This window comes from Lactuca sativa, chromosome 7, assembly GCF_002870075.4.
Source record: "Lactuca sativa cultivar Salinas chromosome 7, Lsat_Salinas_v11, whole genome shotgun sequence".
In the NCBI taxonomy this organism is placed as follows: Eukaryota; Viridiplantae; Streptophyta; class Magnoliopsida; order Asterales; family Asteraceae; genus Lactuca; species Lactuca sativa.
This window is the reverse complement of record NC_056629.2, coordinates 112553040-112625128: the sequence shown is the minus strand read 5'-3', so window position 1 is coordinate 112625128 and position 72089 is coordinate 112553040.

Genomic DNA, 72089 nt, shown 5'->3' with positions numbered 1-72089 from the left:
GAACAAGAACTTAGTTACAAGCAATCGGAACTAGGCTCTGATACCACTTATGATGCATTTATGGGATTGATTTGGTGAGTAGGGTAGTGTTTAGGTAAATTAAGAGAGAATAGTAACCACAAATGATATATGAATGGAAAGAAATGGATAGATTAGTAACAACTCAAGACCTATTAAGTTGTATACCGGTGAAAACAATCCAAGACCTATTGGATTGAGTTCGTATCAAGTCAAGAACACGTCCTAACAAGATAATTTGTGAATTATAATAATAATTCCAATTGAACAAAGGTTTTTTTCTTAAAAATTCGTCTATTCCTTTTTCCATGCATAAACTTGGCTTTATATGAAGCCTTTATTACAAATTTGGTGGTTACAAGCCAACCAACCAGTTATTCATTAAAACTAGTAAATGAAAATTAAGGAAACTCTTGAAATAACACAAAAAAAACGTCCAAGACACTTGAGGATGAAGAAAAAACGTGTATGCTTCATTAAGGGGCCATAAGAAGCATAAATGAGCCATCAGAAGCATTAAAGTGTAACCCTAATGCACCAAAGAGTGATAAAAACGGCTAGGAGGCTTTATGAAGCAAAAAGTAACGTTTGTAGCACTTATGAATCCTTAAAAATGTTGCCCTAGCCTTCATGCAACCCTAATTCAATTTGTGGGTTACCATGCATAACCCAACCATTGAGCCCAAGCCACCTTCTAGCCCACTAGTAATCACTAATCCATCACCTTTTGGGCTTTCATAATCCATGCATGGATCATCCCCTCCCCCTTTGAAAGGAATTGACCTCAATTCATCAAGTCCATCATCATCAAGATAAGGTGAAAGCTCTCCCACATTAAAGGTAGCATGCATTCCATGGTCTCCTCCCAAATCCACCTTGTAACCATTATCATTTTCAGAATTTGTCACTTCCACACATGTATCATTCCCTCCTTCTTCGAAAGGAATTGTCCTCAATTCGGTAAGAACCAAATTGTGTTGTTCTCCCATGCAAACCTTCCATGACAACAGGTCTTGAAAACAATTTTTTATTGCAGAATGTGACATTTTATTTACTCCAAGCTGGTTTCTTCTCCAAATACACATGTTCTTCAAACAACTCAAAGAACTCATAGAATTGAATCCTAACCGTATCTTCAATTTGTGGATCAAAAACCATTTTCGTACCTTCCCATGAACTCGACCCTGCAAATTAACCTTGCAATAATTTAAATGGTTAATTGCAGTCATTTTAACAAATGGAACATCATTTGTATTTGTAAGTTGATGAGCAGCACGCCCCAATATCACGACTTCCCAATTAAAGAGACACCAAAAGAATATCAGTCCAAACATCACGAGCTCCCTCCTATGTAAATAATTAGGACTTGTATCTTCATATTTTCTCTTAGAAAGATGGTTTGTAAAAAGATGGATACCATCCTTCTTCTTTCGTTCCCAATAAACTTCACGCCATCGGTCTTGGTGTTTTTGAACAATGAATGAAGAATTAACGAAAATATGTTTTGTTTGTGGACAACATAGAAAATTGGCATAAGAATTGCCACACAATGCCTCTTTTGGTGAGTGATTGCTACCACCATGAACACATATTGTTTTGGAAATCATCATATCGTCTTTTGGAGGGTACAAAATTCTACCATCATCCAAAAATAATTCGTCTTCTTGTTTTTGAGCCACGAATGAAAAGTCTTCATCTCTAATTGCACAAAACTTTTTATCAAAAGTAATACGCAAGTCATTTTTCTCCTTTTGATCAATGAATGAAGACAAAACAAAAACATCATTATTAAGATCATAATTAGTAAAATCCAACATCTCACCATGCTTCCTCCTCTCACCAAGGTCTTCAAAATGTAAAATATAAGCATTCCATGGTCTCCAAAGTGTAAAAATTTCCCACACTTTGAAACGAACATGAAGATGAAAAACAAATAAATCTTCTTGATCAATGAAGCTTCCAATTTGGATTTCTTTAAGATCTTTAGAAAAGGAGTTATGTTCATAAAAGATATGAGAACATGAACTTTTGTGGCACTTATAGTCATTGGTTCTCGTGGTTGTAAGCTCTTGGAATGAAATTTGTTGTTCAACAAAAATCACAATTTCTTCAATAATTTTGTCCATATCAACAAAATTGATCTTCCTCCACAATTGCTTCAACAAATTCATCTCCGATCACGAAATTAGTTTCTTCGTCAAGTTCTTCAATAAATTCCTCTTCAACCAAGAAACTTATTATTTCACAAAATTCCCCTTCTCCATCGGTGTCGTAGATGGGACCAGAATCTTCTACCTCCTCTTCTTCATCATATAGCTTGCGCAACATTTTTGGACAACAACTGAATTCAGAACAAGAACTTAGTTACACGCAATCGGAACTAGGCTCTGATACCACTTATGATGCATGTATGGGCTTGATTTGGTGAGTAGGGTAGTGTTTAGGTAAATTAAGAGAGAATAGTAACCACAAATGATATATGAATGGAAAGAAATGGATAGATTAGTAACAACTCAAGACCTATTAAGTTGTATACCGGTGAAAACAATCCAAGACCTATTGGATTGAGTTCGTATCAAGTCAAGAACACGTCCTAACAAGATAATTTGTGAATTATAACAATAATTCCAATTGAACAAAGGTTTTTTTCTTAAAAATTCGTCTATTCCTTTTTCCATGCATAAACTTGGCTTTATATGAAGCCTTTATTACAAATTTGGTGGTTACAAGCCAACCAACCAATTATTCATTAAAACTAGTAAATGAAAATTAAGGAAACTCTTGAAATAACACAAAAAAAACGTCCAAGACACTTGAGGATGAAGAAAAAACGTGTATGCTTCATTAAGGAGCCATAAGAAGCATTAATGAGGCATCAGAAGCATTAAAGTGTAACCCTAATGCACCAAAGAGTGATAAAAACGGCTAGGAGGCTTTATGAAGCAAAAAGTAACGTTTTTAGCACTTATGAATCCTTAAAAATGTTGCCCTAGCCTTCATGCAACCCTAATTCAATTTGTGGGTTACCATGCATAACCCAACCATTGAGCCCAAGCCACCTTCTAGCCCACTAGCAATCACTAATCCATCACCTTTTGGGCTTTCATAATCCATGCATGGATCATCCCCTCCCCCTTTGAAAGGAATTGACCTCAATTCATCAAGTCCATCATCATCAAGATAAGGTGAAAGCTCTCCCACATTAAAGGTAGCATGCATTCCATGGTCTCCTCCCAAATCCACCTTGTAACCATTATCATTTTCAGAATTTGTCACTTCCACACATGTATCATTCCCTCCTTCTTCGAAAGGAATTGTCCTCAATTCGGTAAGAACCAAATTGTGCTGTTCTCCCATGCAAACCTTCCATGACAACAGGTCTTGAAAACAATTTTTTATTGCAGAATGTGACATTTTATTTACTCCAAGCTGGTTTCTTCTCCAAATACACATGTTCTTCAACACAACTCAAAGAACTCATAGAATTGAATCCTAACCGTATCTTCAATTTGTGGATCAAAAACCATTTTCGTACCTTCCCATGAACTCGACCCTGCAAATTAACCTTGCAATAATTTAAATGGTTAATTGCAGTCATTTTAACAAATGGAACATCATTTGTATTTGTAAGTTGATGAGCAGCACGCCCCAATATCACGACTTCCCAATTAAAGAGACACCAAAAGAATATCAGTCCAAACATCACGAGCTCCCTCCTATGTAAATAATTAGGACTTGTATCTTCATATTTTCTCTTAGAAAGATGGTTTGTAAAAAGATGGATACCATCCTTCTTCTTTCGTTCCCAATAAACTTCACGCCATCGGTCTTGGTGTTTTTGAACAATGAATGAAGAATTAACGAAAATATGTTTTGTTTGTGGACAACATAGAAAATTGGCATAAGAATTGCCACACAATGCCTCTTTTGGTGAGTGATTGCTACCACCATGAACACATATTGTTTTGGAAATCATCATATCGTCTTTTGGAGGGTACAAAATTCTACCATCATCCAAAAATAATTCGTCTTCTTGTTTTTGAGCCACGAATGAAAAGTCTTCATCTCTAATTGCTCAAAACTTTTTATCAAAAGTAATACGCAAGTCATTTTTCTCCTTTTGATCAATGAATGAAGACAAAACAAAAACATCATTATTAAGATCATAATTAGTAAAATCCAACATCTCACCATGCTTCCTCCTCTCACCAAGGTCTTCAAAATGTAAAATATAAGCATTCCATGGTCTCCAAAGTGTAAAAATTTCCCACACTTTGAAACGAACATGTAGATGAAAAACAAATAAATCTTCTTGATCAATGAAGCTTCCAATTTGGATTTTTTTAAGATCTTTAGAAAAGGAGTTATGTTCATAAAAGATATGAGAACATGAACTTTTGTGGCACTTATAGTCATTGGTTCTCGTGGTTGTAAGCTCTTGGAATGAAATTTGTTGTTCAACAAAAATCACAATTTCTTCAATAATTTTGTCCATATCAACAAAATTGATCTTCCTCCACAATTGCTTCAACAAATTCATCTCCGATCACGAAATTAGTTTCTTCGTCAAGTTCTTCAATAAATTCCTCTTCAACCAAGAAACTTATTCTTTCACAAAATTCCCCTTCTCCATCGGTGTCGTAGATGGGACCAGAATCTTCTACCTCCTCTTCTTCATCATATAGCTTGCGCAACATTTTTGGACAACAACTGAATTCAGAACAAGAACTTAGTTACACCCAATCGGAACTAGGCTCTGATACCACTTATGATGCATGTATGGGCTTGATTTGGTGAGTAGGGTAGTGTTTAGGTAAATTAAGAGAGAATAGTAACCACAAATGATATATGAATGGAAAGAAATGGATAGATTAGTAACAACTCAAGACCTATTAAGTTGTATACCGGTGAAAACAATCCAAGACCTATTGGATTGAGTTCGTATCAAGTCAAGAACACGTCCTAACAAGATAATTTGTGAATTATAACAATAATTCCAATTGAACAAAGGTTTTTTTCTTAAAAATTCGTCTATTCCTTTTTCCATGCATAAACTTGGCTTTATATGAAGCCTTTATTACAAATTTGGTGGTTACAAGCCAACCAACCAATTATTCATTAAAACTAGTAAATGAAAATTAAGGAAACTCTTGAAATAACACAAAAAAAACGTCCAAGACACTTGAGGATGAAGAAAAAACGTGTATGCTTCATTAAGGAGCCATAAGAAGCATTAATGAGGCATCAGAAGCATTAAAGTGTAACCCTAATGCACCAAAGAGTGATAAAAACGGCTAGGAGGCTTTATGAAGCAAAAAGTAACGTTTGTAGCACTTATGAATCCTTAAAAATGTTGCCCTAGCCTTCATGCAACCCTAATTCAATTTGTGGGTTACCATGCATAACCCAACCATTGAGCCCAGGCCACCTTCTAGCCCACTAGTAATCACTAATCCATCACCTCTTGGGCTTTCATAATCCATGCATGGATCATCCCCTCCCCCTTTGAAAGGAATTGACCTCAATTCATCAAGTCCATCATCATCAAGATAAGGTGAAAGCTCTCCCACTTTAAAGGTAGCATGCATTCCATGGTCTCCTCCCAAATCCACCTTGTAACCATTATCATTTTCAGAATTTGTCACTTCCACACATGTATCATTCCCTCCTTCTTCGAAAGGAATTGTCCTCAATTCGGTAAGAACCAAATTGTGCTGTTCTCCCATGCAAACCTTCCATGACAACAGGTCTTGAAAACAATTTTTTATTGCAGAATGTGACATTTTATTTACTCCAAGCTGGTTTCTTCTCCAAATACACATGTTCTTCAAACAACTCAAAGAACTCATAGAATTGAATCCTAACCGTATCTTCAATTTGTGGATCAAAAACCATTTTCGTACCTTCCCATGAACTCGACCCTGCAAATTAACCTTGCAATAATTTAAATGGTTAATTGCAGTCATTTTAACAAATGGAACATCATTTGTATTTGTAAGTTGATGAGCAGCACGCCCCAATATCACGACTTCCCAATTAAAGAGACACCAAAAGAATATCAGTCCAAACATCACGAGCTCCCTCCTATGTAAATAATTAGGACTTGTATCTTCATATTTTCTCTTAGAAAGATGGTTTGTAAAAAGATGGATACCATCCTTCTTCTTTCGTTCCCAATAAACTTCACGCCATCGGTCTTGGTGTTTTTGAACAATGAATGAAGAATTAACGAAAATATGTTTTGTTTGTGGACAACATAGAAAATTGGCATAAGAATTGCCACACTATGCCTCTTTTGGTGACTGATTGCTACCACCATGAACACATATTGTTTTGGAAATCATCATATCGTCTTTTGGAGGGTACAAAATTCTACCATCATCCAAAAATAATTCGTCTTCTTGTTTTTGAGCCACGAATGAAAAGTCTTCATCTCTAATTGCACAAAACTTTTTATCAAAAGTAATACGCAAGTCACTTTTCTCCTTTTGATCAATGAATGAAGACAAAACAAAAACATCATTATTAAGATCATAATTAGTAAAATCCAACATCTCACCATGCTTCCTCCTCTCACCAAGGTCTTCAAAATGTAAAATATAAGCATTCCATGGTCTCCAAAGTGTAAAAATTTCCCACACTTTGAAACGAACATGAAGATGAAAAACAAATAAATCTTCTTGATCAATGAAGCTTCCAATTTGGATTTCTTTAAGATCTTTAGAAAAGGAGTTATGTTCATAAAAGATATGAGAACATGAACTTTTGTGGCACTTATAGTCATTGGTTCTCGTGGTTGTAAGCTCTTGGAATGAAATTTGTTGTTCAACAAAAATCACAATTTCTTCAATAATTTTGTCCATATCAACAAAATTGATTTCCTCCACAATTGCTTCAACAAATTCATCTCCGATCACGAAATTAGTTTCTTCGTCAAGTTCTTCAATAAATTCCTCTTCAACCAAGAAACTTATTCTTTCACAAAATTCCCTTTCTCCATCGGTGTCGTAGATGGGACCAGAATCTTCTACCTCCTCTTCTTCATCATATAGCTTGCGCAACATTTTTGGACAACAACTGAATTCAGAACAAGAACTTAGTTACACCCAATCGGAACTAGGCTCTGATACCACTTATGATGCATGTATGGGCTTGATTTGGTGAGTAGGGTAGTGCTTAGGTAAATTAAGAGAGAATAGTAACCACAAATGATATATGAATGGAAAGAAATGGATAGATTAGTAACAACTCAAGACCTATTAAGTTGTATACCGGTGAAAACAATCCAAGACCTATTGGATTGAGTTCGTATCAAGTCAAGAACACGTCCTAAGAAGATAATTTGTGAATTATAACAATAATTCCAATTGAACAAAGGTTTTTTTCTTAAAAATTCGTCTATTCCTTTTTCCATGCATAAACTTGGCTTTATATGAAGCCTTTATTACAAATTTGGTGGTTACAAGCCAACCAACCAATTATTCATTAAAACTAGTAAATGAAAATTAAGGAAACTCTTGAAATAACACAAAAAAAACGTCCAAGACACTTGAGGATGAAGAAAAAACGTGTATGCTTCATTAAGGAGCCATAAGAAGCATTAATGAGGCATCAGAAGCATTAAAGTGTAACCCTAATGCACCAAAGAGTGATAAAAACGGCTAGGAGGCTTTATGAAGCAAAAAGTAACGTTTGTAGCACTTATGAATCCTTAAAAATGTTGCCCTAGCTTTCATGCAACCCTAATTCAATTTGTGGGTTACCATGCATAACCCAACCATTGAGCCCAAGCCACCTTCTAGCCCACTAGTAATCACTAATCCATCACCTCTTGGGCTTTCATAATCCATGCATGGATCATCCCCTCCCCCTTTGAAAGGAATTGACCTCAATTCATCAAGTCCATCATCATCAAGATAAGGTGAAAGCTCTCCCACTTTAAAGGTAGCATGCATTCCATGGTCTCCTCCCAAATCCACCTTGTAACCATTATCATTTTCAGAATTTGTCACTTCCACACATGTATCATTCCCTCCTTCTTCGAAAGGAATTGTCCTCAATTCGGTAAGAACCAAATTGTGCTGTTCTCCCATGCAAACCTTCCATGACAACAGGTCTTGAAAACAATTTTTTATTGCAGAATGTGACATTTTATTTACTCCAAGCTGGTTTCTTCTCCAAATACACATGTTCTTCAAACAACTCAAAGAACTCATAGAATTGAATCCTAACCGTATCTTCAATTTGTGGATCAAAAACCATTTTCGTACCTTCCCATGAACTCGACCCTGCAAATTAACCTTGCAATAATTTAAATGGTTAATTGCAGTCATTTTAACAAATGGAACATCATTTGTATTTGTAAGTTGATGAGCAGCACGCCCCAATATCACGACTTCCCAATTAAAGAGACACCAAAAGAATATCAGTCCAAACATCACGAGCTCCCTCCTATGTAAATAATTAGGACTTGTATCTTCATATTTTCTCTTAGAAAGATGGTTTGTAAAAAGATGGATACCATCCTTCTTCTTTCGTTCCCAATAAACTTCATGCCATCGGTCTTGGTGTTTTTGAACAATGAATGAAGAATTAACGAAAATATGTTTTGTTTGTGGACAACATAGAAAATTGGCATAAGAATTGCCACACAATGCCTCTTTTGGTGACTGATTGCTACCACCATGAACACATATTGTTTTGGAAATCATCATATCGTCTTTTGGAGGGTACAAAATTCTACCATCATCCAAAAATAATTCGTCTTCTTGTTTTTGAGCCACGAATGAAAAGTCTTCATCTCTAATTGCACAAAACTTTTTATCAAAAGTAATACGCAAGTCATTTTTCTCCTTTTGATCAATGAATGAAGACAAAACAAAAACATCATTATTAAGATCATAATTAGTAAAATCCAACATCTCACCATGCTTCCTCCTCTCACCAAGGTCTTCAAAATGTAAAATATAAGCATTCCATGGTCTCCAAAGTGTAAAAATTTCCCACACTTTGAAACGAACATGAAGATGAAAAACAAATAAATCTTCTTGATCAATGAAGCTTCCAATTTGGATTTCTTTAAGATCTTTAGAAAAGGAGTTATGTTCATAAAAGATATGAGAACATGAACTTTTGTGGCACTTATAGTCATTGGTTCTCGTGGTTGTAAGCTCTTGGAATGAAATTTGTTGTTCAACAAAAATCACAATTTCTTCAATAATTTTGTCCATATCAACAAAATTGATTTCCTCCACAATTGCTTCAACAAATTCATCTCCGATCACGAAATTAGTTTCTTCGTCAAGTTCTTCAATAAATTCCTCTTCAACCAAGAAACTTATTCTTTCACAAAATTCCCCCTCTCCATCGGTGTCGTAGATGGGACCAGAATCTTCTACCTCCTCTTCTTCATCATATAGCTTGCGCAACATTTTTGGACAACAACTGAATTCAGAACAAGAACTTAGTTACACCCAATCGGAACTAGGCTCTGATACCACTTATGATGCATGTATGGGCTTGATTTGGTGAGTAGGGTAGTGTTTAGGTAAATTAAGAGAGAATAGTAACCACAAATGATATATGAATGGAAAGAAATGGATAGATTAGTAACAACTCAAGACCTATTAAGTTGTATACCGGTGAAAACAATCCAAGACCTATTGGATTGAGTTCGTATCAAGTCAAGAACACGTCCTAAGAAGATAATTTGTTAATTATAACAATAATTCCAATTGAACAAAGGTTTTTTTTCTTAAAAATTCGTCTATTCCTTTTTCCATGCATAAACTCGGCTTTATATGAAGCCTTTATTACAAATTTGGTGGTTACAAGCCAACCAACCAATTATTCATTAAAACTAGTAAATGAAAATTAAGGAAACTCTTGAAATAACACAAAAAAAACGTCCAAGACACTTGAGGATGAAGAAAAAACGTGTATGCTTCATTAAGGAGCCATAAGAAGCATTAATGAGGCATCAGAAGCATTAAAGTGTAACCCTAATGCACCAAAGAGTGATAAAAACGGCTAGGAGGCTTTATGAAGCAAAAAGTAACGTTTGTAGCACTTATGAATCCTTAAAAATGTTGCCCTAGCCTTCATGCAACCCTAATTCAATTTGTGGGTTACCATGCATAACCCAACCATTGAGCCCAAGCCACCTTCTAGCCCACTAGTAATCACTAATCCATCACCTCTTGGGCTTTCATAATCCATGCATGGATCATCCCCTCCCCCTTTGAAAGGAATTGACCTCAATTCATCAAGTCCATCATCATCAAGATAAGGTGAAAGCTCTCCCACTTTAAAGGTAGCATGCATTCCATGGTCTCCTCCCAAATCCACCTTGTAACCATTATCATTTTCAGAATTTGTCACTTCCACACATGTATCATTCCCTCCTTCTTCGAAAGGAATTGTCCTCAATTCGGTAAGAACCAAATTGTGCTGTTCTCCCATGCAAACCTTCCATGACAACAGGTCTTGAAAACAATTTTTTATTGCAGAATGTGACATTTTATTTACTCCAAGCTGGTTTCTTCTCCAAATACACATGTTCTTCAAACAACTCAAAGAACTCATAGAATTGAATCCTAACCGTATCTTCAATTTGTGGATCAAAAACCATTTTCGTACCTTCCCATGAACTCGACCCTGCAAATTAACCTTGCAATAATTTAAATGGTTAATTGCAGTCATTTTAACAAATGGAACATCATTTGTATTTGTAAGTTGATGAGCAGCACGCCCCAATATCACGACTTCCCAATTAAAGAGACACCAAAAGAATATCAGTCCAAACATCACGAGCTCCCTCCTATGTAAATAATTAGGACTTGTATCTTCATATTTTCTCTTAGAAAGATGGTTTGTAAAAAGATGGATACCATCCTTCTTCTTTCGTTCCCAATAAACTTCACGCCATCGGTCTTGGTGTTTTTGAACAATGAATGAAGAATTAACGAAAATATGTTTTGTTTGTGGACAACATAGAAAATTGGCATAAGAATTGCCACACAATGCCTCTTTTGGTGAGTGATTGCTACCACCATGAACACATATTGTTTTGGAAATCATCATATCGTCTTTTGGAGGGTACAAAATTCTACCATCATCCAAAAATAATTCGTCTTCTTGTTTTTGAGCCACGAATGAAAAGTCTTCATCTCTAATTGCACAAAACTTTTTATCAAAAGTAATACGCAAGTCACTTTTCTCCTTTTGATCAATGAATGAAGACAAAACAAAAACATCATTATTAAGATCATAATTAGTAAAATCCAACATCTCACCATGCTTCCTCCTCTCACCAAGGTCTTCAAAATGTAAAATATAAGCATTCCATGGTCTCCAAAGTGTAAAAATTTCCCACACTTTGAAACGAACATGAAGATGAAAAACAAATAAATCTTCTTGATCAATGAAGCTTCCAATTTGGATTTCTTTAAGATCTTTAGAAAAGGAGTTATGTTCATAAAAGATATGAGAACATGAACTTTTGTGGCACTTATAGTCATTGGTTCTCGTGGTTGTAAGCTCTTGGAATGAAATTTGTTGTTCAACAAAAATCACAATTTCTTCAATAATTTTGTCCATATCAACAAAATTGATTTCCTCCACAATTGCTTCAACAAATTCATCTCCGATCACGAAATTAGTTTCTTCGTCAAGTTCTTCAATAAATTCCTCTTCAACCAAGAAACTTATTCTTTCACAAAATTCCCTTTCTCCATCGGTGTCGTAGATGGGACCAGAATCTTCTACCTCCTCTTCTTCATCATATAGCTTGCGCAACATTTTTGGACAACAACTGAATTCAGAACAAGAACTTAGTTACACCCAATCGGAACTAGGCTCTGATACCACTTATGATGCATGTATGGGCTTGATTTGGTGAGTAGGGTAAATTAAGAGAGAATAGTAACCACAAATGATATATGAATGGAAAGAAATGGATAGATTAGTAACAACTCAAGACCTATTAAGTTGTATACCGGTGAAAACAATCCAAGACCTATTGGATTGAGTTCGTATCAAGTCAAGAACACGTCCTAAGAAGATAATTTGTTAATTATAACAATAATTCCAATTGAACAAAGGTTTTTTTCTTAAAAATTCGTCTATTCCTTTTTCCATGCATAAACTCGGCTTTATATGAAGCCTTTATTACAAATTTGGTGGTTACAAGCCAACCAACCAATTATTCATTAAAACTAGTAAATGAAAATTAAGGAAACTCTTGAAATAACACAAAAAAAACGTCCAAGACACTTGAGGATGAAGAAAAAACGTGTATGCTTCATTAAGGAGCCATAAGAAGCATTAATGAGGCATCAGAAGCATTAAAGTGTAACCCTAATGCACCAAAGAGTGATAAAAACGGCTAGGAGGCTTTATGAAGCAAAAAGTAACGTTTGTAGCACTTATGAATCCTTAAAAATGTTGCCCTAGCCTTCATGCAACCCTAATTCAATTTGTGGGTTACCATGCATAACCCAACCATTGAGCCCAAGCCACCTTCTAGCCCACTAGTAATCACTAATCCATCACCTCTTGGGCTTTCATAATCCATGCATGGATCATCCCCTCCCCCTTTGAAAGGAATTGACCTCAATTCATCAAGTCCATCATCATCAAGATAAGGTGAAAGCTCTCCCACTTTAAAGGTAGCATGCATTCCATGGTCTCCTCCCAAATCCACCTTGTAACCATTATCATTTTCAGAATTTGTCACTTCCACACATGTATCATTCCCTCCTTCTTCGAAAGGAATTGTCCTCAATTCGGTAAGAACCAAATTGTGCTGTTCTCCCATGCAAACCTTCCATGACAACAGGTCTTGAAAACAATTTTTTATTGCAGAATGTGACATTTTATTTACTCCAAGCTGGTTTCTTCTCCAAATACACATGTTCTTCAAACAACTCAAAGAACTCATAGAATTGAATCCTAACCGTATCTTCAATTTGTGGATCAAAAACCATTTTCGTACCTTCCCATGAACTCGACCCTGCAAATTAACCTTGCAATAATTTAAATGGTTAATTGCAGTCATTTTAACAAATGGAACATCATTTGTATTTGTAAGTTGATGAGCAGCACGCCCCAATATCACGACTTCCCAATTAAAGAGACACCAAAAGAATATCAGTCCAAACATCACGAGCTCCCTCCTATGTAAATAATTAGGACTTGTATCTTCATATTTTCTCTTAGAAAGATGGTTTGTAAAAAGATGGATACCATCCTTCTTCTTTCGTTCCCAATAAACTTCACGCCATCGGTCTTGGTGTTTTTGAACAATGAATGAAGAATTAACGAAAATATGTTTTGTTTGTGGACAACATAGAAAATTGGCATAAGAATTGCCACACAATGCCTCTTTTGGTGACTGATTGCTACCACCATGAACACATATTGTTTTGGAAATCATCATATCGTCTTTTGGAGGGTACAAAATTCTACCATCATCCAAAAATAATTCGTCTTCTTGTTTTTGAGCCACGAATGAAAAGTCTTCATCTCTAATTGCACAAAACTTTTTATCAAAAGTAATACGCAAGTCACTTTTCTCCTTTTGATCAATGAATGAAGACAAAACAAAAACATCATTATTAAGATCATAATTAGTAAAATCCAACATCTCACCATGCTTCCTCCTCTCACCAAGGTCTTCAAAATGTAAAATATAAGCATTCCATGGTCTCCAAAGTGTAAAAATTTCCCACACTTTGAAACGAACATGAAGATGAAAAACAAATAAATCTTCTTGATCAATGAAGCTTCCAATTTGGATTTCTTTAAGATCTTTAGAAAAGGAGTTATGTTCATAAAACATATGAGAACATGAACTTTTGTGGCACTTATAGTCATTGGTTCTCGTGGTTGTAAGCTCTTGGAATGAAATTTGTTGTTCAACAAAAATCACAATTTCTTCAATAATTTTGTCCATATCAACAAAATTGATTTCCTCCACAATTGCTTCAACAAATTCATCTCCGATCATGAAATTAGTTTCTTCGTCAAGTTCTTCAATAAATTCCTCTTCAACCAAGAAACTTATTCTTTCACAAAATTCCCTTTCTCCATCGGTGTCGTAGATGGGACCAGAATCTTCTACCTCCTCTTCTTCATCATATAGCTTGCGCAACATTTTTGGACAACAACTGAATTCAGAACAAGAACTTAGTTACACCCAATCGGAACTAGGCTCTGATACCACTTATGATGCATGTATGGGCTTGATTTGGTGAGTAGGGTAGTGCTTAGGTAAATTAAGAGAGAATAGTAACCACAAATGATATATGAATGGAAAGAAATGGATAGATTAGTAACAACTCAAGACCTATTAAGTTGTATACCGGTGAAAACAATCCAAGACCTATTGGATTGAGTTCGTATCAAGTCAAGAACACGTCCTAAGAAGATAATTTGTGAATTATAACAATAATTCCAATTGAACAAAGGTTTTTTTCTTAAAAATTCGTCTATTCCTTTTTCCATGCATAAACTTGGCTTTATATGAAGCCTTTATTACAAATTTGGTGGTTACAAGCCAACCAACCAATTATTCATTAAAACTAGTAAATGAAAATTAAGGAAACTCTTGAAATAACACAAAAAAAACGTCCAAGACACTTGAGGATGAAGAAAAAACGTGTATGCTTCATTAAGGAGCCATAAGAAGCATTAATGAGGCATCAGAAGCATTAAAGTGTAACCCTAATGCACCAAAGAGTGATAAAAACGGCTAGGAGGCTTTATGAAGCAAAAAGTAACGTTTGTAGCACTTATGAATCCTTAAAAATGTTGCCCTAGCTTTCATGCAACCCTAATTCAATTTGTGGGTTACCATGCATAACCCAACCATTGAGCCCAAGCCACCTTCTAGCCCACTAGTAATCACTAATCCATCACCTCTTGGGCTTTCATAATCCATGCATGGATCATCCCCTCCCCCTTTGAAAGGAATTGACCTCAATTCATCAAGTCCATCATCATCAAGATAAGGTGAAAGCTCTCCCACTTTAAAGGTAGCATGCATTCCATGGTCTCCTCCCAAATCCACCTTGTAACCATTATCATTTTCAGAATTTGTCACTTCCACACATGTATCATTCCCTCCTTCTTCGAAAGGAATTGTCCTCAATTCGGTAAGAACCAAATTGTGCTGTTCTCCCATGCAAACCTTCCATGACAACAGGTCTTGAAAACAATTTTTTATTGCAGAATGTGACATTTTATTTACTCCAAGCTGGTTTCTTCTCCAAATACACATGTTCTTCAAACAACTCAAAGAACTCATAGAATTGAATCCTAACCGTATCTTCAATTTGTGGATCAAAAACCATTTTCGTACCTTGCCATGAACTCGACCCTGCAAATTAACCTTGCAATAATTTAAATGGTTAATTGCAGTCATTTTAACAAATGGAACATCATTTGTATTTGTAAGTTGATGAGCAGCACGCCCCAATATCACGACTTCCCAATTAAAGAGACACCAAAAGAATATCAGTCCAAACATCACGAGCTCCCTCCTATGTAAATAATTAGGACTTGTATCTTCATATTTTCTCTTAGAAAGATGGTTTGTAAAAAGATGGATACCATCCTTCTTCTTTCGTTCCCAATAAACTTCACGCCATCGGTCTTGGTGTTTTTGAACAATGAATGAAGAATTAACGAAAATATGTTTTGTTTGTGGACAACATAGAAAATTGGCATAAGAATTGCCACACAATGCCTCTTTTGGTGAGTGATTGCTACCACCATGAACACATATTGTTTTGGAAATCATCATATCGTCTTTTGGAGGGTACAAAATTCTACCATCATCCAAAAATAATTCGTCTTCTTGTTTTTGAGCCACGAATGAAAAGTCTTCATCTCTAATTGCACAAAACTTTTTATCAAAAGTAATACGCAAGTCATTTTTCTCCTTTTGATCAATGAATGAAGACAAAACAAAAACATCATTATTAAGATCATAATTAGTAAAATCCAACATCTCACCATGCTTCCTCCTCTCACCAAGGTCTTCAAAATGTAAAATATAAGCATTCCATGGTCTCCAAAGTGTAAAAATTTCCCACACTTTGAAACGAACATGAAGATGAAAAACAAATAAATCTTCTTGATCAATGAAGCTTCCAATTTGGATTTCTTTAAGATCTTTAGAAAAGGAGTTATGTTCATAAAAGATATGAGAACATGAACTTTTGTGGCACTTATAGTCATTGGTTCTCGTGGTTGTAAGCTCTTGGAATGAAATTTGTTGTTCAACAAAAATCACAATTTCTTCAATAATTTTGTCCATATCAACAAAATTGATCTTCCTCCACAATTGCTTCAACAAATTCATCTCCGATCACGAAATTAGTTTCTTCGTCAAGTTCTTCAATAAATTCCTCTTCAACCAAGAAACTTATTATTTCACAAAATTCCCCTTCTCCATCGGTGTCGTAGATGGGACCAGAATCTTCTACCTCCTCTTCTTCATCATATAGCTTGCGCAACATTTTTGGACAACAACTGAATTCAGAACAAGAACTTAGTTACACGCAATCGGAACTAGGCTCTGATACCACTTATGATGCATGTATGGGCTTGATTTGGTGAGTAGGGTAGTGTTTAGGTAAATTAAGAGAGAATAGTAACCACAAATGATATATGAATGGAAAGAAATGGATAGATTAGTAACAACTCAAGACCTATTAAGTTGTATACCGGTGAAAACAATCCAAGACCTATTGGATTGAGTTCGTATCAAGTCAAGAACACGTCCTAACAAGATAATTTGTGAATTATAACAATAATTCCAATTGAACAAAGGTTTTTTTCTTAAAAATTCGTCTATTCCTTTTTCCATGCATAAACTTGGCTTTATATGAAGCCTTTATTACAAATTTGGTGGTTACAAGCCAACCAACCAATTATTCATTAAAACTAGTAAATGAAAATTAAGGAAACTCTTGAAATAACACAAAAAAAACGTCCAAGACACTTGAGGATGAAGAAAAAACGTGTATGCTTCATTAAGGAGCCATAAGAAGCATTAATGAGGCATCAGAAGCATTAAAGTGTAACCCTAATGCACCAAAGAGTGATAAAAACGGCTAGGAGGCTTTATGAAGCAAAAAGTAACGTTTGTAGCACTTATGAATCCTTAAAAATGTTGCCCTAGCCTTCATGCAACCCTAATTCAATTTGTGGGTTACCATGCATAACCCAACCATTGAGCCCAAGCCACCTTCTAGCCCACTAGTAATCACTAATCCATCACCTTTTGGGCTTTCATAATCCATGCATGGATCATCCCCTCCCCCTTTGAAAGGAATTGACCTCAATTCATCAAGTCCATCATCATCAAGATAAGGTGAAAGCTCTCCCACATTAAAGGTAGCATGCATTCCATGGTCTCCTCCCAAATCCACCTTGTAACCATTATCATTTTCAGAATTTGTCACTTCCACACATGTATCATTCCCTCCTTCTTCGAAAGGAATTGTCCTCAATTCGGTAAGAACCAAATTGTGCTGTTCTCCCATGCAAACCTTCCATGACAACAGGTCTTGAAAACAATTTTTTATTGCAGAATGTGACATTTTATTTACTCCAAGCTGGTTTCTTCTCCAAATACACATGTTCTTCAAACAACTCAAAGAACTCATAGAATTGAATCCTAACCGTATCTTCAATTTGTGGATCAAAAACCATTTTCGTACCTTCCCATGAACTCGACCCTGCAAATTAACCTTGCAATAATTTAAATGGTTAATTGCAGTCATTTTAACAAATGGAACATCATTTGTATTTGTAAGTTGATGAGCAGCACGCCCCAATATCACGACTTCCCAATTAAAGAGACACCAAAAGAATATCAGTCCAAACATCACGAGCTCCCTCCTATGTAAATAATTAGGACTTGTATCTTCATATTTTCTCTTAGAAAGATGGTTTGTAAAAAGATGGATACCATCCTTCTTCTTTCGTTCCCAATAAACTTCACGCCATCGGTCTTGGTGTTTTTGAACAATGAATGAAGAATTAACGAAAATATGTTTTGTTTGTGGACAACATAGAAAATTGGCATAAGAATTGCCACACAATGCCTCTTTTGGTGAGTGATTGCTACCACCATGAACACATATTGTTTTGGAAATCATCATATCGTCTTTTGGAGGGTACAAAATTCTACCATCATCCAAAAATAATTCGTCTTCTTGTTTTTGAGCCACGAATGAAAAGTCTTCATCTCTAATTGCACAAAACTTTTTATCAAAAGTAATACGCAAGTCATTTTTCTCCTTTTGATCAATGAATGAAGACAAAACAAAAACATCATTATTAAGATCATAATTAGTAAAATCCAACATCTCACCATGCTTCCTCCTCTCACCAAGGTCTTCAAAATGTAAAATATAAGCATTCCATGGTCTCCAAAGTGTAAAAATTTCCCACACTTTGAAACGAACATGAAGATGAAAAACAAATAAATCTTCTTGATCAATGAAGCTTCCAATTTGGATTTCTTTAAGATCTTTAGAAAAGGAGTTATGTTCATAAAAGATATGAGAACATGAACTTTTGTGGCACTTATAGTCATTGGTTCTCGTGGTTGTAAGCTCTTGGAATGAAATTTGTTGTTCAACAAAAATCACAATTTCTTCAATAATTTTGTCCATATCAATAAAATTGATCTTCCTCCACAATTGCTTCAACAAATTCATCTCCGATCACGAAATTAGTTTCTTCGTCAAGTTCTTCAATAAATTCCTCTTCAACCAAGAAACTTATTATTTCACAAAATTCCCCTTCTCCATCGGTGTCGTAGATGGGACCAGAATCTTCTACCTCCTCTTCTTCATCATATAGCTTGCGCAACATTTTTGGACAACAACTGAATTCAGAACAAGAACTTAGTTACACGCAATCGGAACTAGGCTCTGATACCACTTATGATGCATGTATGGGCTTGATTTGGTGAGTAGGGTAGTGTTTAGGTAAATTAAGAGAGAATAGTAACCACAAATGATATATGAATGGAAAGAAATGGATAGATTAGTAACAACTCAAGACCTATTAAGTTGTATACCGGTGAAAACAATCCAAGACCTATTGGATTGAGTTCGTATCAAGTCAAGAACACGTCCTAACAAGATAATTTGTGAATTATAACAATAATTCCAATTGAACAAAGGTTTTTTTCTTAAAAATTCGTCTATTCCTTTTTCCATGCATAAACTTGGCTTTATATGAAGCCTTTATTACAAATTTGGTGGTTACAAGCCAACCAACCAATTATTCATTAAAACTAGTAAATGAAAATTAAGGAAACTCTTGAAATAACACAAAAAAAACGTCCAAGACACTTGAGGATGAAGAAAAAACGTGTATGCTTCATTAAGGAGCCATAAGAAGCATTAATGAGGCATCAGAAGCATTAAAGTGTAACCCTAATGCACCAAAGAGTGATAAAAACGGCTAGGAGGCTTTATGAAGCAAAAAGTAACGTTTGTAGCACTTATGAATCCTTAAAAATGTTGCCCTAGCCTTCATGCAACCCTAATTCAATTTGTGGGTTACCATGCATAACCCAACCATTGAGCCCAAGCCACCTTCTAGCCCACTAGTAATCACTAATCCATCACCTTTTGGGCTTTCATAATCCATGCATGGATCATCCCCTCCCCCTTTGAAAGGAATTGACCTCAATTCATCAAGTCCATCATCATCAAGATAAGGTGAAAGCTCTCCCACATTAAAGGTAGCATGCATTCCATGGTCTCCTCCCAAATCCACCTTGTAACCATTATCATTTTCAGAATTTGTCACTTCCACACATGTATCATTCCCTCCTTCTTCGAAAGGAATTGTCCTCAATTCGGTAAGAACCAAATTGTGTTGTTCTCCCATGCAAACCTTCCATGACAACAGGTCTTGAAAACAATTTTTTATTGCAGAATGTGACATTTTATTTACTCCAAGCTGGTTTCTTCTCCAAATACACATGTTCTTCAAACAACTCAAAGAACTCATAGAATTGAATCCTAACCGTATCTTCAATTTGTGGATCAAAAACCATTTTCGTACCTTCCCATGAACTCGACCCTGCAAATTAACCTTGCAATAATTTAAATGGTTAATTGCAGTCATTTTAACAAATGGAACATCATTTGTATTTGTAAGTTGATGAGCAGCACGCCCCAATATCACGACTTCCCAATTAAAGAGACACCAAAAGAATATCAGTCCAAACATCACGAGCTCCCTCCTATGTAAATAATTAGGACTTGTATCTTCATATTTTCTCTTAGAAAGATGGTTTGTAAAAAGATGGATACCATCCTTCTTCTTTCGTTCCCAATAAACTTCACGTCATCGGTCTTGGTGTTTTTGAACAATGAATGAAGAATTAACGAAAATATGTTTTGTTTGTGGACAACATAGAAAATTGGCATAAGAATTGCCACACAATGCCTCTTTTGGTGAGTGATTGCTACCACCATGAACACATATTGTTTTGGAAATCATCATATCGTCTTTTGGAGGGTACAAAATTCTACCATCATCCAAAAATAATTCGTCTTCTTGTTTTTGAGCCACGAATGAAAAGTCTTCATCTCTAATTGCACAAAACTTTTTATCAAAAGTAATACGCAAGTCATTTTTCTCCTTTTGATCAATGAATGAAGACAAAACAAAAACATCATTATTAAGATCATAATTAGTAAAATCCAACATCTCACCATGCTTCCTCCTCTCACCAAGGTCTTCAAAATGTAAAATATAAGCATTCCATGGTCTCCAAAGTGTAAAAATTTCCCACACTTTGAAACGAACATGTAGATGAAAAACAAATAAATCTTCTTGATCAATGAAGCTTCCAATTTGGATTTTTTTAAGATCTTTAGAAAAGGAGTTATGTTCATAAAAGATATGAGAACATGAACTTTTGTGGCACTTATAGTCATTGGTTCTCGTGGTTGTAAGCTCTTGGAATGAAATTTGTTGTTCAACAAAAATCACAATTTCTTCAATAATTTTGTCCATATCAACAAAATTGATCTTCCTCCACAATTGCTTCAACAAATTCATCTCCGATCACGAAATTAGTTTCTTCGTCAAGTTCTTCAATAAATTCCTCTTCAACCAAGAAACTTATTCTTTCACAAAATTCCCCTTCTCCATCGGTGTCGTAGATGGGACCAGAATCTTCTACCTCCTCTTCTTCATCATATAGCTTGCGCAACATTTTTGGACAACAACTGAATTCAGAACAAGAACTTAGTTACACCCAATCGGAACTAGGCTCTGATACCACTTATGATGCATGTATGGGCTTGATTTGGTGAGTAGGGTAGTGTTTAGGTAAATTAAGAGAGAATAGTAACCACAAATGACATATGAATGGAAAGAAATGGATAGATTAGTAACAACTCAAGACCTATTAAGTTGTATACCGGTGAAAACAATCCAAGACCTATTGGGTTGAGTTCGTATCAAGTCAAGAACACGTCCTAACAAGATAATTTGTGAATTATAACAATAATTCCAATTGAACAAAGGTTTTTTTCTTAAAAATTCGTCTATTCCTTTTTCCATGCATAAACTTGGCTTTATATGAAGCCTTTATTACAAATTTGGTGGTTACAAGCCAACCAACCAATTATTCATTAAAACTAGTAAATGAAAATTAAGGAAACTCTTGAAATAACACAAAAAAAACGTCCAAGACACTTGAGGATGAAGAAAAAACGTGTATGCTTCATTAAGGAGCCATAAGAAGCATTAATGAGGCATCAGAAGCATTAAAGTGTAACCCTAATGCACCAAAGAGTGATAAAAACGGCTAGGAGGCTTTATGAAGCAAAAAGTAACGTTTGTAGCACTTATGAATCCTTAAAAATGTTGCCCTAGCCTTCATGCAACCCTAATTCAATTTGTGGGTTACCATGCATAACCCAACCATTGAGCCCAAGCCACCTTCTAGCCCACTAGTAATCACTAATCCATCACCTTTTGGGCTTTCATAATCCATGCATGGATCATCCCCTCCCCCTTTGAAAGGAATTGACCTCAATTCATCAAGTCCATCATCATCAAGATAAGGTGAAAGCTCTCCCACATTAAAGGTAGCATGCATTCCATGGTCTCCTCCCAAATCCACCTTGTAACCATTATCATTTTCAGAATTTGTCACTTCCACACATGTATCATTCCCTCCTTCTTCGAAAGGAATTGTCCTCAATTCGGTAAGAACCAAATTGTGTTGTTCTCCCATGCAAACCTTCCATGACAACAGGTCTTGAAAACAATTTTTTATTGCAGAATGTGACATTTTATTTACTCCAAGCTGGTTTCTTCTCCAAATACACATGTTCTTCAAACAACTCAAAGAACTCATAGAATTGAATCCTAACCGTATCTTCAATTTGTGGATCAAAAACCATTTTCGTACCTTCCCATGAACTCGACCCTGCAAATTAACCTTGCAATAATTTAAATGGTTAATTGCAGTCATTTTAACAAATGGAACATCATTTGTATTTGTAAGTTGATGAGCAGCACGCCCCAATATCACGACTTCCCAATTAAAGAGACACCAAAAGAATATCAGTCCAAACATCACGAGCTCCCTCCTATGTAAATAATTAGGACTTGTATCTTCATATTTTCTCTTAGAAAGATGGTTTGTAAAAAGATGGATACCATCCTTCTTCTTTCGTTCCCAATAAACTTCACGTCATCGGTCTTGGTGTTTTTGAACAATGAATGAAGAATTAACGAAAATATGTTTTGTTTGTGGACAACATAGAAAATTGGCATAAGAATTGCCACACAATGCCTCTTTTGGTGAGTGATTGCTACCACCATGAACACATATTGTTTTGGAAATCATCATATCGTCTTTTGGAGGGTACAAAATTCTACCATCATCCAAAAATAATTCGTCTTCTTGTTTTTGAGCCACGAATGAAAAGTCTTCATCTCTAATTGCACAAAACTTTTTATCAAAAGTAATACGCAAGTCATTTTTCTCCTTTTGATCAATGAATGAAAACAAAACAAAAACATCATTATTAAGATCATAATTAGTAAAATCCAACATCTCACCATGCTTCCTCCTCTCACCAAGGTCTTCAAAATGTAAAATATAAGCATTCCATGGTCTCCAAAGTGTAAAAATTTCCCACACTTTGAAACGAACATGTAGATGAAAAACAAATAAATCTTCTTGATCAATGAAGCTTCCAATTTGGATTTTTTTAAGATCTTTAGAAAAGGAGTTATGTTCATAAAAGATATGAGAACATGAACTTTTGTGGCACTTATAGTCATTGGTTCTCGTGGTTGTAAGCTCTTGGAATGAAATTTGTTGTTCAACAAAAATCACAATTTCTTCAATAATTTTGTCCATATCAACAAAATTGATCTTCCTCCACAATTGCTTCAACAAATTCATCTCCGATCACGAAATTAGTTTCTTCGTCAAGTTCTTCAATAAATTCCTCTTCAACCAAGAAACTTATTCTTTCACAAAATTCCCCTTCTCCATCGGTGTCGTAGATGGGACCAGAATCTTCTACCTCCTCTTCTTCATCATATAGCTTGCGCAACATTTTTGGACAACAACTGAATTCAGAACAAGAACTTAGTTACACCCAATCGGAACTAGGCTCTGATACCACTTATGATGCATGTATGGGCTTGATTTGGTGAGTAGGGTAGTGTTTAGGTAAATTAAGAGAGAATAGTAACCACAAATGACATATGAATGGAAAGAAATGGATAGATTAGTAACAACTCAAGACCTATTAAGTTGTATACCGGTGAAAACAATCCAAGACCTATTGGGTTGAGTTCGTATCAAGTCAAGAACACGTCCTAACAAGATAATTTGTGAATTATAACAATAATTCCAATTGAACAAAGGTTTTTTTCTTAAAAATTCGTCTATTCCTTTTTCCATGCATAAACTCGGCTTTATATGAAGCCTTTATTACAAATTTGGTGGTTACAAGCCAACCAACCAATTATTCATTAAAACTAGTAAATGAAAATTAAGGAAACTCTTGAAATAACACAAAAAAAACGTCCAAGACACTTGAGGATGAAGAAAAAAGTGTATGCTTCATTAAGGAGCCATAAGAAGCATTAATGAGGCATCAGAAGCATTAAAGTGTAACCCTAATGCACCAAAGAGTGATAAAAACGGCTAGGAGGCTTTATGAAGCAAAAAGTAACGTTTGTAGCACTTATGAATCCTTAAAAATGTTGCCCTAGCCTTCATGCAACCCTAATTCAATTTGTGGGTTACCATGCATAACCCAACCATTGAGCCCAAGCCACCTTCTAGCCCACTAGTAATCACTAATCCATCACCTTTTGGGCTTTCATAATCCATGCATGGATCATCCCCTCCCCCTTTGAAAGGAATTGACCTCAATTCATCAAGTCCATCATCATCAAGATAAGGTGAAAGCTCTCCCACATTAAAGGTAGCATGCATTCCATGGTCTCCTCCCAAATCCACCTTGTAACCATTATCATTTTCAGAATTTGTCACTTCCACACATGTATCATTCCCTCCTTCTTCGAAAGGAATTGTCCTCAATTCGGTAAGAACCAAATTGTGCTGTTCTCCCATGCAAACCTTCCATGACAACAGGTCTTGAAAACAATTTTTTATTGCAGAATGTGACATTTTATTTACTCCAAGCTGGTTTCTTCTCCAAATACACATGTTCTTCAAACAACTCAAAGAACTCATAGAATTGAATCCTAACCGTATCTTCAATTTGTGGATCAAAAACCATTTTCGTACCTTCCCATGAACTCGACCCTGCAAATTAACCTTGCAATAATTTAAATGGTTAATTGCAGTCATTTTAACAAATGGAACATCATTTGTATTTGTAAGTTGATGAGCAGCACGCCCCAATATCACGACTTCCCAATTAAAGAGACACCAAAAGAATATCAGTCCAAACATCACGAGCTCCCTCCTATGTAAATAATTAGGACTTGTATCTTCATATTTTCTCTTAGAAAGATGGTTTGTAAAAAGATGGATACCATCCTTCTTCTTTCGTTCCCAATAAACTTCACGCCATCGGTCTTGGTGTTTTTGAACAATGAATGAAGAATTAACGAAAATATGTTTTGTTTGTGGACAACATAGAAAATTGGCATAAGAATTGCCACACAATGCCTCTTTTGGTGACTGATTGCTACCACCATGAACACATATTGTTTTGGAAATCATCATATCGTCTTTTGGAGGGTACAAAATTCTACCATCATCCAAAAATAATTCGTCTTCTTGTTTTTGAGCCACGAATGAAAAGTCTTCATCTCTAATTGCACAAAACTTTTTATCAAAAGTAATACGCAAGTCACTTTTCTCCATTTGATCAATGAATGAAGACAAAACAAAAACATCATTATTAAGATCATAATTAGTAAAATCCAACATCTCACCATGCTTCCTCCTCTCACCAAGGTCTTCAAAATGTAAAATATAAGCATTCCATGGTCTCCAAAGTGTAAAAATTTCCCACACTTTGAAACGAACATGAAGATGAAAAACAAATAAATCTTCTTGATCAATGAAGCTTCCAATTTGGATTTCTTTAAGATCTTTAGAAAAGGAGTTATGTTCATAAAAGATATGAGAACATGAACTTTTGTGGCACTTATAGTCATTGGTTCTCGTGGTTGTAAGCTCTTGGAATGAAATTTGTTGTTCAACAAAAATCACAATTTTTTCAATAATTTTGTCCATATCAACAAAATTGATTTCCTCCACAATTGCTTCAACAAATTCATCTCCGATAACGAAATTAGTTTCTTCGTCAAGTTCTTCAATAAATTCCTCTTCAACCAAGAAACTTATTCTTTCACAAAATTCCCTTTCTCCATCGGTGTCGTAGATGGGACTAGAATCTTCTACCTCCTCTTCTTCATCATATAGCTTGCGCAACATTTTTGGACAACAACTGAATTCAGAACAAGAACTTAGTTACACCCAATCGGAACTAGGCTCTGATACCACTTATGATGCATGTATGGGCTTGATTTGGTGAGTAGGGTAAATTAAGAGAGAATAGTAACCACAAATGATATATGAATGGAAAGAAATGGATAGATTAGTAACAACTCAAGACCTATTAAGTTGTATACCGGTGAAAACAATCCAAGACCTATTGGATTGAGTTCGTATCAAGTCAAGAACACGTCCTAAGAAGATAATTTGTTAATTATAACAATAATTCCAATTGAACAAAGGTTTTTTTCTTAAAAATTCGTCTATTCCTTTTTCCATGCATAAACTCGGCTTTATATGAAGCCTTTATTACAAATTTGGTGGTTACAAGCCAACCAACCAATTATTCATTAAAACTAGTAAATGAAAATTAAGGAAACTCTTGAAATAACACAAAAAAAACGTCCAAGACACTTGAGGATGAAGAAAAAACGTGTATGCTTCATTAAGGAGCCATAAGAAGCATTAATGAGGCATCAGAAGCATTAAAGTGTAACCCTAATGCACCAAAGAGTGATAAAAACGGCTAGGAGGCTTTATGAAGCAAAAAGTAACGTTTGTAGCACTTATGAATCCTTAAAAATGTTGCCCTAGCCTTCATGCAACCCTAATTCAATTTGTGGGTTACCATGCATAACCCAACCATTGAGCCCAAGCCACCTTCTAGCCCACTAGTAATCACTAATCCATCACCTTTTGGGCTTTCATAATCCATGCATGGATCATCCCCTCCCCCTTTGAAAGGAATTGACCTCAATTCATCAAGTCCATCATCATCAAGATAAGGTGAAAGCTCTCCCACATTAAAGGTAGCATGCATTCCATGGTCTCCTCCCAAATCCACCTTGTAACCATTATCATTTTCAGAATTTGTCACTTCCACACATGTATCATTCCCTCCTTCTTCGAAAGGAATTGTCCTCAATTCGGTAAGAACCAAATTGTGTTGTTCTCCCATGCAAACCTTCCATGACAACAGGTCTTGAAAACAATTTTTTATTGCAGAATGTGACATTTTATTTACTCCAAGCTGGTTTCTTCTCCAAATACACATGTTCTTCAAACAACTCAAAGAACTCATAGAATTGAATCCTAACCGTATCTTCAATTTGTGGATCAAAAACCATTTTCGTACCTTCCCATGAACTCGACCCTGCAAATTAACCTTGCAATAATTTAAATGGTTAATTGCAGTCATTTTAACAAATGGAACATCATTTGTATTTGTAAGTTGATGAGCAGCACGCCCCAATATCACGACTTCCCAATTAAAGAGACACCAAAAGAATATCAGTCCAAACATCACGAGCTCCCTCCTATGTAAATAATTAGGACTTGTATCTTCATATTTTCTCTTAGAAAGATGGTTTGTAAAAAGATGGATACCATCCTTCTTCTTTCGTTCCCAATAAACTTCATGCCATCGGTCTTGGTGTTTTTGAACAATGAATGAAGAATTAACGAAAATATGTTTTGTTTGTGGACAACATAGAAAATTGGCATAAGAATTGCCACACAATGCCTCTTTTGGTGACTGATTGCTACCACCATGAACACATATTGTTTTGGAAATCATCATATCGTCTTTTGGAGGGTACAAAATTCTACCATCATCCAAAAATAATTCGTCTTCTTGTTTTTGAGCCACGAATGAAAAGTCTTCATCTCTAATTGCACAAAACTTTTTATCAAAAGTAATACGCAAGTCACTTTTCTCCTTTTGATCAATGAATGAAGACAAAACAAAAACATCATTATTAAGATCATAATTAGTAAAATCCAACATCTCACCATGCTTCCTCCTCTCACCAAGGTCTTCAAAATGTAAAATATAAGCATTCCATGGTCTCCAAAGTGTAAAAATTTCCCACACTTTGAAACGAACATGAAGATGAAAAACAAATAAATCTTCTTGATCAATGAAGCTTCCAATTTGGATTTCTTTAAGATCTTTAGAAAAGGAGTTATGTTCATAAAAGATATGAGAACATGAACTTTTGTGGCACTTATAGTCATTGGTTCTCGTGGTTGTAAGCTCTTGGAATGAAATTTGTTGTTCAACAAAAATCACAATTTCTTCAATAATTTTGTCCATATCAACAAAATTGATTTCCTCCACAATTGCTTCAACAAATTCATCTCCGATCACGAAATTAGTTTCTTCGTCAAGTTCTTCAATAAATTCCTCTTCAACCAAGAAACTTATTCTTTCACAAAATTCCCTTTCTCCATCGGTGTCGTAGATGGGACCAGAATCTTCTACCTCCTCTTCTTCATCATATAGCTTGCGCAACATTTTTGGACAACAACTGAATTCAGAACAAGAACTTAGTTACACCCAATCGGAACTAGGCTCTGATACCACTTATGATGCATGTATGGGCTTGATTTGGTGAGTAGGGTAAATTAAGAGAGAATAGTAACCACAAATGATATATGAATGGAAAGAAATGGATAGATTAGTAACAACTCAAGACCTATTAAGTTGTATACCGGTGAAAACAATCCAAGACCTATTGGATTGAGTTCGTATCAAGTCAAGAACACGTCCTAAGAAGATAATTTGTGAATTATAACAATAATTCCAATTGAACAAAGGTTTTTTTCTTAAAAATTCGTCTATTCCTTTTTCCATGCATAAACTCGGCTTTATATGAAGCCTTTATTACAAATTTGGTGGTTACAAGCCAACCAACCAATTATTCATTAAAACTAGTAAATGAAAATTAAGGAAACTCTTGAAATAACACAAAAAAAACGTCCAAGACACTTGAGGATGAAGAAAAAACGTGTATGCTTCATTAAGGAGCCATAAGAAGCATTAATGAGGCATCAGAAGCATTAAAGTGTAACCCTAATGCACCAAAGAGTGATAAAAACGGCTAGGAGGCTTTATGAAGCAAAAAGTAACGTTTGTAGCACTTATGAATCCTTAAAAATGTTGCCCTAGCCTTCATGCAACCCTAATTCAATTTGTGGGTTACCATGCATAACCCAACCATTGAGCCCAAGCCACCTTCTAGCCCACTAGTAATCACTAATCCATCACCTTTTGGGCTTTCATAATCCATGCATGGATCATCCCCTCCCCCTTTGAAAGGAATTGACCTCAATTCATCAAGTCCATCATCATCAAGATAAGGTGAAAGCTCTCCCACATTAAAGGTAGCATGCATTCCATGGTCTCCTCCCAAATCCACCTTGTAACCATTATCATTTTCAGAATTTGTCACTTCCACACATGTATCATTCCCTCCTTCTTCGAAAGGAATTGTCCTCAATTCGGTAAGAACCAAATTGTGTTGTTCTCCCATGCAAACCTTCCATGACAACAGGTCTTGAAAACAATTTTTTATTGCAGAATGTGACATTTTATTTACTCCAAGCTGGTTTCTTCTCCAAATACACATGTTCTTCAAACAACTCAAAGAACTCATAGAATTGAATCCTAACCGTATCTTCAATTTGTGGATCAAAAACCATTTTCGTACCTTCCCATGAACTCGACCCTGCAAATTAACCTTGCAATAATTTAAATGGTTAATTGCAGTCATTTTAACAAATGGAACATCATTTGTATTTGTAAGTTGATGAGCAGCACGCCCCAATATCACGACTTCCCAATTAAAGAGACACCAAAAGAATATCAGTCCAAACATCACGAGCTCCCTCCTACGTAAATAATTAGGACTTGTATCTTCATATTTTCTCTTAGAAAGATGGTTTGTAAAAAGATGGATACCATCCTTCTTCTTTCGTTCCCAATAAACTTCATGTCATCGGTCTTGGTGTTTTTGAACAATGAATGAAGAATTAACGAAAATATGTTTTGTTTGTGGACAACATAGAAAATTGGCATAAGAATTGCCACACAATGCCTCTTTTGGTGACTGATTGCTACCACCATGAACACATATTGTTTTGGAAATCATCATATCGTCTTTTGGAGGGTACAAAATTCTACCATCATCCAAAAATAATTCGTCTTCTTGTTTTTGAGCCACGAATGAAAAGTCTTCATCTCTAATTGCACAAAACTTTTTATCAAAAGTAATACGCAAGTCACTTTTCTCCTTTTGATCAATGAATGAAGACAAAACAAAAACATCATTATTAAGATCATAATTAGTAAAATCCAACATCTCACCATGCTTCCTCCTCTCACCAAGGTCTTCAAAATGTAAAATATAAGCATTCCATGGTCTCCAAAGTGTAAAAATTTCCCACACTTTGAAACGAACATGAAGATGAAAAACAAATAAATCTTCTTGATCAATGAAGCTTCCAATTTGGATTTCTTTAAGATCTTTAGAAAAGGAGTTATGTTCATAAAAGATATGAGAACATGAACTTTTGTGGCACTTATAGTCATTGGTTCTCGTGGTTGTAAGCTCTTGGAATGAAATTTGTTGTTCAACAAAAATCACAATTTCTTCAATAATTTTGTCCATATCAACAAAATTGATTTCCTCCACAATTGCTTCAACAAATTCATCTCCGATCACGAAATTAGTTTCTTCGTCAAGTTCTTCAATAAATTCCTCTTCAACCAAGAAACTTATTCTTTCACAAAATTCCCTTTCTCCATCGGTGTCGTAGATGGGACCAGAATCTTCTACCTCCTCTTCTTCATCATATAGCTTGCGCAACATTTTTGGACAACAACTGAATTCAGAACAAGAACTTAGTTACACCCAATCGGAACTAGGCTCTGATACCACTTATGATGCATGTATGGGCTTGATTTGGTGAGTAGGGTAAATTAAGAGAGAATAGTAACCACAAATGATATATGAATGGAAAGAAATGGATAGATTAGTAACAACTCAAGACCTATTAAGTTGTATACCGGTGAAAACAATCCAAGACCTATTGGATTGAGTTCGTATCAAGTCAAGAACACGTCCTAAGAAGATAATTTGTTAATTATAACAATAATTCCAATTGAACAAAGGTTTTTTTCTTAAAAATTCGTCTATTCCTTTTTCCATGCATAAACTCGGCTTTATATGAAGCCTTTATTACAAATTTGGTGGTTACAAGCCAACCAACCAATTATTCATTAAAACTAGTAAATGAAAATTAAGGAAACTCTTGAAATAACACAAAAAAAACGTCCAAGACACTTGAGGATGAAGAAAAAACGTGTATGCTTCATTAAGGAGCCATAAGAAGCATTAATGAGGCATCAGAAGCATTAAAGTGTAACCCTAATGCACCAAAGAGTGATAAAAACGGCTAGGAGGCTTTATGAAGCAAAAAGTAACGTTTGTAGCACTTATGAATCCTTAAAAATGTTGCCCTAGCCTTCATGCAACCCTAATTCAATTTGTGGGTTACCATGCATAACCCAACCATTGAGCCCAAGCCACCTTCTAGCCCACTAGTAATCACTAATCCATCATCTCTTGGGCTTTCATAATCCATGCATGGATCATCCCCTCCCCCTTTGAAAGGAATTGACCTCAATTCATCAAGTCCATCATCATCAAGATAAGGTGAAAGCTCTCCCACTTTAAAGGTAGCATGCATTCCATGGTCTCCTCCCAAATCCACCTTGTAACCATTATCATTTTCAGAATTTGTCACTTCCACACATGTATCATTCCATCCTTCTTCGAAAGGAATTGTCCTCAATTCGGTAAGAACCAAATTGTGCTGTTCTCCCATGCAAACCTTCCATGACAACAGGTCTTGAAAACAATTTTTTATTGCAGAATGTGACATTTTATTTACTCCAAGCTGGTTTCTTCTCCAAATACACATGTTCTTCAAACAACTCAAAGAACTCATAGAATTGAATCCTAACCGTATCTTCAATTTGTGGATCAAAAACCATTTTCGTACCTTCCCATGAACTCGACCCTGCAAATTAACCTTGCAATAATTTAAATGGTTAATTGCAGTCATTTTAACAAATGGAACATCATTTGTATTTGTAAGTTGATGAGCAGCACGCCCCAATATCACGACTTCCCAATTAAAGAGACACCAAAAGAATATCAGTCCAAACATCACGAGCTCCCTCCTATGTAAATAATTAGGACTTGTATCTTCATATTTTCTCTTAGAAAGATGGTTTGTAAAAAGATGGATACCATCCTTCTTCTTTCGTTCCCAATAAACTTCACGCCATCGGTCTTGGTGTTTTTGAACAATGAATGAAGAATTAACGAAAATATGTTTTGTTTGTGGACAACATAGAAAATTGGCATAAGAATTGCCACACAATGCCTCTTTTGGTGACTGATTGCTACCACCATGAACACATATTGTTTTGGAAATCATCATATCGTCTTTTGGAGGGTACAAAATTCTACCATCATCCAAAAATAATTCGTCTTCTTGTTTTTGAGCCACGAATGAAAAGTCTTCATCTCTAATTGCACAAAACTTTTTATCAAAAGTAATACGCAAGTCACTTTTCTCCTTTTGATCAATGAATGAAGACAAAACAAAAACATCATTATTAAGATCATAATTAGTAAAATCCAACATCTCACCATGCTTCCTCCTCTCACCAAGGTCTTCAAAATGTAAAATATAAGCATTCCATGGTCTCCAAAGTGTAAAAATTTCCCACACTTTGAAACGAACATGAAGATGAAAAACAAATAAATCTTCTTGATCAATGAAGCTTCCAATTTGGATTTCTTTAAGATCTTTAGAAAAGGAGTTATGTTCATAAAAGATATGAGAACATGAACTTTTGTGGCACTTATAGTCATTGGTTCTCGTGGTTGTAAGCTCTTGGAATGAAATTTGTTGTTCAACAAAAATCACAATTTCTTCAATAATTTTGTCCATATCAACAAAATTGATTTCCTCCACAATTGCTTCAACAAATTCATCTCCGATCACGAAATTAGTTTCTTCGTCAAGTTCTTCAATAAATTCCTCTTCAACCAAGAAACTTATTCTTTCACAAAATTCCCTTTCTCCATCGGTGTCGTAGATGGGACCAGAATCTTCTACCTCCTCTTCTTCATCATATAGCTTGCGCAACATTTTTGGACAACAACTGAATTCAGAACAAGAACTTAGTTACACCCAATCGGAACTAGGCTCTGATACCACTTATGATGCATGTATGGGCTTGATTTGGTGAGTAGGGTAAATTAAGAGAGAATAGTAACCACAAATGATATATGAATGGAAAGAAATGGATAGATTAGTAACAACTCAAGACCTATTAAGTTGTATACCGGTGAAAACAATCCAAGACCTATTGGATTGAGTTCGTATCAAGTCAAGAACACGTCCTAAGAAGATAATTTGTTAATTATAACAATAATTCCAATTGAACAAAGGTTTTTTTCTTAAAAATTCGTCTATTCCTTTTTCCATGCATAAACTCGGCTTTATATGAAGCCTTTATTACAAATTTGGTGGTTACAAGCCAACCAACCAATTATTCATTAAAACTAGTAAATGAAAATTAAGGAAACTCTTGAAATAACACAAAAAAAACGTCCAAGACACTTGAGGATGAAGAAAAAACGTGTATGCTTCATTAAGGAGCCATAAGAAGCATTAATGAGGCATCAGAAGCATTAAAGTGTAACCCTAATGCACCAAAGAGTGATAAAAACGGCTAGGAGGCTTTATGAAGCAAAAAGTAACGTTTGTAGCACTTATGAATCCTTAAAAATGTTGCCCTAGCCTTCATGCAACCCTAATTCAATTTGTGGGTTACCATGCATAACCCAACCATTGAGCCCAAGCCACCTTCTAGCCCACTAGTAATCACTAATCCATCATCTCTTGGGCTTTCATAATCCATGCATGGATCATCCCCTCCCCCTTTGAAAGGAATTGACCTCAATTCATCAAGTCCATCATCATCAAGATAAGGTGAAAGCTCTCCCACTTTAAAGGTAGCATGCATTCCATGGTCTCCTCCCAAATCCACCTTGTAACCATTATCATTTTCAGAATTTGTCACTTCCACACATGTATCATTCCATCCTTCTTCGAAAGGAATTGTCCTCAATTCGGTAAGAACCAAATTGTGCTGTTCTCCCATGCAAACCTTCCATGACAACAGGTCTTGAAAACAATTTTTTATTGCAGAATGTGACATTTTATTTACTCCAAGCTGGTTTCTTCTCCAAATACACATGTTCTTCAAACAACTCAAAGAACTCATAGAATTGAATCCTAACCGTATCTTCAATTTGTGGATCAAAAACCATTTTCGTACCTTCCCATGAACTCGACCCTGCAAATTAACCTTGCAATAATTTAAATGGTTAATTGCAGTCATTTTAACAAATGGAACATCATTTGTATTTGTAAGTTGATGAGCAGCACGCCCCAATATCACGACTTCCCAATTAAAGAGACACCAAAAGAATATCAGTCCAAACATCACGAGCTCCCTCCTATGTAAATAATTAGGACTTGTATCTTCATATTTTCTCTTAGAAAGATGGTTTGTAAAAAGATGGATACCATCCTTCTTCTTTCGTTCCCAATAAACTTCACGCCATCGGTCTTGGTGTTTTTGAACAATGAATGAAGAATTAACGAAAATATGTTTTGTTTGTGGACAACATAGAAAATTGGCATAAGAATTGCCACACAATGCCTCTTTTGGTGACTGATTGCTACCACCATGAACACATATTGTTTTGGAAATCATCATATCGTCTTTTGGAGGGTACAAAATTCTACCATCATCCAAAAATAATTCGTCTTCTTGTTTTTGAGCCACGAATGAAAAGTCTTCATCTCTAATTGCACAAAACTTTTTATCAAAAGTAATACGCAAGTCACTTTTCTCCTTTTGATCAATGAATGAAGACAAAACAAAAACATCATTATTAAGATCATAATTAGTAAAATCCAACATCTCACCATGCTTCCTCCTCTCACCAAGGTCTTCAAAATGTAAAATATAAGCATTCCATGGTCTCCAAAGTGTAAAAATTTCCCACACTTTGAAACGAACATGAAGATGAAAAACAAATAAATCTTCTTGATCAATGAAGCTTCCAATTTGGATTTCTTTAAGATCTTTAGAAAAGGAGTTATGTTCATAAAAGATATGAGAACATGAACTTTTGTGGCACTTATAGTCATTGGTTCTCGTGGTTGTAAGCTCTTGGAATGAAATTTGTTGTTCAACAAAAATCACAATTTCTTCAATAATTTTGTCCATATCAACAAAATTGATTTCCTCCACAATTGCTTCAACAAATTCATCTCCGATCACGAAATTAGTTTCTTCGTCAAGTTCTTCAATAAATTCCTCTTCAACCAAGAAACTTATTCTTTCACAAAATTCCCTTTCTCCATCGGTGTCGTAGATGGGACCAGAATCTTCTACCTCCTCTTCTTCATCATATAGCTTGCGCAACATTTTTGGACAACAACTGAATTCAGAACAAGAACTTAGTTACACCCAATCGGAACTAGGCTCTGATACCACTTATGATGCATGTATGGGCTTGATTTGGTGAGTAGGGTAGTGCTTAGGTAAATTAAGAGAGAATAGTAACCACAAATGATATATGAATGGAAAGAAATGGATAGATTAGTAACAACTCAAGACCTATTAAGTTGTATACCGGTGAAAACAATCCAAGACCTATTGGATTGAGTTCGTATCAAGTCAAGAACACGTCCTAAGAAGATAATTTGTGAATTATAACAATAATTCCAATTGAACAAAGGTTTTTTTCTTAAAAATTCGTCTATTCCTTTTTCCATGCATAAACTTGGCTTTATATGAAGCCTTTATTACAAATTTGGTGGTTACAAGCCAACCAACCAATTATTCATTAAAACTAGTAAATGAAAATTAAGGAAACTCTTGAAATAACACAAAAAAAACGTCCAAGACACTTGAGGATGAAGAAAAAACGTGTATGCTTCATTAAGGAGCCATAAGAAGCATTAATGAGGCATCAGAAGCATTAAAGTGTAACCCTAATGCACCAAAGAGTGATAAAAACGGCTAGGAGGCTTTATGAAGCAAAAAGTAACGTTTGTAGCACTTATGAATCCTTAAAAATGTTGCCCTAGCTTTCATGCAACCCTAATTCAATTTGTGGGTTACCATGCATAACCCAACCATTGAGCCCAAGCCACCTTCTAGCCCACTAGTAATCACTAATCCATCACCTCTTGGGCTTTCATAATCCATGCATGGATCATCCCCTCCCCCTTTGAAAGGAATTGACCTCAATTCATCAAGTCCATCATCATCAAGATAAGGTGAAAGCTCTCCCACTTTAAAGGTAGCATGCATTCCATGGTCTCCTCCCAAATCCACCTTGTAACCATTATCATTTTCAGAATTTGTCACTTCCACACATGTATCATTCCCTCCTTCTTCGAAAGGAATTGTCCTCAATTCGGTAAGAACCAAATTGTGCTGTTCTCCCATGCAAACCTTCCATGACAACAGGTCTTGAAAACAATTTTTTATTGCAGAATGTGACATTTTATTTACTCCAAGCTGGTTTCTTCTCCAAATACACATGTTCTTCAAACAACTCAAAGAACTCATAGAATTGAATCCTAACCGTATCTTCAATTTGTGGATCAAAAACCATTTTCGTACCTTCCCATGAACTCGACCCTGCAAATTAACCTTGCAATAATTTAAATGGTTAATTGCAGTCATTTTAACAAATGGAACATCATTTGTATTTGTAAGTTGATGAGCAGCACGCCCCAATATCACGACTTCCCAATTAAAGAGACACCAAAAGAATATCAGTCCAAACATCACGAGCTCCCTCCTATGTAAATAATTAGGACTTGTATCTTCATATTTTCTCTTAGAAAGATGGTTTGTAAAAAGATGGATACCATCCTTCTTCTTTCGTTCCCAATAAACTTCACGCCATCGGTCTTGGTGTTTTTGAACAATGAATGAAGAATTAACGAAAATATGTTTTGTTTGTGGACAACATAGAAAATTGGCATAAGAATTGCCACACAATGCCTCTTTTGGTGACTGATTGCTACCACCATGAACACATATTGTTTTGGAAATCATCATATCGTCTTTTGGAGGGTACCAAATTCTACCATCATCCAAAAATAATTCGTCTTCTTGTTTTTGAGCCACAAATGAAAAGTCTTCATCTCTAATTGCACAAAACTTTTTATCAAAAGTAATACGCAAGTCACTTTTCTCCTTTTGATCAATGAATGAAGACAAAACAAAAACATCATTATTAAGATCATAATTAGTAAAATCCAACATCTCACCATGCTTCCTCCTCTCACCAAGGTCTTCAAAATGTAAAATATAAGCATTCCATGGTCTCCAAAGTGTAAAAATTTCCCACACTTTGAAACGAACATGAAGATGAAAAACAAATAAATCTTCTTGATCAATGAAGCTTCCAATTTGGATTTCTTTAAGATCTTTAGAAAAGGAGTTATGTTCATAAAAGATATGAGAACATGAACTTTTGTGGCACTTATAGTCATTGGTTCTCGTGGTTGTAAGCTCTTGGAATGAAATTTGTTGTTCAACAAAAATCACAATTTCTTCAATAATTTTGTCCATATCAACAAAATTGATTTCCTCCACAATTGCTTCAACAAATTCATCTCCGATCACGAAATTAGTTTCTTCGTCAAGTTCTTCAATAAATTCCTCTTCAACCAAGAAACTTATTCTTTCACAAAATTCCCTTTCTCCATCGGTGTCGTAGATGGGACCAGAATCTTCTACCTCCTCTTCTTCATCATATAGCTTGCGCAACATTTTTGGACAACAACTGAATTCAGAACAAGAACTTAGTTACACCCAATCGGAACTAGGCTCTGATACCACTTATGATGCATGTATGGGCTTGATTTGGTGAGTAGGGTAGTGTTTAGGTAAATTAAGAGAGAATAGTAACCACAAATGATATATGAATGGAAAGAAATGGATAGATTAGTAACAACTCAAGACCTATTAAGTTGTATACCAGTGAAAACATTCCAAGACCTATTGGATTGAGTTCGTATCAAGTCAAGAACACGTCCTAACAAGATAATTTGTGAATTATAACAATAATTCCAATTGAACAAAGGTTTTTTTCTTAAAAATTCGTCTATTCCTTTTTCCATGCATAAACTTGGCTTTATATGAAGCCTTTATTACAAATTTGGTGGTTACATGCCAACCAACCAATTATTCATTAAAACTTGTAAATGAAAAATAAGGAAACTCTTGAAATAACACAAAAAAAACGTCCAAGACACTTGAGGATGAAGAAAAAACATGTATGCTTCATTAAGGAGCCATAAGAAGCATTAATGAAGCATCAGAAGCATTAAAGTGTAACCCTAATGCACCAAAGAGTGATAAAAACGGCTAGGAGGCTTTATGAAGCAAAAAGTAACGTTTGTAGCACTTATGAATCCTTAAAAATGTTGCCCTAGCCTTCATGCAACCCTAATTCAATTTGTGGGTTACCATGCATAACCCAACCATTGAGCCCAAGCCACCTTCTAGCCCACTAGTAATCACTAATCCATCACCTTTTGGGCTTTCATAATCCATGCATGGATCATCCCCTCCCCCTTTGAAAGGAATTGACCTCAATTCATCAAGTCCATCATCATCAAGATAAGGTGAAAGCTCTCCCACATTAAAGGTAGCATGCATTCCATGGTCTCCTCCCAAATCCACCTTGTAACCATTATCATTTTCAGAATTTGTCACTTCCACACATGTATCATTCCCTCCTTCTTCGAAAGGAATTGTCCTCAATTCGGTAAGAACCAAATTGTGTTGTTCTCCCATGCAAACCTTCCATGACAACAGGTCTTGAAAACAATTTTTTATTGCAGAATGTGACATTTTATTTACTCCAAGCTGGTTTCTTCTCCAAATACACATGTTCTTCAAACAACTCAAAGAACTCATAGAATTGAATCCTAACCGTATCTTCAATTTGTGGATCAAAAACCATTTTCGTACCTTCCCATGAACTAGACCCTGCAAATTAACCTTGCAATAATTTAAATGGTTAATTGCAGTCATTTTAACAAATGGAACATCATTTGTATTTGTAAGTTGATGAGCAGCACGCCCCAATATCACGACTTCCCAATTAAAGAGACACCAAAAGAATATCAGTCCAAACATCACGAGCTCCCTCCTATGTAAATAATTAGGACTTGTATCTTCATATTTTCTCTTAGAAAGATGGTTTGTAAAAAGATGGATACCATCCTTCTTCTTTCGTTCCCAATAAACTTCATGCCATCGGTCTTGGTGTTTTTGAACAATGAATGAAGAATTAACGAAAATACGTTTTGTTTGTGGACAACATAGAAAATTTTTTTGGCATAAGAATTGCCACACAATGCCTCTTTTGGTGACTGATTGCTACCACCATGAACACATATTGTTTTGGAAATCATCATATCGTCTTTTGGAGGGTACAAAATTCTACCATCATCCAAAAATAATTCGTCTTCTTGTTTTTGAGCCACGAATGAAAAGTCTTCATCTCTAATTGCACAAAACTTTTTATCAAAAGTAATACGCAAGTCACTTTTCTCCTTTTGATCAATGAATGAAGACAAAACAGAAACATCATTATTAAGATCATAATTAGTAAAATCCAACATCTCACCATGCTTCCTCCTCTCACCAAGGTCTTCAAAATGTAAAATATAAGCATTCCATGGTCTCCAAAGTGTAAAAATTTCCCACACTTTGAAACGAACATGAAGATGAAAAACAAATAAATCTTCTTGATCAATGAAGCTTCCAATTTGGATTTCTTTAAGATCTTTAGAAAAGGAGTTATGTTCATAAAAGATATGAGAACATGAACTTTTGTGGCACTTATAGTCATTGGTTCTCGTGGTTGTAAGCTCTTGGAATGAAATTTGTTGTTCAACAAAAATCACAATTTCTTCAATAATTTTGTCCATATCAACAAAATTGATTTCCTCCACAATTGCTTCAACAAATTCATCTCCGATCACGAAATTAGTTTCTTTGTCAAGTTCTTCGATAAATTCCTCTTCAACCAAGAAACTTATTCTTTCACAAAATTCCCTTTCTCCATCGGTGTCGTAGATGGGACCAGAATCTTCTACCTCCTCTTCTTCATCATATAGCTTGCGCAACATTTTTGGACAACAACTGAATTCAGAACAAGAACTTAGTTACACCCAATCGGAACTAGGCTCTGATACCACTTATGATGCATGTATGGGCTTGATTTGGTGAGTAGGGTAGTGTTTAGGTAAATTAAGAGAGAATAGTAACCACAAATGATATATGAATGGAAAGAAATGGATAGATTAGTAACAACTCAAGACCTATTAAGTTGTATACCGGTGAAAACAATCCAAGACCTATTGGATTGAGTTCGTATCAAGTCAAGAACACGTCCTAACAAGATAATTTGTGAATTATAACAATAATTCCAATTGAACAAAGGTTTTTTCTTAAAAATTCGTCTATTCCTTTTTCCATGCATAAACTTGGCTTTATATGAAGCCTTTATTACAAATTTGGTGGTTACAAGCCAACCAACCAATTATTCACTAAAACTAGTAAATGAAAATTAAGGAAACTCTTGAAATAACACAAAAAAAAACGTCCAAGACACTTGAGGATGAAGAAAAAACGTGTATGCTTCATTAAGGAGCCATAAGAAGCATTAATGAGCCATCAGAAGCATTAAAGTGTAACCCTAATGCACCAAAGAGTGATAAAAACGGCTAGGAGGCTTTATGAAGCAAAAAGTAACGTTTGTAGCACTTATGAATCCTTAAAAATGTTGCCCTAGCCTTCATGCAACCCTAATTCATTTTGTGGGTTACCATGCATAACCCGACCATTGAGCCCAAGCCACCTTCTAGCCCACTAGTAATCACTAATCCATCACCTTTTGGGCTTTCATAATCCATGCATGGATCATCCCCACCCCCTTTGAAAGGAATTGACCTCAATTCATCAAGTCCATCATCATCAAGATAAGGTGAAAGCTCTCCCACATTAAAGGTAGCATGCATTCCATGGTCTCCTCCCAAATCCACCTTGTAACCATTATCATTTTCAGAATTTGTCACTTCCACACATGTATCATTCCCTCCTTCTTCGAAAGGAATTGTCCTCAATTCGGTAAGAACCAAATTGTGTTGTTCTCCCATGCAAACCTTCCATGACAACAGGTCTTGAAAACAATTTTTTATTGCAGAATGTGACATTTTATTTACTCCAAGCTGGTTTCTTCTCCAAATACACATGTTCTTCAAACAACTCAAAGAACTCATAGAATTGAATCCTAACCGTATCTTCAATTTGTGGATCAAAAACCATTTTCGTACCTTCCCATGAACTCGACCCTGCAAATTAACCTTGCAATAATTTAAATGGTTAATTGCAGTCATTTTAACAAATGGAACATCATTTGTATTTGTAAGTTGATGAGCAGCACGCCCCAATATCACGACTTCCCAATTAAAGAGACACCAAAAGAATATCAGTCCAAACATCACGAGCTCCCTCCTATGTAAATAATTAGGACTTGTATCTTCATATTTTCTCTTAGAAAGATGGTTTGTAAAAAGATGGATACCATCCTTCTTCTTTCGTTCCCAATAAACTTCATGCCATCGGTCTTGGTGTTTTTGAACAATGAATGAAGAATTAACGAAAATACGTTTTGTTTGTGGACAACATAGAAAATTTTTTTGGCATAAGAATTGCCACACAATGCCTCTTTTGGTGACTGATTGCTACCACCATGAACACATATTGTTTTGGAAATCATCATATCGTCTTTTGGAGGGTACAAAATTCTACCATCATCCAAAAATAATTCGTCTTCTTGTTTTTGAGCCACGAATGAAAAGTCTTCATCTCTAATTGCACAAAACTTTTTATCAAAAGTAATACGCAAGTCACTTTTCTCCTTTTGATCAATGAATGAAGACAAAACAGAAACATCATTATTAAGATCATAATTAGTAAAATCCAACATCTCACCATGCTTCCTCCTCTCACCAAGGTCTTCAAAATGTAAAATATAAGCATTCCATGGTCTCCAAAGTGTAAAAATTTCCCACACTTTGAAACGAACATGAAGATGAAAAACAAATAAATCTTCTTGATCAATGAAGCTTCCAATTTGGATTTCTTTAAGATCTTTAGAAAAGGAGTTATGTTCATAAAAGATATGAGAACATGAACTTTTGTGGCACTTATAGTCATTGGTTCTCGTGGTTGTAAGCTCTTGGAATGAAATTTGTTGTTCAACAAAAATCACAATTTCTTCAATAATTTTGTCCATATCAACAAAATTGATTTCCTCCACAATTGCTTCAACAAATTCATCTCCGATCACGAAATTAGTTTCTTTGTCAAGTTCTTCGATAAATTCCTCTTCAACCAAGAAACTTATTCTTTCACAAAATTCCCTTTCTCCATCGGTGTCGTAGATGGGACCAGAATCTTCTACCTCCTCTTCTTCATCATATAGCTTGCGCAACATTTTTGGACAACAACTGAATTCAGAACAAGAACTTAGTTACACCCAATCGGAACTAGGCTCTGATACCACTTATGATGCATGTATGGGCTTGATTTGGTGAGTAGGGTAGTGTTTAGGTAAATTAAGAGAGAATAGTAACCACAAATGATATATGAATGGAAAGAAATGGATAGATTAGTAACAACTCAAGACCTATTAAGTTGTATACCGGTGAAAACAATCCAAGACCTATTGGATTGAGTTCGTATCAAGTCAAGAACACGTCCTAACAAGATAATTTGTGAATTATAACAATAATTCCAATTGAACAAAGGTTTTTTTCTTAAAAATTCGTCTATTCCTTTTTCCATGCATAAACTTGGCTTTATATGAAGCCTTTATTACAAATTTGGTGGTTACAAGCCAACCAACCAATTATTCACTAAAACTAGTAAATGAAAATTAAGGAAACTCTTGAAATAACACAAAAAAAAACGTCCAAGACACTTGAGGATGAAGAAAAAACGTGTATGCTTCATTAAGGAGCCATAAGAAGCATTAATGAGCCATCAGAAGCATTAAAGTGTAACCCTAATGCACCAAAGAGTGATAAAAACGGCTAGGAGGCTTTATGAAGCAAAAAGTAACGTTTGTAGCACTTATGAATCCTTAAAAATGTTGCCCTAGCCTTCATGCAACCCTAATTCATTTTGTGGGTTACCATGCATAACCCGACCATTGAGCCCAAGCCACCTTCTAGCCCACTAGTAATCACTAATCCATCACCTTTTGGGCTTTCATAATCCATGCATGGATCATCCCCACCCCCTTTGAAAGGAATTGACCTCAATTCATCAAGTCCATCATCATCAAGATAAGGTGAAAGCTCTCCCACATTAAAGGTAGCATGCATTCCATGGTCTCCTCCCAAATCCACCTTGTAACCATTATCATTTTCAGAATTTGTCACTTCCACACATGTATCATTCCCTCCTTCTTCGAAAGGAATTGTCCTCAATTCGGTAAGAACCAAATTGTGTTGTTCTCCCATGCAAACCTTCCATGACAACAGGTCTTGAAAACAATTTTTTATTGCAGAATGTGACATTTTATTTACTCCAAGCTGGTTTCTTCTCCAAATACACATGTTCTTCAAACAACTCAAAGAACTCATAGAATTGAATCCTAACCGTATCTTCAATTTGTGGATCAAAAACCATTTTCGTACCTTCCCATGAACTCGACCCTGCAAATTAACCTTGCAATAATTTAAATGGTTAATTGCAGTCATTTTAACAAATGGAACATCATTTGTATTTGTAAGTTGATGAGCAGCACGCCCCAATATCACGACTTCCCATTTAAAGAGACACCAAAAGAATATCAGTCCAAACATCACGAGCTCCCTCCTATGTAAATAATTAGGACTTGTATCTTCATATTTTCTCTTAGAAAGATGGTTTGTAAAAAGATGGATACCATCCTTCTTCTTTCGTTCCCAATGAACTTCACGCCATCGGTCTTGGTGTTTTTGAACAATGAATGAAGAATTAACGAAAATATGTTTTGTTTGTGGACAACATAGAAAATTGGCATAAGAATTGCCACACAATGCCTCTTTTGGTGACTGATTGCTACCACCATGAACACATACTGTTTTGGAAATCATCATATCGTCTTTTGGAGGGTACAAAATTCTACCATCATCCAAAAATAATTCGTCTTCTTGTTTTTGAGCCACGAACGAAAAGTCTTCATCTCTAATTGCACAAAACTTTTTATCAAAAGTAATACGCAAGTCACTTTTCTCCTTTTGATCAATGAATGAAGACAAAACAAAAACATCATTATTAAGATCATAATTAGTAAAATACAACATCTCACCATGCTTCCTCCTCTCACCAAGGTCTTCAAAATGTAAAATATAAGCATTCCATGGTCTCCAAAGTGTAAAAATTTCCCACACTTTGAAACGAACATGAAGATGAAAAACAAATAAATCTTCTTGATCAATGAAGCTTCCAATTTGGATTTCTTTAAGATCTTTAGAAAAGGAGTTATGTTCATAAAAGATATGAGAACATGAACTTTTGTGGCACTTATAGTCATTGGTTCTCGTGGTTGTAAGCTCTTGGAATGAAATTTGTTGTTCAACAAAAATCACAATTTCTTCAATAATTTTGTCCATATCAACAAAATTGATTTCCTCCACAATTGCTTCAACAAATTCATCTCCGATCACGAAATTAGTTTCTTCGTCAAGTTCTTCAATAAATTCCTCTTCAACCAAGAAACTTATTCTTTCACAAAATTCCCTTTCTCCATCGGTGTCGTAGATGGGACCAGAATCTTCTACCTCCTCTTCTTCATCATATAGCTTGCGCAACATTTTTGGACAACAACTGAATTCAGAACAAGAACTTAGTTACACCCAATCGGAACTAGGCTCTGATACCACTTATGATGCATGTATGGGCTTGATTTGGTGAGTAGGGTAGTGTTTAGGTAAATTAAGAGAGAATAGTAACCACAAATGATATATGAATGGAAAGAAATGGATAGATTAGTAACAACTCAAGACCTATTAAGTTGTATACCGGTGAAAACAATCCAAGACCTATTGGATTGAGTTCGTATCAAGTCAAGAACACGTCCTAACAAGATAATTTGTGAATTATAACAATAATTCCAATTGAACAAAGGTTTTTTTCTTAAAAATTCGTCTATTCCTTTTTCCATGCATAAACTTGGCTTTATATGAAGCCTTTATTACAAATTTGGTGGTTACAAGCCAACCAACCAATTATTCATTAAAACTAGTAAATGAAAATTAAGGAAACTCTTGAAATAACACAAAACAAACGTCCAAGACACTTGAGGATGAAGAAAAAACGTGTATGCTTCATTAAGGAGCCATAAGAAGCATTAATGAGCCATCAGAAGCATTAAAGTGTAACCCTAATGCACCAAAGAGTGATAAAAACGGCTAGGAGGCTTTATGAAGCAAAAAGTAACGTTTGTAGCACTTATGAATCCTTAAAAATGTTGCCCTAGCCTTCATGCAACCCTAATTCAATTTGTGGGTTACCATGCATAACCCAACCATTGAGCCCAAGCCACCTTCTAGCCCACTAGTAATCACTAATCCATCACCTTTTGGGCTTTCATAATCCATGCATGGATCATCCCCCCCCCCCCCCCCTTTGAAAGGAATTGACCTCAATTCATCAAGTCCATCATCATCAAGATAAGGTGAAAGCTCTCCCACATTAAAGGTAGCATGCATTCCATGGTCTCCTCCCAAATCCACCTTGTAACCATTATCATTTTCAGAATTTGTCACTTCCACACATGTATCATTCCCTCCTTCTTCGAAAGGAATTGTCCTCAATTCGGTAAGAACCAAATTGTGTTGTTCTCCCATGCAAACCTTCCATGACAACAGGTCTTGAAAACAATTTTTTATTGCAGAATGTGACATTTTATTTACTCCAAGCTGGTTTCTTCTCCAAATACACATGTTCTTCAAACAACTCAAAGAACTCATAGAATTGAATCCTAACCGTATCTTCAATTTGTGGATCAAATACCATTTTCGTACCTTCCCATGAACTCGACCCTGCAAATTAACCTTGCAATAATTTAAATGGTTAATTGCAGTCATTTTAACAAATGGAACATCATTTGTATTTGTAAGTTGATGAGCAGCACGCCCCAATATCACGACTTCCCATTTAAAGAGACACCAAAAGAATATCAGTCCAAACATCACGAGCTCCCTCCTATGTAAATAATTAGGACTTGTATCTTCATATTTTCTCTTAGAAAGATGGTTTGTAAAAAGATGGATACCATCCTTCTTCTTTCGTTCCCAATGAACTTCACGCCATCGGTCTTGGTGTTTTTGAACAATGAATGAAGAATTAACGAAAATATGTTTTGTTTGTGGACAGCATAGAAAATTGGCATAAGAATTGCCACACAATGCCTCTTTTGGTGACTGATTGCTACCACCATGAACACATATTGTTTTGGAAATCATCATATCGTCTTTTGGAGGGTACAAAATTCTACCATCATCCAACAATAATTCGTCTTCTTGTTTTTGAGCCACGAATGAAAAGTCTTCATCTCTAATTGCACAAAACTTTTTATCAAAAGTAATACGCAAGTCACTTTTCTCCTTTTGATCAATGAATGAAGACAAAACAAAAACATCATTATTAAGATCATAATTAGTAAAATCCAACATCTCACCATGCTTCCTCCTCTCACCAAGGTCTTCAAAATGTAAAATATAAGCATTCCATGGTCTCCAAAGTGTAAAAATTTCCCACACTTTGAAACGAACATGAAGATGAAAAACAAATAAATCTTCTTGATCAATGAAGCTTCCAATTTGGATTTCTTTAAGATCTTTAGAAAAGGAGTTATGTTCATAAAAGATATGAGAACATGAACTTTTGTGGCACTTATAGTCATTGGTTCTCGTGGTTGTAAGCTCTTGGAATGAAATTTGTTGTTCAACAAAAATCACAATTTCTTCAATAATTTTGTCCATATCAACAAAATTGATTTCCTCCACAATTGCTTCAAAAAATTCATCTCCGATAACGAAATTAGTTTCTTCGTCAAGTTCTTCAATAAATTCCTCTTCAACCAAGAAACTTATTCTTTCACAAAATTCCCCCTCTCCATCGGTGTCGTAGATGGGACCAGAATCTTCTACCTCCTCTTCTTCATCATATAGCTTGCGCAACATTTTTGGACAACAACTGAATTCAGAACAAGAACTTAGTTACACCCAATCGGAACTAGGCTCTGATACCACTTATGATGCATGTATGGGCTTGATTTGGTGACTAGGGTAGTGTTTAGGTAAATTAAGAGAGAATAGTAACCACAAATGATATATGAATGGAAAGAAATGGATAGATTAGAAACAACTCAAGACCTATTAAGTTGTATACCGGTGAAAACAATCCAAGACCTATTGGATTGAGTTCGTATCAAGTCAAGAACACGTCCTAACAAGATAATTTGTGAATTATAACAATAATTCCAATTGAACAAAGGTTTTTTTCTTAAAAATTCGTCTATTCCTTTTTCCATGCATAAACTTGGCTTTATATGAAGCCTTTATTACAAATTTGGTGGTTACAAGCCAACCAACCAATTATTCATTAAAACTAGTAAATGAAAATTAAGGAAACTCTTGAAATAACACAAAAAAAACGTCCAAGACACTTGAGGATGAAGAAAAAACGTGTATGCTTCATTAAGGAGCCATAAGAAGCATTAATGAGCCATCAGAAGCATTAAAGTGTAACCCTAATGCACCAAAGAGTGATAAAAACGGATAGGAGGCTTTATGAAGCATAAAGTAACGTTTGTAGCACTTATGAATCCTTAAAAATGTTGCCCTAGCCTTCATGCAACCCTAATTCAATTTGTGGGTTACCATGCATAACCCAACCATTGAGCCCAAGCCACCTTCTAGCCCACTAGTAATCACTAATCCATCACCTTTTGGGCTTTCATAATCCATGCATGGATCATCCCCTCCCCCTTTGAAAGGAATTGACCTCAATTCATCAAGTCCATCATCATCAAGATAAGGTGAAAGCTCTCCCACATTAAAGGTAGCATGCATTCCATGGTCTCCTCCCAAATCCACCTTGTAACCATTATCATTTTCAGAATTTGTCACTTCCACACATGTATCATTCCCTCCTTCTTCGAAAGGAATTGTCCTCAATTCGGTAAGAACCAAATTGTGTTGTTCTCCCATGCAAACCTTCCATGACAACAGGTCTTGAAAACAATTTTTTATTGCAGAATGTGACATTTTATTTACTCCAAGCTGGTTTCTTCTCTAAATACACATGTTCTTCAAACAACTCAAAGAACTCATAGAATTGAATCCTAACCGTATCTTCAATTTGTGGATCAAAAACCATTTTCGTACCTTCCCATGAACTCGACCCTGCAAATTAACCTTGCAATAATTTAAATGGTTAATTGCAGTCATTTTAACAAATGGAACATCATTTGTATTTGTAAGTTGATGAGCAGCACGCCCCAATATCACGACTTCCCATTTAAAGAGACACCAAAAGAATATCAGTCCAAACATCACGAGCTCCCTCCTATGTAAATAATTAGGACTTGTATCTTCATATTTTCTCTTAGAAAGATGGTTTGTAAAAAGATGGATACCATCCTTCTTCTTTCGTTCCCAATGAACTTCACGCCATCGGTCTTGGTGTTTTTGAACAATGAATGAAGAATTAACGAAAATATGTTTTGTTTGTGGACAGCATAGAAAATTGGCATAAGAATTGCCACACAATGCCTCTTTTGGTGACTGATTGCTACCACCATGAACACATATTGTTTTGGAAATCATCATATCGTCTTTTGGAGGGTACAAAATTCTACCATCATCCAACAATAATTCGTCTTCTTGTTTTTGAGCCACGAATGAAAAGTCTTCATCTCTAATTGCACAAAACTTTTTATCAAAAGTAATACGCAAGTCACTTTTCTCCTTTTGATCAATGAATGAAGACAAAACAAAAACATCATTATTAAGATCATAATTAGTAAAATCCAACATCTCACCATGCTTCCTCCTCTCACCAAGGTCTTCAAAATGTAAAATATAAGCATTCCATGGTCTCCAAAGTGTAAAAATTTCCCACACTTTGAAACGAACATGAAGATGAAAAACAAATAAATCTTCTTGATCAATGAAGCTTCCAATTTGGATTTCTTTAAGATCTTTAGAAAAGGAGTTATGTTCATAAAAGATATGAGAACATGAACTTTTGTGGCACTTATAGTCATTGGTTCTCGTGGTTGTAAGCTCTTGGAATGAAATTTGTTGTTCAACAAAAATCACAATTTCTTCAATAATTTTGTCCATATCAACAAAATTGATTTCCTCCACAATTGCTTCAACAAATTCATCTCCGATCACGAAATTAGTTTCTTCGTCAAGTTCTTCAATAAATTCCTCTTCAACCAAGAAACTTATTCTTTCACAAAATTCCCCCTCTCCATCGGTGTCGTAGATGGGACCAGAATCTTCTACCTCCTCTTCTTCATCATATAGCTTGCGCAACATTTTTGGACAACAACTGAATTCAGAACAAGAACTTAGTTACACCCAATCGGAACTAGGCTCTGATACCACTTATGATGCATATATGGGCTTGATTTGGTGAGTAGGGTAGTGTTTAGGTAAATTAAGAGAGAATAGTAACCACAAATGATATATGAATGGAAAGAAATGGATAGATTAGTAACAACTCAAGACCTATAAAGTTGTATACCGGTGAAAACAATCCAAGACCTATTGGATTGAGTTCGTATCAAGTCAAGAACACGTCCTAACAAGATAATTTGTGAATTATAACAATAATTCCACTTGAACAAAGGTTTTTTTTCTTAAAAATTCGTCTATTCCTTTTTCCATGCATAAACTTGGCTTTATATGAAGCCTTTATTACAAATTTGGTGGTTACAAGCCAACCAACCAATTATTCATTAAAACTACTAAATGAAAATTAAGGAAACTCTTGAAATAACACAAAAAAAACGTCGAAGACACTTGAGGATGAAGAAAAAACGTCTAGGCTTCATTAAGGAGCCATAAGAAGCATTAATGAGCCATCAATAGCATTAAAGTGTAACCCTAATGCACCAAAGAGTGATAAAAAGGGCTAGGAGGCTTTATGAAGCAAAAAGTAACGTTTGAAGCACTTATGAATCCTTAAAAACGTTGCCCTAGCCTTCATGCAACCCTAATTCAATTTTTGGGTTACCATGCATAACCCAACCATTGAGCCCAAGCCACCATCTAGCCCACTAGTAATCACTAATCCATCACCTTTTGGGCTTTCATAATCCATGCATGGATCATCCCCTCCCCCTTTGAAAGGAATTGACCTCAATTCATCAAGTCCATCATCATCAAGATAAGGTGAAAGCTCTCCCACATTAAAGGTAGCATGCATTCCATGGTCTCCTCCCAAATCCACCTTGTAACCATTATCATTTTCAGAATTTGTCACTTCCACACATGTATCATTCCCTCCTTCTTCGAAAGGAATTGTCCTCAATTCAGTAAGAACCAAATTGTGTTGTTCTCCCATGCAAACCTTCCATGACAACAGGTCTTGAAAACAATTTTTTATTGCAGAATGTGACATTTTATTTACTCCAAGCTGGTTTCCTCTCCAAATACACATGTTCTTCAAACAACTCAAAGAACTCATAGAATTGAATCCTAACCGTATCTTCAATTTGTGGATCAAAAACCATTTTCGTACCTTCCCATGACCTCGACCCTGCAAATTAACCTTGCAATAATTTAAATGGTTAATTGCAGTCATTTTAACAAATGGAACATCATTTGTATTTGTAAGTTGATGAGCAGCACGCCCCAATATCACGACTTCCCAATTAAAGAGACACCAAAAGAATATCAGTCCAAACATCACGAGCTCCCTCCTATGTAAATAATTAGGACTTGTATCTTCATATTTTCTCTTAGAAAGATGGTTTGTAAAAAGATGGATACCATCCTTCTTCTTTCGTTCCCAATAAACTTCACGCCATCGGTCTTGGTGTTTTTGAACAATGAATGAAGAATTAACGAAAATATGTTTTGTTTGTGGACAACATAGAAAATTGGCATAAGAATTGCCACACAATGCCTCTTTTGGTGACTGATTGCTACCACCATGAACACATATTGTTTTGGAAATCATCATATCGTCTTTTGGAGGGTACAAAATTCTACCATCATCCAAAAATAATTCGTCTTCTTGTTTTTGAGCCACGAATGAAAAGTCTTCATCTCTAATTGCACAAAACTTTTTATCAAAAGTAATACGCAAGTCACTTTTCTCCTTTTGATCAATGAATGAAGACAAAACAAAAACATCATTATTAAGATCATAATTAGTAAAATCCAACATCTCACCATGCTTCCTCCTCTCACCAAGGTCTTCAAAATGTAAAATATAAGCATTCCATGGTCTCCAAAGTGTAAAAATTTCCCACACTTTGAAACGAACATGAAGATGAAAAACAAATAAATCTTCTTGATCAATGAAGCTTCCAATTTGGATTTCTTTAAGATCTTTAGAAAAGGAGTTATGTTCATAAAAGATATGAGAACATGAACTTTTGTGGCACTTATAGTCATTGGTTCTCGTGGTTGTAAGCTCTTGGAATGAAATTTGTTGTTCAACAAAAATCACAATTTATTCAATAATTTTGTCCATATCAACAAAATTGATTTCCTCCACAATTGCTTCAAAAAATTCATCTCCGATAACGAAATTAGTTTCTTCGTCAAGTTCTTCAATAAATTCCTCTTCAACCAAGAAACTTATTCTTTCACAAAATTCCCCCTCTCCATCGGTGTCGTAGATGGGACCAGAATCTTCTACCTCCTCTTCTTCATCATATAGCTTGCGCAACATTTTTGGACAACAACTGAATTCAGAACAAGAACTTAGTTACACCCAATCGGAACTAGGCTCTGATACCACTTATGATGCATGTATGGGCTTGATTTGGTGACTAGGGTAGTGTTTAGGTAAATTAAGAGAGAATAGTAACCACAAATGATATATGAATGGAAAGAAATGGATAGATTAGAAACAACTCAAGACCTATTAAGTTGTATACCGGTGAAAACAATCCAAGACCTATTGGATTGAGTTCGTATCAAGTCAAGAACACGTCCTAACAAGATAATTTGTGAATTATAACAATAATTCCAATTGAACAAAGGTTTTTTTCTTAAAAATTCGTCTATTCCTTTTTCCATGCATAAACTTGGCTTTATATGAAGCCTTTATTACAAATTTGGTGGTTACAAGCCAACCAACCAATTATTCATTAAAACTAGTAAATGAAAATTAAGGAAACTCTTGAAATAACACAAAAAAAACGTCCAAGACACTTGAGGATGAAAAAAAAACGTGTATGCTTCATTAAGGAGCCATAAGAAGCATTAATGAGCCATCAGAAGCATTAAAGTGTAACCCTAATGCACCAAAGAGTGATAAAAACGGATAGGAGGCTTTATGAAGCAAAAAGTAACGTTTGTAGCACTTATGAATCCTTAAAAATGTTGCCCTAGCCTTCATGCAACCCTAATTCAATTTGTGGGTTACCATGCATAACCCAACCATTGAGCCCAAGCCACCTTCTAGCCCACTAGTAATCACTAATCCATCACCTTTTGGGCTTTCATAATCCATGCATGGATCATCCCCTCCCCCTTTGAAAGGAATTGACCTCAATTCATCAAGTCCATCATCATCAAGATAAGGTGAAAGCTCTCCCACATTAAAGGTAGCATGCATTCCATGGTCTCCTCCCAAATCCACCTTGTAACCATTATCATTTTCAGAATTTGTCACTTCCACACATGTAACATTCCCTCCTTCTTCGAAAGGAATTGTCCTCAATTCGGTAAGAACCAAATTGTGTTGTTCTCCCATGCAAACCTTCCATGACAACAGGTCTTGAAAACAAGTTTTTATTGCAGAATGTGACATTTTATTTACTCCAAGCTGGTTTCTTCTCCAAGTACACATGTTCTTCAAACAACTCAAAGAACTCATAGAATTGAATCCTAACCGTATCTTCAATTTGTGGATCAAAAACCATTTTCGTACCTTCCCATGAACTCGACCCTGCAAATTAACCTTGCAATAATTTAAATGGTTAATTGCAGTCATTTTAACAAATGGAACATCATTTGTATTTGTAAGTTGATGAGCAGCACGCCCCAATATCACGACTTCCCAATTAAAGAGACACCAAAAGAATATCAGTCCAAACATCACGAGCTCCCTCCTATGTAAATAATTAGGACTTGTATCTTCATATTTTCTCTTAGAAAGATGGTTTGTAAAAAGATGGATACCATCCTTCTTCTTTCGTTCCCAATAAACTTCACGCCATCGGTCTTGGTGTTTTTGAACAATGAATGAAGAATTAACGAAAATATGTTTTGTTTGTGGACAACATAGAAAATTGGCATAAGAATTGCCACACAATGCCTCTTTTGGTGACTGATTGCTACCACCATGAACACATATTGTTTTGGAAATCATCATATCGTCTTTTGGAGGGTACAAAATTCTACCATCATCCAAAAATAATTCGTCTTCTTGTTTTTGAGCCACGAATGAAAAGTCTTCATCTCTAATTGCACAAAACTTTTTATCAAAAGTAATACGCAAGTCACTTTTCTCCTTTTGATCAATGAATGAAGACAAAACAAAAACATCATTATTAAGATCATAATTAGTAAAATCCAACATCTCACCATGCTTCCTCCTCTCACCAAGGTCTTCAAAATGTAAAATATAAGCATTCCATGGTCTCCAAAGTGTAAAAATTTCCCACACTTTGAAACGAACATGAAGATGAAAAACAAATAAATCTTCTTGATCAATGAAGCTTCCAATTTGGATTTCTTTAAGATCTTTAGAAAAGGAGTTATGTTCATAAAAGATATGAGAACATGAACTTTTGTGGCACTTATAGTCATTGGTTCTCGTGGTTGTAAGCTCTTGGAATGAAATTTGTTGTTCAACAAAAATCACAATTTCTTCAATAATTTTGTCCATATCAACAAAATTGATTTCCTCCACAATTGCTTCAACAAATTCATCTCCGATCATGAAATTAGTTTCTTCGTCAAGTTCTTCAATAAATTCCTCTTCAACCAAGAAACTTATTCTTTCACAAAATTCCCCCTCTCCATCGGTGTCGTAGATGGGACCAGAATCTTCTACCTCCTCTTCTTCATCATATAGCTTGCGCAACATTTTTGGACAACAACTGAATTCAGAACAAGAACTTAGTTACACCCAATCGGAACTAGGCTCTGATACCACTTATGATGCATGTATGGGCTTGATTTGGTGAGTAGGGTAGTGTTTAGGTAAATTAAGAGAGAATAGTAACCACAAATGATATATGAATGGAAAGAAATGGATAGATTAGTAACAACTCAAGACCTATTAAGTTGTATACCGGTGAAAACAATCCAAGACCTATTGGATTGAGTTCGTATCAAGTCAAGAACACGTCCTAACAAGATAATTTGTGAATTATAACAATAATTCCAATTGAACAAAGGTTTTTTTCTTAAAAATTCGTCTATTCCTTTTTCCATGCATAAACTTGGCTTTATATGAAGCCTTTATTACAAATTTGGTGGTTACAAGCCAACCAACCAATTATTCATTAAAACTAGTAAATGAAAATTAAGGAAACTCTTGAAATAACACAAAAAAAACGTCCAAGACACTTGAGGATGAAGAAAAAACGTGTATGCTTCATTAAGGAGCCATAAGAAGCATTAATGAGCCATCAGAAGCATTAAAGTGTAACCCTAATGCACCAAAGAGTGATAAAAACGGCTAGGAGGCTTTATGAAGCAAAAAGTAACGTTTGTAGCACTTATGAATCCTTAAAAACGTTGCCCTAGCCTTCATGCAATCCTAATTCAATTTTTGGGTTACCATGCATAACCCAACCATTGAGCCCAAGCCACCTTCTAGCCCACTAGAAATCACTAATCCATCACCTTTTGGGCTTTCATAATCCATGCATGGATCATCCCCTCCCCCTTTGAAAGGAATTGACCTCAATTCATCAAGTCCATCATCATCAAGATAAGGTGAAAGCTCTCCCACATTAAAGGTAGCATGCATTCCATGGTCTCCTCCCAAATCCACCTTGTAACCATTATCATTTTCAGAATTTGTCACTTCCACACATGTATCATTCCCTCCTTCTTCGAAAGGAATTGTCCTCAATTCAGTAAGAACCAAATTGTGTTGTTCTCCCATGCAAACCTTCCATGACAACAGGTCTTGAAAACAATTTTTTATTGTAGAATGTGACATTTTATTTACTCCAAGCTGGTTTCTTCTCCAAATACACATGTTCTTCAAACAACTCAAAGAACTCATAGAATTGAATCCTAACTGTATCTTCAATTTGTGGATCAAAAACCATTCTCGTACCTTCCCATGACCTCGACCCTGCAAATTAACCTTGCAATAATTTAAATGGTTAATTGCAGTCATTTTAACAAATGGAACATCAGTTTTATTTGTAAGTTGATGAGCAGCACGCCCCAATATCACGACTTCCCAATTAAAGAGACACCAAAAGCATATCAGTCCAAACATCACGAGCTCCCTCCTATGTAAATAATTAGGACTTGTATCTTCATATTTTCTCTTAGAAAGATGGTTTGTAAAAAGATGGATACCATCCTTCTTCTTTCGTTCCCAATAAACTTCACGCCATCGGTCTTGGTGTTTTTGAACAATGAATGAAGAATTAACGAAAATATGTTTTGTTTGTGGACAACATAGAAAATTGGCATAAGAATTGCCACACAATGCCTCTTTTGGTGACTGATTGCTACCACCATGAACACATATTGTTTTGGAAATCATCATATCGTCTTTTGGAGGGTACAAAATTCTACCATCATCCAAAAATAATTCATCTTCTTGTTTTTGAGCCACGAATGAAAAGTCTTCATCTCTAATTGCACAAAACTTTTTATCAAAAGTAATACGCAAGTCGTTTTTCTCCTTTTGATCAATGAATGAAGACAAAACAAAAACATCATTATTAAGATCATAATTAGTAAAATCCAACATCTCACCATGCTTCCTCCTCTCACCAAGGTCTTCAAAATGTAAAATATAAGCATTCCATGGTCTCCAAAGTGTAAAAATTTCCCACACTTTGAAACGAACATGAAGATGAAAAACAAATAAATCTTCTTGATCAATGAAGCTTCCAATTTGGATTTCTTTAAGATCTTTAGAAAAGGAGTTATGTTCATAAAAGATATGAGAACATGAACTTTTGTGGCACTTATAGTCATTGGTTCTCGTGGTTGTAAGCTCTTGGAATGAAATTTGTTGTTCAACAAAAATCACAATTTCTTCAATAATTTTGTCCATATAAACAAAATTGATTTCCTCCACAATTGCTTCAACAAATTCATCTCCGATCACGAAATTAGTTTCTTCGTCAAGTTCTTCAATAAATTCCTCTTCAACCAAGAAACTTATTCTTTCACAAAATTCCCCCTCTCCATCGGTGTCGTAGATGGGACCAGAATCTTCTACCTCCTCTTCTTCATCATATAGCTTGCGCAACATTTTTGGACAACAACTGAATTCAGAACAAGAACTTAGTTACACCCAATCGGAACTAGGCTCTGATACCACTTATGATGCATGTATGGGCTTGATTTGGTGAGTAGGGTAGTGTTTAGGTAAATTAAGAGAGAATAGTAACCACAAATGATATATGAATGGAAAGAAATGGATAGATTAGTAACAACTCAAGACCTATTAAGTTGTATACCGGTGAAAACAACCCAAGACCTATTGGATTGAGTTCGTATCAAGTCAAGAACACGTCCTAACAGGATAATTTGTGAATTATAACAATAATTCCAATTGAACAAAGGTTTTTTTCTTAAAAATTCGTCTATTCCTTTTTCCATGCATAAACTTGGCTTTATATGAAGCCTTTATTACAAATTTGGTGGTTACAAGCCAACCAACCAATTATTCATTAAAACTAGTAAATGAAAATTAAGGAAACTCTTGAAATAACACAAAAAAAACGTCCAAGACACTTGAGGATGAAGAAAAAACGTGTATGCTTCATTAAGGAGCCATAAGAAGCATTAATGAGCCATCAGAAGCATTAAAGTGTAACCCTAATGCACCAAAGAGTGATAAAAACGACTAGGAGGCTTTATGAAGCAAAAAGTAATGTTTGTAGCACTTATGAATCCTTAAAAACGTTGCCCTAGCCTTCATGCAACCATAATTCAATTTTTGGGTTACCATGCATAACCCAACCATTGAGCCCAAGCCACCTTCTAGCCCACTAGTAATCACTAATCCATCACCTTTTGGACTTTCATAATCCATGCATGGATCATCCCCTCCCCCTTTGAAAGGAATTGACCTCAATTCATCAAGTCCATCATCATCAAGATAAGGTGAAAGCTCTCCCACATTAAAGGTAGCATGCATTCCATGGTCTCCTCCCAAATCCACCTTGTAACCATTATCATTTTCAGAATTTGTCACTTCCACACATGTATCATTCCCTCCTTCTTCGTAAGGAATTGTCCTCAATTCAGTAAGAACCAAATTATGTTTTCTCCCATGCAAACCTTCCATGACAACAGGTTTTGAAAACAATTTTTTATTGCAGAATGTGACATTTTATTTACTCCAAGCTGGTTTCTTCTCCAAATACACATGTTCTTCAAACAACTCAAAGAACTCATAGAATTGAATCCTAACCGTATCTTCAATTTGTGGATCAAAAACCATTTTCGTACCTTCCCATGAACTCGACCCTGCAAATTAACCTTGCAATAATTTAAATGGTTAATTGCAGTCATTTTAACAAATGGAACATCATTTGTATTTGTAAGTTGATGAGCAGCACGCCCCAATATCACGACTTCCCAATTAAAGAGACACCAAAAGAATATCAGTCCAAACATCACGAGCTCCCTCCTATGTAAATAATTAGGACTTGTATCTTCATATTTTCTCTTAGAAAGATGGTTTGTAAAAAGATGGATACCATCCTTCTTCTTTCGTTCCCAATAAACTTCACACCATCGGTCTTGGTGTTTTTGAACAATGAATGAAGAATTAACGAAAATATGTTTTGTTTGTGGACAACATAGAAAATTGGCATAAGAATTGCCACACAATGCCTCTTTTGGTGACTGATTGCTACCACCATGAACACATATTGTTTTGGAAATCATCATATCGTCTTTTGGAGGGTACAAAATTCTACCATCATCCAAAAATAATTCGTCTTCTTGTTTTTTAGCCACGAATGAAAAGTCTTCATCTCTAATTGCACAAAACTTTTTATCAAAAGTAATACGCAAGTCGTTTTTCTCCTTTTGATCAATGAATGAAGACAAAACAAAAACATCATTATTAAGATCATAATTAGTAAAATCCAACATCTCACCATGCTTCCTCCTCTCACCAAGGTCTTCAAAATGTAAAATATAAGCATTCCATGGTCTCCAAAGTGTAAAAATTTCCCACACTTTGAAACGAACATGAAGATGAAAAACAAATAAATCTTCTTGATCAATGAAGCTTCCAATTTGGATTTCTTTAAGATCTTTAGAAAAGGAGTTATGTTCATAAAAGATATGAGAACATGAACTATTGTGGCACTTATAGTCATTGGTTCTCGTGGTTGTAAGCTCTTGGAATGAAATTTGTTGTTCAACAAAAATCACAATTTCTTCAATAATTTTGTCCATATCAACAAAATTGATTTCCTCCACAATTGCTTCAACAAATTCATCTCCGATCACGAAATTAGTTTCTTCGTCAAGTTCTTCAATAAATTCCTCTTCAACCAAGAAACTTATTCTTTCACAAAATTCCCCCTCTCCATCGGTGTCGTAGATGGGACCAGAATCTTCTACCTCCTCTTCTTCATCATATAGCTTGCGCAACATTTTTGGACAACAACTGAATTCAGAACAAGAACTTAGTTACACCCAATCGGAACTAGGCTCTGATACCACTTATGATGCATGTATGGACTTGATTTGGTGAGTAGGGTAGTGTTTAGGTAAATTAAGAGAGAATAGTAACCACAAATGATATATGAATGGAAAGAAATGGATAGATTAGTAACAACTCAAGACCTATTAAGTTGTATACCGGTGAAAACAACCCAAGACCTATTGGATTGAGTTCGTATCAAGTCAAGAACACATCCTAACAGGATAATTTGTGAATTATAACAATAATTCCAATTGAACAAAGGTTTTTTTCTTAAAAATTCTTCTATTCCTTTTTCCATGCATAAACTTGGCTTTATATGAAGCCTTTATTACAAATTTGGTGGTTACAAGCCAACCAACCAATTATTCATTAAAACTAACATTTTAAGCAAAGCTCTAATGAGCATTGTTTCATTCTTGAGTTCCACCTTAGAAATCTATGCAATTTAGCAAAGATTTCATGAGCATTGTTTAATTCGTGAGTTCCACAACAGAAGTAGTCTTCGCGATTTAGCAAAGCATTGATAAGCATGGTTTAATTCTTAAGTTCCACAATAGAAGTCTATGCAATTTAAGCAAGGCATTGACAAGAATTATTTCATTCTTTAGTTCCACATTAAAAGACAACACAATTTAGTTCAATAAGCATTGTTTAAATCTTGAGTACCTCAATAAAAGTCGTCTTCACAATTTAGCAATGCTTTGAAGAGCATTGTTTAATTCTTGAGTTCCACAGTAGAAGTCTATACAATTTAAGCAAAGCTTGGATGAGCATTGTTTCTTTCTTGAGTTGCACATTAGAAGTCTATGCAATTTAGAAAAGCTTTGATGAGCGTTGTTTAATTCTTAAATTCCATAATAGAAGTAGTCTTTGCAATTTAGTTAAGCTTTGATGAGCATTTCTTTATTCTTGAGTTCCATAATAGAAGTCTACGCAATTTAAGCAAAGCTTTGACGAGCATTGTTTGATTTTTGAGTTCCACAATATAAGTCTATGCACTTTAAGAAAAGCATTGATGAGCATTGTTTAATTCTTGAGTTCCACAATAGAATTATTCTTTGGAATTTAACAAAGCTTTGATGACAATTGCTTAAGTCTTGAGTTCCACAACAGAAGTGTCTGCAATTTATGCAAAGCTTTGTTGAGCATTGTTTCATTCTTGAGTTCAACATTAGAAGTCTATGCAATTTAGCAAAGCTTTGTTATGCATTGTTTTTTAAGTTCCACAATAGAAGTAGTCTTCACAATTTAGGAAAGCTTTGATAAGCATTGTTTAATTCTTAAGTACCATAATAGAAGTCTATGCAATTTAAGCAAGGCACTGATAAGAATTATTTCATTCTTTAGTTCCACATTAAAAGTCTATGCAATTTAGTTCAATAAGCATTGTTTAATTCTTGAGTACATCAATAAAACTTGTCTTCGCAATTTAGGAAAGGTTTGAAGAGCATTGTTTAATTATTGAGTTACACAATAGAAGTCTATACATTTTAAGCAAAGCTCTAATGAGCGTTGTTTCATTCTTGAGTTCCACCTTAAAAGTCTATGCAATTTAGCAAAGATTTCATGAGCGTTGTTTAATTCGTGAGTTCCACAACAGAAGTAGTCTTCGCGAGTTAGCAAAGCTTTGATCAGCATGGTTTAATTCTTAAGTTCCACAATAGAAGTCTATGCAATTTAAGCAAGGCATTGACAAGAATTATTTCATTCTTTAGTTCCACATTAAAAGACAACACAATTTAGTTCAACAAGCATTGTTTAATTCTTGAGTACCTCAAGAAAAGTCGTCTTCACAATTTAGCAATGCTTTGAAGAGCATTGTTTAATTCTTGAGTTCCACAGTAGAAGTCTATACAATTTAAGCAAAGCTTGGATGAGCATTGTTTCATTCTTGACTTCCACATTAGAAGTCTATGCACTTTAGAAAAGCTTTGATGAGCGTTGTTTAATTCTTAAATTCTATAATAGAAGTAGTCTTTGCAATTTAGTAAAGCTTTGATGAGCATTTCTTTATTCTTGAGTTCCATAATAGAAGTCTACGCAATTTAAGCAAAGCTTTGACGAGCATTGTTTGATTTTTGAGTTCCACAATATAAGTCTATGCACTTTAAGAAAAGCATTGATGAGCATTGTTTAATTCTTGAGTTCCACAATAGAAGTAGTCTTTGCAATTTAACAAAGCTTTGATGAGAATTGCTTAAGTCTTGAGTTCCACAACAGAAGTGTCTGCAATTTATGCAAAGCTTTGTTGAGCATTGTTGCATTCTTGATTTCCACATTAGAAGTCTATGCAATTTAGCAAAGCTTTGTTATGCATTGTTTTTTGAGTTCCACAATAGAAGTAGTCTTTCTTCACAATTTAGCAAAGCTTTGATAAGCATTGTTTAATTCTTAAGTTCCATAATAGAAGTCTATGCAATTTAAGCAAGGCATTGATAAGAATTATTTCATTCTTTTGTTCCACATTAAAAGTCTATGCAATTTAGTTCAATAAGCATTGTTTAATTCTTGATTACCTCAATAAAACTCGTCTTCGCAATTTAGTAAAGGTTTGAAGAGCATTGTTTAATTATTGAGTTACACAATAGAAGTCTATACATTTTAAGCAAAGCTGTAATGAGCATTGTTTCATTCTTGAGTTCCACCTTAAAAGTCTATGCAATTTAGCAAAGATTTCATGAGCGTTGTTTAATTCGTGAGTTCCACAACAGAAGTAGTCTTCGCGATTTAGTAAAGCTTTCATAAGCATGGTTTAATTCTTAAGTTCCACAATAGAAGTCTATGCAATTTAAGCAAGGCATTGACAAGAATTATTTCATTATTTAGTTCCACATTAAAAGACAACACAATTTAGTTCAATAAGCATTGTTTAATTCTTGAGTACCTCAAGAAAAGTCGTCTTCACAATTTAGCAATGCTTTGAAGAGCATTGTTTAATTCTTGAGTTCCACAGTAGAAGTCTATACAATTTAAGCAAAGCTTGGATGAGCATTGTTTCATTCTTGACTTCCACATTAGAAGTCTATACAATTTAGAAAAGCTTTGATGAACGTTGTTTAATTCTTAAATTCTATAATAGAAATAGTCTTTGCAATTTAGTAAAGCTTTGATGAGCATTTCTTTATTCTTGAGTACCATAATAGAAGTCTACGCAATTTAAGTAAAGCTTTGACGAGCATTGTTTGATTTTTGAGTTCCACAATATAAGTCTATGCACTTTAAGAAAAGCATTGATGAGCATTGTTTAATTCTTGAGTTCCACAATAGAAGTAGTCTTTGCAATTTAGCAAAGCTTTGATGAGAATTGCTTAAGTCTTGAGTTCCACAACAGAAGTGTCTGCAATTTATGCAAAGCTTTGTTGAGCATTGTTTCATTCTTGAGTTCCACATTAGAAGTCTATGCAATTTAGCAAAGCTTTGTTATGCATTGTTTTTTGAGTTCCACAATAGAAGTAGTCTATCTTCACAATTTAGCAAAGCTTTGATAAGCATTGTTTAATTCTTAAGTTCCATAATAGAAGTCTATGCAATTTAAGCAAGGCATTGATAAGAATTATTTCATTCTTTAGTTCCACATTAAAAGTCTATGCAATTTAGTTCAATAAACATTGTTTAATTCTTGAGTACCTCAATAAATCTCGTCTTCGCAATTTAGGAAAGGTTTGAAGAGCGTTGTTTAATTATTGAGTTACACAATAGAAGTCTATACATTTTAAGCAAAGCTCTAATGAGCATTGTTTGATTCTTGAGTTCCACCTTAGAAGTCTGTGCAATTTAGAAAAGTTGTCTTCACAATTTAGCAATGCTTTGAAGAGCATTGTTTAATTCTTGAGTTCCACAGTAGAAGTCTATACAATTTAAGCAAAGCTTGGATGAGCATTGTTTCATTCTTGTGTTCCACATTAGAAGTCTATGCAATTTAGAAAAGCTTTGATGAGCATTGTTTAATTCTTAAATTCCATAATAGAAGTAGTCTTTGCAATTTAGTTAAGCTTTGATGAGCATTTCTTTATTCTTGAGTTCCATAATAGAAGTCTACGCAATTTAAGCAAAGCTTTGACGAGCATTGTTTGATTTTTGAGTTCCACAATATAAAGTCTATGCACTTTAAGAAAAGCATTGATGAGCATTGTTTAATTCTTGAGTTCCACAATAGAATTATTCTTTGCAATTTAACAAAGCTTTGATGAGAATTGCTTAAGTCTTGAGTTCCACAACAGAAGTGTCTGCAATTTATGCAAAGCTTTGTTGAGCATTGTTTTATTCTTGAGTTCAACATTAGAAGTCTATGCAATTTAGCAAAGCTTTGTTATGCATTGTTTTTTAAGTTCCACAATAGAAGTAGTCTTCACAATTTAGGAAAGCTTTGATAAGCATTGTTTAATTCTTAAGTTCCATAATAGAAGTCTATGCAATTTAAGCAATGCATTGATAAGAATTATTTCATTCTTTAGTTCCACATTAAAAGTCTATGCAATTTAGTTCAATAAGCATTGTTTAATTCTTGAGTACCTCAATAAAACTCGTCTTCGCAATTTAGGAAAGGTTTGAAGAGCATTGTTTAATTATTGAGTTACAGAATAGAAGTCTATACATTTTAAGCAAAGCTGTATTGAGCATTGTTTCATTCTTGAGCTCCACCTTAGAAGTCTATGCAATTTAGCAAAGATTTCATGAGCGTTGTTGTCACACCCCGAAAACCAAAGGCGGAAACGTTCCCGGGGTTGACTCCATGTCGAGAAAGGAATCTATAAGAGCGACCCTTTCGAAAACAAAGATAACAACGCGAACGAAAACTCGGTCATTTCTGGTTAAACATGGCATCAAAGTATTTTCATGGAAAGTTTTCCCCCTTTATAAATCGAATGGAATAGAATAGTCCTCCGGACTGAGGATTCAATCTATAGGTACGAAGTTAGTGTTCTCTATTTCACTAGTTAGTCGTCTCGACGGTATACATTTCGATTACATACGAAGAATTGAGTTTAGAAAACGTTCGAATAGATAGATAACAGATTTCCCCTTTTGCACCCCAAAATCAAAAAGAGTTGTAAGTATAAGAATTTTTTTAAAGAGAGATATACCTGCGGCAGCAGAGGGATTTGTGGTTGTAGCTGTCTTGGGACAATTCCTTTTGAAGTGCCCAGCTTCACCACAATTGTAGCAGGCCGGACTGATTCCCACTCCAGATGATTGGTTTGTTGGCTTGGCTGGTTTTCTACAGGTTCGCGCAAAATGGCCCTTATTGCCACAGTTGTCGCAGATCCTTTCGCGACATGGTCCAGGAATGCGGTGGTGGTAGTTACACTTACCACACCAAGGATGGGTACCAGTATATCCACTGGCGGGAGTTTGGGCTGTGGAACCTACAGCTGAAACAGCAACAGGGGCAGTAGCAGCATGGACTGCTACCGTTTGTTGTTTCTTAGAAGACCCTTGCATACTCTGGGCCTTACGCTTGTTCCAGGATTTCCTTTTACTTCCGCCTCCACTAGTGACTGGCTCGGGGGTAGTAGCTTCTTCATCAGAGTTATCTTCGTGATCTATCAGGATTTTTGCAAGACATTTGGCACTGTCATAAGTGTCTGGCTTCGCAGCCAAGACATTTCCCTTTGTTGGCTGGGTCAACCCCCAGATGAATCTCTCTATCTTTTTACTTTCCGGGGTAACCATTCCCGGACAAAGTAGGGCCAGATCGTCGAATCTTGAGGTATAAGCAGCTATGTCAGAATCCTTCATCTTAAGGTTCCATAGTTCGTGTTCTAGCTTCTGAAGTTCGCCCCGAGGGCAATACTCTGCGAGAAGAAGCTCCTTCATAGCTTCCCAACCCATAGCATTGGCTATAGGTAAAGTTAAGGATTTGACTCGGCTATTCCACCAAGTCAGGGCTTTGTCTAGGAAAGTACAGGCGGCAAACTTGACTCTATCAGACTCCGAACATCCACATATTTCAAAGATTGATTCGATTCTCTCGAACCATCGGGTTAAGGCAATGACACCCCCTGTGCCATCGAAGAATGTCGGTTTTGCGTTCATGAAGTCCTTATAGGAACCCCCTTTTTGGTGTCCCTGGCTATCTTCTGGGTTTTGGTGTTGGGGATCACCTCCTGAATTTCTAGAGTTCATTTGCGACATGGCTGCTACCATTGCAGCAGTCAGAACTGTCTGAAGTGATGCAATATCAAGTTGAAAAGGAGGATTGTTGTTGTTCGTTGAGCTGGGTCTCTTTCTTGGAGGCATCTTGATCTAAAAAGATCAGGAAAGAGAGGATCATAAGTCCTCTGAATTGAATCAAGAGATATGGGACAGGAGATATCTCATCAAGGCAAATATAGCATCATACTAAGCGACAAAGCAGAAAGGAGTTATCAAGATAGAACATTTTATCGCTAGAGGAATGATCAAAGAATAACGCATATACGAGGATTTTCTACAAAGGATCGGCTCGAGAAATACTCCCATAGTATTTCATGGTTCGCTGCAGCGTCGATTTATTGTTTGGGATATTGGGTAAGTTTTAGGTATGCCGCATGCCACAGTCACTCCCAAGCACATGTTGGCCGTGTCTCGAATGAATATAGTTGGCCAGGCTATATTGACCCTAGACACGACTACATAACTGCCCAGGTTTAACCGCAGTGTACAACACCCATTTACTTATGTTTTGTTCTACTTGTAGTTACGGATTTCGACGGCTCGGCATACTTAAATACTTTTGAGAATACTTATATCTTGTAGGATACTTTTAGTTCAGAGCACTTAGGCCCCTTAATGTTTATAGTCTTATACCATGTAAGGTTTGGTATACTCTGTTCACTATAAACAAGGGCTCTGATACCAATCTGTCACACCCCGAAAACCAAAGGCGGAAACGTTCCCGGGGTTGACTCCACGTTGTGTATCAAATCCAATGTACATAGTAATCACAGTAAACAACCATTACATTACATATATGTGAAAGTTTACATTTGGTTCAAAAGTAAATTGTACAAAAGTTATACATATATCATATGAACAAAAGAGACGAGTCCTCGGAGCACTCCGTCTTCACCAAAAGATATCGTCGGGTACCTGTCTAACTTGGACCTGAGAATACAAGCAGTTTGAAAATCAGCATAAAGCTGGTGAGTTCATAAGCGGTTTTGTTTTGTGAAAATGTATCGGTTTCCTTTAGTATTCTGAAAAGATTTGATATCCAAGAAAATCTCATATTTTCTTATGTAAAGTAGTTAAGTTATCTTTCATTACAGTTCTGTTACAGATATAAGTTAACCCCAGGAAAATCCCATATTTTCCTAATTGTAAGATTGATTGAATAACCCATAGTATAGTTTAATAAACAAAACTATAAGTTAGATGAACTGTAAATAGAATGCATTTTGAAAACCTTGGGACTACATCCCGAACCAGTTATAAGATAATTCGATAAAAACCATGGGATTACTATCCCGAAAGTAGATATAAGATAGTTCGATAGACCATGGGATCACTATCCCGAAACTAGATATATGATAGATTGATAAAATCATGGGATTATCATCCCGTATAAGATTTAGTTTCAAAACCATGGGATTGCCATCCCGAACGAAATATAGACACAAGATCATGGGATTATCATCCCGAACGAGATATAGACATAAAACCATGGGAATACCATCCCGAATGAGATATAGATACAAGACCATGGGATTACCATCCCGAACAAGATATAAATTCTAAACAAACCCTAGCTGTGAATAAGTTATATTAATACGTATTGTGAGTCGGGTAACCATGCTGATATGACAACGAGACCTCCCTGACGTTAGTCAGACGTCAAATGATATCCAGAATTTGTCACCCCAGGCCTACCCGCCTAACTGTAGCTAGCGGTTAAGGTGTGGGATTGTCAGTCCCGAATATATCTATTCACAAACTCTTCGCTCTCCTTCCAGGAGACTCTGGTTACACTTCCGGAGAGGATTTACTTGATCATCCATAAAGGGTAGTGACTATCTCACAAACTAGTATTTAACTATTCACAGGATTCTTATACGATTACAAACATACATAGACTTTAAGACATGATACAGTGAAAAATAGATACATACAATGAAATTATCTGGCAAAAACATTCGAATAATACGGAGATAAACTGAATCAGACATAGTTTATCTAATAACTTAATACAGATATCAATACATGATATAAAGAGAAACATAGAACCCCAAATTATTCCCATAATAATTTGATTAGTTTGATTATTTTCTTAACTAAAATCCATTTAGTTGAAATTGATAAATCATTCCTTATGCTCAACATAATACATAAGGAGTAAAAGAGTTTATATATTTGCCAGATATTATTTGAAACACATAAATGTTATGATTTGAAAACAGTTTTGGTTTGCTTGTATTCCCCCCTGAAAACAGTTAAAAACAGTGAAAAAGGCGTAGGGGTATGAACTCACCGGACGAGAAGTATGACGATTTGGATGCTAAGAGTTGATCCGGGGCTTGCAAATACACGAGGTTCCTAATTATAATGTAAAGATACATATTTGTATCTAATTAGGACCTAGATTGATTGTTGGATAGGGACAATTGCTTCAAGTCGTGAAAACACTCCGATACGAGTGTTTGGAGGGACCCGCGTGGTGTTTAGGGATGGGAAATGACACTAGGGACTTGGGACTTGAGTTTACTCCCCATAAGTAAACTTTTAAATGAGTTTACAACCACAAAACACACACATACATGAGTTTACGGCCGTAAACTCATGTGGGTGTGGTTTTGGGTGTTTAAATGGCTTAAATGGCTTATCTGGACATAGGAAATGATTCTAGGCTTTGTTCTAAATGCATGGAATGGATTAAAATCACCAAAATGATTAATTTATGGGAGTTTACGGCCTAGCATAGGCTCCTGGCCGTAAACTCCTAATTACTCAAGGAAATGGTGCTAAATGGTGCTAGAACAAATCACATGTGATTGGTAAAATTAATCCAAGGCCTAACATGAGTTTGCATGGGATTTTTGGGGGATTTGTGGAGTTTACGGCCCATGAAACCCCCTTCATGGCCGTAAACTCTTGTGTGTGGTGTTCCAAGGTGTTTCAAGGTCTAGAACATGCATGAAAGGACTTCTAAAATTCATCTAAGGGCCTTAGGGGTGTGTAGTTTGCATTCTAACACCAAAAATTTTGGAGTTTACGGCCCAAGAACATGTCTTGGCCGTAAAATCTTAGAAACCCCATAAATGTTGTGTTTTAGGCCTTCAAAGTATTTTTGGTTGGTCCCTTGATTTATTCCAAGGCTTTTGGTGGTGTTGGATGGCTTTCTAACACCTTAGAATGAGATTTATGCCAAGTTTTTGTGGAGTTTACGGCCCAAGAACTCTCCTTGGCCGTAAACTCATCTAAGTCCTTCAAAATTAATGTTTCAAGTGTCCAAATGCAAGAATCAAAGTCCTATAATTCATATCTAAGCTGTAGGGGTGATTTGGAAGGGTTTAAAGACATGAAAAACACCATTTTCATGAGTTTACGGCCCAAGCTTATGCCTTGGCCGTAAACTCCTTCAAAGTCCACAAATATATAGTTTTAGGTGCTCTAAGTCCATATCTTGAAGTCCCTTAGCCATATCTAAAGTCCATTTGAGTCTAGGAAGGAGTTTAAGGGCTAAAAACCCTTCAAAATGGTGTTTACGGCCTAGGCTGCCTCCTGGGCCGTAAACTCACATACAATGTCCAATTTTATGATTAAGTGTCTAATTTGGAAGCTAAACATGCTAAAGATTAAGACTAGGCAGGTACCTTAAGGATTTGAAGCCTTAAATTTGAGTTTTGGACACTTAATCTTTGGATTTAGGAGAGAGGTTAGAGAGAGAGTAGAGAGAGAAGGAAAAAGCTTCAAATGAGTGCTAAAACATGTTTATATAGTCCCTAAAATTTGGACACGGTGGAATTCTACCCGATACCGGCCTTAAACGATGCTTTGGGTCGCACCCGATTGAGTTTTCGTCACCCGACGAGGATATTTCTAAAACTTATAAAATAAATGTCTTGGGCTAATTTCATGAGTTCCTAGATGATTTGGACCCTCATTGAATGAAAATAAATATTTAATTTTAGTTAACTAAGCCCAAAAACGATAACGGGACATTTCGATTTCCGACGAGTTATACGGGTAGAACGGGTTTTCGGTGATGAACAACTTCGGGTTGTTACAGTTGTTTAATTCGTGAGTTCCACAACAGAAGTAGTCTTCGCGATTTAGCAAAGCTTTGATCAGCATGGTTTAATTCTTAAGTTCCACAATAGAAGTCTATGCAATTTAAGCAAGGCATTGACAAGAATTATTTCATTCTTTAGTTCCACATTAAAAGACAACGCAATTTAGTTCAATAAGCATTGTTTAATTCTTGAGTACCTCAAGAAAAGTCGTCTTCACAATTTAGCAAAGCTTTGAAAAGCATTGTTTACTTCTTGAGTTCCACAGTAGAAGTCTATACAATTTAAGCAAAGCTTGGATGAGCATTGTTTCATTCTTGAGTTGCACATTAGAAGTCTATGCAATTTACAAAAGCTTTGATGAGCGTTGTTTAATTCTTAAATTCCATAATAGAAGTAGTCTGTGCAATTTAGTAAAGCTTTGATGATCATTTCTTTATTCTTGAGTTCCATAATAGAAGTGTACGCAATTTAAGCAAAGCTTTGACGAGCATTGTTTGATTTTTGAGTTCCACAATATAAGTCTATGCACTTTAAGAAAAGCATTGATGAGTATTGTTAAATTCTTGAGTTCCACAATAGAAGTAGTCTTTGCAATTTAACAAAGCTTTGATGAGAATTGCTTAAGTCTTGAGTTCCACAACAGAAGTGTCTGCAATTTATGCAAAGCTTTGTTGAGCACTGTTTCATTCTTGAGTTCCACATTAGAAGTCTATGCAATTTAGCAAAGCTTTGTTTCGCATTGTTTTTTGAGTTCCACAATAGAAGTAGTCTTCACAATTTAGGAAAGCTTTGATAAGCATTGTTTAATTCTTAAGTTCCATAATAGAAGTCTATGCAATTTAAGCAAGGCATTGATAAGAATTATTTCATTCTTTAGTTCCACATTAAAAGTCTATGCAATTTAGTTCAATAAGCATTGTTTAATTCTTGAGTACCTCAATGAAACTCGTCTTCGCAATTTAGGAAAGGTTTGAAGAGCATTGTTTAATTATTGAGTTACACAATAGAAGTCTATACATTTTAAGCAAAGCTCTAATGAGCATTGTTTCATTCTTGAGTTCCACCTTAGAAATCTATGCAATTTAGCAAAGATTTCATGAGCATTGTTTAATTCGTGAGTTCCACAACAGAAGTAGTCTTCGCGATTTAGCAAAGCATTGATAAGCATGGTTTAATTCTTAAGTTCCACAATAGAAGTCTATGCAATTTAAGCAAGGCATTGACAAGAATTATTTCATTCTTTAGTTCCACATTAAAAGACAACACAATTTAGTTCAATAAGCATTGTTTAAATCTTGAGTACCTCAATAAAAGTCGTCTTCACAATTTAGCAATGCTTTGAAGAGCATTGTTTAATTCTTGAGTTCCACAGTAGAAGTCTATACAATTTAAGCAAAGCTTGGATGAGCATTGTTTCTTTCTTGAGTTGCACATTAGAAGTCTATGCAATTTAGAAAAGCTTTGATGAGCGTTGTTTAATTCTTAAATTCCATAATAGAAGTAGTCTTTGCAATTTAGTTAAGCTTTGATGAGCATTTCTTTATTCTTGAGTTCCATAATAGAAGTGTACGCAATTTAAGCAAAGCTTTGACGAGCATTGTTTGATTTTTGAGTTCCACAATATAAGTCTATGCACTTTAAGAAAAGCATTGATGAGCATTGTTTAATTCTTGAGTTCCACAATAGAATTATTCTTTGGAATTTAACAAAGCTTTGATGACAATTGCTTAAGTCTTGAGTTCCACAACAGAAGTGTCTGCAATTTATGCAAAGCTTTGTTGAGCATTGTTTCATTCTTGAGTTCAACATTAGAAGTCTATGCAATTTAGCAAAGCTTTGTTATGCATTGTTTTTTAAGTTCCACAATAGAAGTAGTCTTCACAATTTAGGAAAGCTTTGATAAGCATTGTTTAATTCTTAAGTACCATAATAGAAGTCTATGCAATTTAAGCAAGGCACTGATAAGAATTATTTCATTCTTTAGTTCCACATTAAAAGTCTATGCAATTTAGTTCAATAAGCATTGTTTAATTCTTGAGTACATCAATAAAACTCGTCTTCGCAATTTAGGAAAGGTTTGAAGAGCATTGTTTAATTATTGAGTTACACAATAGAAGTCTATACATTTTAAGCAAAGCTCTAATGAGCGTTGTTTCATTCTTGAGTTCCACCTTAGAAATCTATGCAATTTAGCAAAGATTTCATGAGCATTGTTTAATTCGTGAGTTCCACAACAGAAGTAGTCTTCGCGATTTAGCAAAGCATTGATAAGCATGGTTTAATTCTTAAGTTCCACAATAGAAGTCTATGCAATTTAAGCAAGGCATTGACAAGAATTATTTCATTCTTTAGTTCCACATTAAAAGACAACACAATTTAGTTCAATAAGCATTGTTTAAATCTTGAGTACCTCAATAAAAGTCGTCTTCACAATTTAGCAATGCTTTGAAGAGCATTGTTTAATTCTTGAGTTCCACAGTAGAAGTCTATACAATTTAAGCAAATCTTGGATGAGCATTGTTTCATTCTTGAGTTGCACATTAGAAGTCTATGCAATTTAGAAAAGCTTTGATGAGCGTTGTTTAATTCTTAAATTCCATAATAAAAGTAGTCTTTGCAATTTAGTTAAGCTTTGATGAGCATTTCTTTATTCTTGAGTTCCATAATAGAAGTCTACGCAATTTAAGCAAAGCTTTGACGAGCA